Source organism: Lemur catta, chromosome 3 (genome assembly GCF_020740605.2).
Source record: "Lemur catta isolate mLemCat1 chromosome 3, mLemCat1.pri, whole genome shotgun sequence".
Taxonomy (NCBI): Eukaryota; Metazoa; Chordata; class Mammalia; order Primates; family Lemuridae; genus Lemur; species Lemur catta.
The window spans coordinates 30,820,653-30,892,741 of NC_059130.1; the positions used below are offsets into that span (position 1 = coordinate 30,820,653).

The 72,089-nt window shown below is 41.4% G+C and overlaps 3 protein-coding genes across 3 annotated transcripts in view; all 3 read right to left on the bottom strand.

The window, feature by feature from the left end:
* Positions 1–679, bottom strand: part of LOC123634133 (Fc receptor-like protein 2) — a 15,345-nt gene extending 14,666 nt beyond the window's left edge. The window contains exon 1 of the mRNA XM_045545460.1: positions 646–679. Within this exon, the coding sequence (XP_045401416.1) occupies positions 646–676 (31 nt within the window). The 5' untranslated portion in view covers positions 677–679. The remainder of the gene's footprint in view (positions 1–645) is intronic.
* A 21,433-nt stretch (positions 680–22,112) lies between these two features.
* Positions 22,113–30,178, bottom strand: FCRL1 (Fc receptor like 1). The gene is made up of 10 exons (XM_045546518.1): positions 30,007–30,178; positions 29,505–29,813; positions 28,026–28,313; positions 27,584–27,862; positions 27,129–27,245; positions 26,048–26,075; positions 24,928–25,010; positions 24,637–24,708; positions 24,007–24,038; positions 22,113–23,065 (listed from the first exon to the last, which is right to left on the bottom strand). The coding sequence occupies exons 1-10, from the start codon at positions 30,176–30,178 to the stop codon at positions 22,994–22,996; spliced, it is 1,452 nt and encodes a 483-aa protein (XP_045402474.1). The 3' UTR covers positions 22,113–22,993.
* Positions 30,179–55,944: 25,766 nt separating this feature from the next.
* On the bottom strand, positions 55,945–67,527 carry CD5L (CD5 molecule like). The gene is made up of 6 exons (XM_045547001.1): positions 67,275–67,527; positions 65,009–65,035; positions 61,938–62,261; positions 60,221–60,553; positions 59,344–59,664; positions 55,945–58,122 (listed from the first exon to the last, which is right to left on the bottom strand). The coding sequence occupies exons 1-6, from the start codon at positions 67,300–67,302 to the stop codon at positions 58,118–58,120; spliced, it is 1,038 nt and encodes a 345-aa protein (XP_045402957.1). The 5' UTR covers positions 67,303–67,527; the 3' UTR covers positions 55,945–58,117.
* Positions 67,528–72,089: the final 4,562 nt, after the last annotated feature.

Here is a 72,089-nt window from a genome sequence, read left to right on the forward strand (position 1 = left end):
AACTGGTAGACACACTGCTACATGACAATGCAGTCACCGTGGGTTCACTGAGAAACATGCATAGTGAACAAGAGCTATGAGAGTTGAACCCACTCTAAATCAATCCCTTTGCTCAGGCCATATTTCACATTAAAGCCCTTTTATTCCAATAAAAATATTTTCGTGCCTACAGAGTAGAGACAAGGAAACTTATTTTCCAGCAGCAGCCCTCATCTTCCTCAGAGCCCATGATTAAACAGAGGAACATTAGCAAAGGGTCTCAATACAGTTTCTGAGCCCAAATCTTACAGATGATGGTGTGAGTAATTGGTTTTCATGGAGGAGAGAGGCAATATTTAGCTCAGAAATTAGGCACATTTTATTTAAGAGAACATAATGTTACTGAATGAGATCTAAGACAGCAAAACAGAAATTCATGATCAACAAGTGGTAAAGTGGCCTGCCTCAAACATTAAGGATTAGAACAAGCTGCGGTTTGATTTTCCTCCGTTCCACTGCTTTTCATCTGCCCCAGAAGCCTATGCTAGAAGCCCAGTCCTGAGCGTCCCCACTGGTCCCTGGGCCCTAATAAAACCCCAGACTTTTCAGGAACTGGAGACCTCATCCTTTTGCCACCTCAGTTCCAATTCAAGTTATTGAACTCACCTAGGATGACGAGCAATGACCACAGCAGCATGAGGACCTGATCCAGCTATGTGAGGAGAAATGCTCTCTCAGCCACAAGCTGGTGCCTGTGAGTAGGAGATGAATTGTTTTGTATAATTAGCAAAAAAGGAAGTAGAAGAGCCCAGCAACCTTTGATCACTCTCTTTTATCCTGCAGTAGCCAAGAGAATTAAAGATAATCCTCTCTATGCCAGAGAAACTGCATCTTGACACTACAGTGATAACTAACACTTATATACAGGTCTTGATGAGTTGGACACAGTTCTAAGTACCATATGCTTACAAAGTTATTTAATATCTTCAGCAAGCTTCTGAAGTCAACAGTATCCCTTTTATACAATTGAGTAAAGGCAAATGTCTTAGTCCATTTGGGCTGCTATAACAAAAATACCTTAGACTGAGTAATTTATAAACAACATAAACTTATTGCTCACAGTTCTAGAGCCTGAGAAGTAAAAGATCAAGGCGCCAGCAGATTCCATGTCTGATGAGAGCCTGTTCCTCATAAATAGTGCCTTCTCTGTGTCCTCACATGGCAAAAGGGATGAACAAGCTCGCTCCAACCTCTTTTATAAGGGATACTAATCCCCTTCATGAGGGTTCCACTCTCACAACTTAACACCTAAAGGCCCACCTTTAATACTATTGCATAGGGGATGAAGTATCAACATATGAATTTTGAGGGAACACAAACCTAAACACCATAGCAGCAAGTAAGATGGCCAAGATCAATATGGCCCATTTCTAGTAGTAACAGAGCTGGGATTCAAACCCAGACAGTCCAATTCCACAGTCTAGCTCCTAAACAGTGTGATATAGTACCATGATATATTGCTTCTCAATGTTTTTTTTATTTTTACCAACTTCATTGTTTTTTAAATCAGATTTTTTATATTCTTTTTTTAAATTTCAAAATATTAAGGGGGTACAAATGTTTTAGGTTACATGGATCATTTTTGTAATGCTTGAGAACTGGCTATAGGTGTGCCCATCACCCAAATAGCTTTCATAGTACCCATTAGGTTGGTTTGTTCCCCTCTTCTCCTTTCCTCTCCCCCCTCCCCCCTGGTGGCTTTTCACCGAGTTTTACTTCCCTCTGTGCACTTGTGTGCTCATAGGTAGTTCCAATTTAATAGTCAGTACATATGGTGTTTGTTTTTCCATTCTGGAGATACTTAGGATAATAGTCTCCCGTTCCATACAGATTATTGCAAAAGGTATTATTAATTCATCTTTTTTATGCTTGAGTAGTACTCAACAGTGCACATAAGCCACATTTTATTAATCCACTCATGAATTGATGGGCACTTGGATTGATTCCACATCTCTGCAATTGTGAATGTTGCTGCAATAAACATTTGAGTTCCAGTGTTTTTTTCATAAAATGACTTCTTTTCCTATGGGTAAATATGCAATATGGGGATTGCTGGATTGAATGGTAGGTCTACCTTTAGCTCTTTGAGGAATCTCCATAGTGTTTTCCAGAGAGGTTGTATTAATGTGCAGTCCCACTAACAATGCATAGGTATATTCGTAAGTATTTTATTTTCTTTGTAGCTATTGTGAATGGTGTTGAGTCTCTTTGATTTGACTCTCAGCTTGACTGTTATTGATATATAGAAATGCTACTGATTTATGTACATTGATTTTGTATCCCGAGACTGCTGAATTTATTTATCAATTCCAGGAGACTCTTGGTGGAATCTTTGGGGTTTTCTGGATACAAGATCATAGTGTCAGTGAAGAGCAGTGGTTTCAACTCCTCTTTCCTGATTTGGATACGCTTTTAATATTCTTCTCTTGCCTGGTTGCCCTGGCTAGGACTTCCAGCACTGTGTGAATAGTACTGGTGAGAGTGAGCATCCTTGTCCTGTTCCAGCTCTTAGGGGGAATGTTTTCAACTTTTCCCCATTCTGTATGATGTCAGCTGTGAGTTTGTCATATATGGTTTTTATAACTCTGAGATATTTTCCTTCTATGTCTACTATGTTGAGGGTTTTGGTCATGAACGGGGCTGGATTTTATCAAATGCTTTTTCTACATCTAGTGAGATGATCACATGGTCTTTGTTTTTGCTTTTGTTTATGTGGTGAATCACGTTTATTGATTTACATATGTTCAACCATCCTTGCATCCCTGGCATGAATCCTGCTTGTTCCTGGTGGAGTATTTTTTTGATGTGCTATTCAATTCAGTTTGCTAGTATTTTATTGAGGATTTTTGCATCTACATTTATAGGGTATATTGGTCTATAATGCTCTTTTTCTATTGTATCATTTCCTGGCTTTAGTATTAAGGTGATACTGGCTTCATACAATGAGTTGGGGAGGATTCCCTTCTTCTCAATATTATGGAATATTTTCTGTATTATGGGTACTAGGTCTTCTTTGTAGGTCTGATAGAATTCAGGGTGAATCCATCTGGTCCAGGGCTTTTTTGTTATTGTTTTTGGGAGGTTTTTATTACCGATTCAATCTCAATCATCATTATTGGTCTGTTAAGGAGGTCTATTTCTTCTTGGTTAGTCTTGGGAGGTTGTGTGTTTACAGAAACTTGTCCATTTCCTCTACATTCTCTGTTTGGGCAAGTAGAGATTTATGTAGCATTCATAAACAATATTTTGTATTTCTGTGGTATCAGTTGTTATGTTACCTTTCTCCTTTTGCATTGAGTTTATTTGGGTCCTTTCTCTTCTATTCCTGGTTAATCTAGCATGAGGTCTGTTGATTTTGTTTATCTTTTCAAAGAACCAAGTTTTTGTTTCATTAATCCTTTATATGTATATATATGTATATATATGTGTGTGTATATATATATATATATATAGTTCTCCAATTTAGTCTGGTCTGACCTATGTTATTTCTTTTGTTCTCCTGGCTTTGGGTTTGGTTTGTTCTTCCTTTTCTACTTCCTTGAGGTATGACATTAGGTTATCAGTTTGTGATCTTTCTCTCTTTTTGATGTAGACAGTTAGGGCTATGAATTTTCCCCTGAGAAATACTTTGCTGTTTCCCATAGATTTTGATATCTTGTGTCCCCTTTGTCATTTAGCTTAAAGAATTTTTTGACTTCCACCTTAGTTTCATTCTTGACCAAATAATCTTTCAGCAGCAGATTGTTTAATTTCCATGACTTTGAGTAGGTTTGAGTGTTGTTATTGTGATTGACATCTAGTTTTATTCTGCTATGGTCTGAGAAGGTACATGGTATAATTTTTTTAATTAAAAAAAATTTTTTTAATTTGTTGAGACCTGTTTTGTGGCCTAAGATATGATCAGTCTTGGACAATGTCCAATGTGCTGCTGAGAAGAATGTGTATTCTGTTGTTTTTGCATAAAATGTTCTGTAAATGCCTATTAGGTACATTTGACTTAGAGTTTTGTTTAGATTCATTATTTCATTATTTATTTTCTGCTTAGATGATTTATCCAGCTCTGACAGTGGGATATTGAGCTCCCTGGCAATAATTATGATGCTATTTATTTCTTTGCTTAGCTCTAGTAATATTTGCTTTATGTATCTGGGAGCTCATGCATTGGGTGCACATATGTTTGGGATTGTTATGTCTTCTTGTTGGATAGTTCTCTGTACCATTATAAGATGACCCTCTTTGTCTGTATTTACCTTTGTTGGCTTAAAATCAATTTTATATGATATGAGAATGGCTATGCCTGCTCTTTTTTGATTTCCTTTTGCATGCAATATTTTTTACCATGCTTTCACATTGAGTCTGTGTATCCTTGTGGTTTAGATGTGTTTCCTGGAGACAGTAGATACTTGGGTTGTATTTTATCATCCATTCAGCCAGCATCTGTCTTTTGAGAGGAGCATTCAGTAGGTTAACATTAATTGATAGAATTGATACGTGGGATGTTTGTCTGTTCATCTTGTTGGGTAGTCCCTTATTGCTTTGTTTTACCTCTTGTTCTATTGTTTTATAAGAGTTGTGAGTTTTGAGGGGATTTGCAGGTAATTATACGCTAGTGGGTATCTGTTGTGCTGGTTTGTGTATAGTGCTGTTTTGAGTATTTCATACAGAGCAAGTCTGGTTACGGAAAATTCCCTCAGTATTTGCTTGTCTGGAAAGAACTTAATTTCTCCATCTATTGTGAAACTTAGTTTTGTAGGATATGAAATTCTAGGCTGGCAGTTATTTTGTTTAAGTTGATTGAAGATGGGGTCCCAAACTCTTCTGGCTTATAAGGTTTCCACTGAGAAATCTGCCATTTACCTGATCGGTTTTCCTTTTTACCTTATATGATGCTTTCACCTTATTTCTTCCAGAATTTTCTCCTCCATTTTGACTTTGGTCAGGTTGGTTACTCTGTGTCTTGGAGATGACCTATTTGCTATGAAGCTCCCAATATTCTATGTCCATCTTGCATCTGTATGTCTGAATATCTGGCAATGTCTGGGAAGTTTTCCTCAATAATTTCCTCAAATAGGTTTTCCATGGTTTTAGGTCTTTCTTCTCCACCCTCATGGATACCTGTAATTTCAATGTTAGTATGCATGACATAGTCTCATATCTCTCTCAGTGATTGCTTAGACTTTTTTATACTCTTCTCTGCCTCTTGGAATGACTGGATTATCTCAAAAGCCTTATCTTCAAGCTCTGAGATTCTTTCTTCTTCTTGGTTTAGGCTGTTGTTAAAGCTTTCAACTGCATTTTTTTAAATTTTTAATTAATTAATTTGTTTATTTTATTTTAGCATATTATGGGGGTACAAAAGTTTAGGTTACATATATTGCCCTTGCCACCCCCAAGTCAGAGCTTCAAGTGTGTCCATCCCCTAGATGGTATGCATCGCACTCGTTATGTATGTATACACCCATCACCTCCCCCACAACATCTGCCTGACACCTGATTAATGTTATTCCTAAATGTGCTCTTAGGTGATGATCAGTGAAACCAATTTGATGGTGAGTACATGTGGTGCTTATTTTTCCATTTTTGGGACACTTCACTTGGTAGGATGGGTTCCAGCTCTATCCAGGAAAATGTAAGAGGTGCTATATCCCCATTATTTCTTATAGCTGAGTAGTACTCCATGGCACACATATACCACATTTTATTAATCCACTCATGTATTGGTGGGCACTTGAGTTGTTTCCACATCTTTGCAATTGTGAATTGTACTGCTATAAATATTTGGGTGCAGATGTCTTTGTTATAGAATGTCTTTTGTTCTTTTGGGTAGATGCCCAATAGTGGGATTGCCGGATCAAATGGTAGGTCTACTTGTATCTGTTTAAGGTATCTCCATATTGCTTTCCACAGAGGTTGCACTAGTTTGCAGTCCCACCAGCAGTGTATGAGTTCAACCTTTTTTTGAAATTCCCTGAATGACTCTTTCATTTCTTTAAGTCTATTGTATATATATCTTTTTATGTTGTCTAGCTCTCTAGTAATTTTTTCTCCTTTTTTGATTTATTTACTGAATGTTTTTAGCTTCTTTTTGCTGGTTTTTATCTTTCTTTTCAATTTCAATCATCTTACTTACTATCCATATTCTGAATTCCATTTCTATCATTTCCTTGTGGGTAGAGTTCACTACTGTAGCTCCATTGTGTTCTCTTGGGGGTCTCAAACCATTTTGTTTTTCATGTTGCCAGGGTTCTTTTGCTGGTTTCTTCTCATCTGGCTGCTCTTTTCTCAGCTCTGGGTTAATAGGTATGCAGGGCACCTGCTCTCCTTTCTGGGGACTCTCTCAAATCAAGTCTAGGAGTAATGGCTGCTCAGGGCTGGGGGGTTCTAAGTGATACATTGGACCTCAGGGAGGTTCTGCCAGCCCAGCAGTGGTTATGGGGACCCAGTAGTGGCATCTTGTGGTCCAGAAACAACTCTGGAGTCTTAGGGGTGGAGATGTAATCCCAGCAGAGGCCCTGGAGCTACAGAGGCAGAGCTTCAGTCTCTGGCACAGTGAGAGCTTCGCGGTGGCTCTGAGGATTTTGTGGGTAGAGCTGTACATATGGGGGCTATTCCACCAGTTTGGGGGCTGCTGATGCCCTGTCACACAGGCAGGGGTTTGTCTCAGTGGCCCAAGTTCCACATAGGGGTGCCAGAGCTGCTGGTTGACCAAAGTTCTCCCTCCACACCTAGGACCCACTGAGGCAGTTGCCTGAGGCTTCCAAGTGGTACCTGTGGTGTCTGAGGCTCCCCCTCTGTTCAGCTTCCATGGCAGGGAGGAGGTATGCTCAGCCCCCAGTCACAGGACTCAACATGGGTGAGCATTACCCCAGCCTGTCAGGGGTGATGCTAAGGCTACTTTTGGAAGGCTGGGTCCAAGTAGACCTGAGTCCGTGCAACAGAGTGATCAGAATACCATTAGGTGCAATAACGTGGGATTTGCAGGCACCAGATCTCTGCTGCACCTGCTCTCTGGTGGAATGTCTCTGCACAGACTCTGAGCAGCTCCTTAATCAGCCCAGAGGTTGCAGTGGAAGAGGGGGACCCCTCACAGATAGAGCTGCTTGTAACTTTTGTTTCTCTTCTAATAAATTTCTGGCTCAAATTGCTTTCCCAGTTGCAGTGGATGGGGAAGGGACAAGGAAGGAAAAGCATCTGAATGGAAGGGAGCCAGCTCCCCAGCCTCTCGGGTCACTCTCTTTGGAGGGGAACTTCACACAGAATATCCAAGCTCTGGCATCACACATGTTCTCCCCACTATTTCATGTTTGCCACTGTGCCTGTGCTTGCAGGGGTGGAAAAGCTTCCAAGAAACTTATTAGCCTGCTGGTCATTGAAGGCACATGGGAGGGGGAGAGAGATGGATCCTCTCTTACCCATTTACTGAGCTCTGAGCCTCTCTGGGTTTGATCCTCACTGATATCTTTTTTTTTTTTTAATCTTTTTCCTTCTCTGCTTTGCAATTTTCCTCTGTGAGGTCCCTGGCAGGCTCTGGCACCGCTGTCTATGATCTACACCTGAGCTGCATCTCCACTTTATCTGAAATCCTACCTTCCCTCAGGGATGGCCCAGCCAGCAATGTCTCTAGTGGGCCATATTACCCCCCTCCGCCTGCTTCTCAATTTTTTTAAGATAACAAGGCCATTATTCCAATGGCTTGGGTTTGTGAAAATTTTCTTAGTCAATGGCTGACTTTCTAGAATGGGGTTTTACTAAACTTCAAAACACTTGTTCTGTATCAGTGAAAACATAGTCCCCTTTCCTGTTTATAATCTGTATTGCTTTTTGTACCACAGGCTGATCCTAATATAGCTGCACCTACAAAGCAAAGCATGCATTATGCCAGGGCCTAGTCTCACGCTCACTCTGATTAGATGTAGTCCCCATGAATGCTGCATATAACAGTCTGCTCAGGATCAAGCTGTCTGGGCAGATGCCAGTTGCCCTTTTGGACCTTACGCAGCATAAAACTTTAAACCATAAAAATCATAGGTGCACTGTGTGTGGTGGCTCATGCCTGTAATCCTAGCACTCTTGGAGGCCGAGGTGGAAGGATCACTTGAGGTCAGGAGTTCAAGACCAGCCTGAGCAAGAGTAAGACCCTGTCTCTACTAAAAATATAAAAAAATTAGCCAAGTGTGGTTGTGTGAGCCTGTAGTCCCAGTTACTCAGGAGGCTGAAGCAGGAGGATCGTTTGAGCCCTGGAGTTTGAGGTTACAGTGAGCTGTGATGATGCCACAGCACTCTATCTGGGTTGACAGAGCAAGATGCTGTCTCAAAAAAAAAAAAAAAGTCATAGGTGTTTGTAACCTGGTAATTGACTGATAGTGAAGTATTCATAGACTCAATGTCATCTGTTCATGTGAATATTTATTACTCACTATATACATAATTTTACTTTGGGAAATGCTAATATTTGTATGTGATGTTCATCAAAGCCTTGCTTACAATAATGTAAAACATACTAAAAAATGCACAAGGACAGATTAAAAAGTAAATTGTGTATAAAAATTATGTGGAATACCAAGCAGCCATTAAAATAATTCTGTAGAAAAATATTTAATAGCAAAATAAGATGCCTAGGATGTAATGTTAAGGGAAAAATGATGGCAGAATGCAATTTATCTGATGCACCCAACCTCCCACTTTCCAATAAAAAGTATCTGAGACAATAAACACCAAAGTATTAGTGCAATTATACTGAATAATGAAATTAAAAGTGATTTTTATTTTCCTCACTTTGCTTATCAATGTTTTCTAGTATTCCTATATAAACATATGCTATTTGTTTATTTTTTAAAAGATTCATAAGAAATAAGAACTGGGTTTTATGATTTCTATCATCTCCAAGTATATGAAGCAATACTCCTTTAACTTTCTATGTAGGCAAATGGTTTGTACGTGTTTTAAAGAGCAAGTTGTTCTCTCCCTGGGACCAAAGCTGGCCACTGATTTTCTCACTTCCTGCCTGCTGGATGTGTTCCTAGGTGTTCCATTATTCTTCGCATTCTGAACATCCAGAAAGGCATAATATTCTGACGGATAGAGTGGAATTCAGGAAGGGAGTAGAGAGAGGAGCATGCAAAAGATGGTGGAGGATTGGGTAACAGTTTTTCATAGAAATATGAGGAGATTTTTCAAAATATCCATCTTCTTTCATTGATTCCAACATGCCTTTGATAAAAATGTGGCCTCTACTGTTGATAATCAATATTTCTTCAGGTGTTACCAAATGGTATTAGGTAAAATCCATGGTTGGTGTGAAAGTTGCAGGTGGAAAGCAGAAATGAAGAGTTGTTAGAGACCAACACTGTTTCAGGGAGGTAGGTTGGCCACAAAGGTGGCCAATGGTGGCAACAAGTCCTTTAAGATGATTAATATGCTCTATGTGGGTGCTGCTCTGTATTTAATAGTGGGTAGACATTTACATGTGGATAGACATAGCCTGGAAGCATACCTAAACTTAGATGCAAATTTAGGTACCACAGCCGGAAATTAGGAAGCTTAACAGTTCCTTGGTGGAAAAAGCAACTTAATGGGTATAATGACAAAAATGAAATTTTGTGTATGTGGGTTTGGCCAAAGTGAGAGATAACAATACTCCTTGTGCAAGGATATTTAACCACCAATAGGCTGGAGTCACAGATCCCAAAGGGAAGCAGCAATAGACATACATATGAAAGCCTCTTGGATTAACCAGGTAGACCCTTAACTTAAAGATTCCACAGGTGGTAGCACACAGTAGCACAGTCTGCCAGATGCAGAGCAACAGTTGTCTCTCTGTGAACCATGTTCAGTGTCTTAAATGGGACAAGTACCAAGTTGGGGCATAATAGGATTGAGACAGAGACAAATAGAGTTTTCATGAAATACCAGTCAGAACAAAACAAATTACATGTCCTTCTTGACAAGATTGATTTCTAGAACAGTTAGAGTGGAAAAATGAAGCTAGTTAACTTCAAAGATCTCTAGATATCTTTGATTAAACTTGGAGCTCCAAGGTCACTATGACAGAATGAAATGTCATAATATATATAAGTTACTAATCATAGTAATTGCTGTATAAATGGCAGTGGGAGCAGTCACAGTTGTATTCACCATCATTGCTATGGTAGTAGTGGTGAAACTGGCTCCATAAGCAAGAAAATGTTTTCTCAATAATGTTTTTAGTTCCCTCATATTTCAAATGAGTTTTCAGTGTTCACATTATGGCAGGGGCTGGCAGCTCAAAGTGACCTTGGCAGTAAGTTTTATCTCAGCCCTGGTAGCTTAGCAGCTACAGTCTCAAAATAGAGAGCTCTCAGTAAGATTTGCTGACCAGAACTCTGTAACTTCCTGTTGCATTGATGAGTTCTCTTTTGAGTTTCTTTCCCAGAAATGGTGGAACCTCCTTGCAGCCGTGAGATAACTACAAAGCCTTACACCACCTGTTTGTCCAGAGAAGACAAGATAAGCGATGCTCCACCACAGATCATGCCCAAAGACCCACTGAGCCTGCACACAAGGCTGTAAGAATGACTAATATTAACCCCTAGCTCATTATAATACTAAAATCCCCACTCTGGGAAGGACTTATCCACCATTTTTGATCATGGGACATATGTACTAGCATGATTTCTCACTGCACTTGTGTTCACTGCACTCCACCCCAAACATGTAATGATGCTCATTCCCTCCATGCATTATTCATTTTGCCTCCAGAAAAACCCTTGACCCTGTTGGTCAGGGAGGCAGTTTATATCTGCCCCTCCCAGCAGATGCTTCTTCCTTTCTTCCTTGACAATCCTCGTTGTCTCAGTAATTGGCTTTCTGTGCGGCAAACAACATTGAACCCCAATTGTGGGTTCATTCACAGGGTAGTAGTAATTTTAATAATTACCAAGATTGTCTTGAACAACATATGTCTTTGTTGAATGGGGCCTTACCCAAGAATGTCATGTCCAAGGTTATAAATATATCCACATGAACTCACTATTAATTGGAACTAACTGATGAGCACACATGTGCATAGAGGGAAGTAAAACTCAGGAGAAATCAACCAGGGGGGAGGGGGGAGGAGGGGAGGGACAAAAACCTACCTGATGAGTACTAGGAACACTATTTGGATGATGGGCACACCTTTGGCTGGAACTCAACATTACAAAAGTGATCCATGTAACCTAAAACATTTGTACCCCGTTAATATTTTGAAATTAAAAAAATACAATTACCCAAGAAAAATGTAATGTTGTATGTGAAAGAATATGGAAACATAATTACATCAATGAGAATAATACTTACATGTAATAAAATAAAAATATTGATTTAACTTAAAAATAACTAAAAATATGTATACACACACACACACACACACACACAAACACACACATACACACTTTTGGAGTTGCTGTAGAGGTGATGCTGTTTGTTGGAGAACTTCTGGAGCAAAATTGGCTGGTGGAACTCCAGATGTTGTTTATTTAAACAGACCCAGGCCCTTCTGCCCAGAAAATCCTCTACAATTCATTAATTTGTAGAAGTCCACTGGGGCCCTGCATAGGCCAAATACTATGACAGAGGATTCAGACGGGGAAGAATGCCTGGAAGCTATAGCCCATTACCTCTCTGGCATATATGAAGATGGAGATCCCCCAGAGATTCTTTTTCTAAAAGACTTTCAGTCACATATTTGCTCCAAGCAATTAGAGAATGGCAAGAGTAAGTTGTAGTTTTAGATAGGAACTTCTCTAGGGGACTGAGTCTTACAAAGCTCAAAAGTTTCTTCTTCATGAAGAGCACCAGTTCCTTCAGTAGCAATACACGCTATGATAAATCCCTGCTAACAAAAGGCATTACTGTTCCTATGAGAGGAACCCATTCTGGGAGTCTGAGGAGAGGTAGAAGCACAGGAAAAGTTAGTGAAGCTTTTGGAAGATATTAGAGCAGCATCTGACGAAGGGAGCAGTCCTCCTTCCATGTGTGAAAATGCCTCCTGCTAAATGGCCTAGGCTCCCTTGGAACAGCAGGTGGGGAGGGGCCCCTAAGGGTCAGAGACAATTCAATCCGAAGCTTCTACTTTCTGTTTTAATTGTGCATGTGTGGGTTTTCCTGAAGGTGACTGGGTTACGACTTTCCAGGCAGGGAGGCCAATGACCAAGGGGGACCATGAGCCAAAGGTCATTGACTATACAACCCTTAATAAAGTCACCCACAGCAGCTTCCTGTGGGTGTCGTCCTGGCCAGCAGTTGAGCACTAGTTGTGTTGTGGCAGACTAAAAACCAAGAACCAAGATTCAGATTATATTCCTGGCTTTCAATCTTGGTTTCCCCCATGGTTTTCTGCTCACTCTTCTAACATACTCTGCTAACAACTTCTTCCCAGCTCAGGGCATGATTCCCAAGCAGAGAAAGCATTCATTCAGTCATTCATTCATGCATGTATGCATTCATGTATTCAGTTATTCAATAAAATTTTACCTAAATTCTGGGTAATATTCTTGGCACTAGATATACACAGAAAAAAAGATATACTCCCTATCCTTATGGGAATTATAGTCTGGCATCAGAAGACTAACAGAATAAAAGCAAACACACTTGTGTAGCAAGTGTGCTGTGGTGGAAATCTATGCATCATGTGAAGAGACACAGTGGAGATTAAGGAGAAGTAAAAGCTTCCAGAAGAAATGAATATTTGAATTGGATGGGATTAAACTAGCGAAAAATAGAAGAGATGGGTGGCCACTGGTAGGATCCAAGATGGAAAGGAAGAAGGACTGAACTAAGGCAGTGCTGATGGAGAGGAGGAGATAAATACAAGAGGTACCAACCAAAGAGTCAAAATCTGCAGGGCTCTGTGACTGATTAGATGTGGATTGTGAGAGGGAAGTCAGAAGCCAGGCAGACTCCCAGGTTCCTGAAGCTTGTTTTGACGAACTTACAAATTTACTTTGGTTTTGTTTAAAGCAGTTTGCTCTGATTCTCTTGATTGAGGTCTTTTTTTTTTTTTTTTTTTTCAATAATTCTTCACCCTGAGATTTCCCTTAGAAGCCATTCCAGACTTCCTGTGATCAAGCTAACCACAATCCCAGTATACAAATTCTGCAGGGCTCTCCCAGATTAGCTGCTTTCTTGATATTTTGTCTCAGCTTTAGCCTCCTTTCTTCTTTCTTTTCTTTTTGACCAAACTTAGCGTTGTCATTTTCTGAATATCCTGGTGACAGCTTTGTCTGTGTCTCACAGGAAACTTCCACTCCTGGTGGCAAGAAACCATACACTATTATTGACCTGTCTAGCAAGACCAGGTATGATAAGGTATAAATGCCCCACTAAGCAATGAGTCCAGAGCCGAAACAAAGATAAGGCAAAGGGTGGAGAATCAGTTCTATAGCTGCCTTCTAACAATTTTAGCTTCTGTGCATAACTAAAATTAGAGTTTCCTTCCAGCATTTTCCAATTAATTAAAAATGTTTCCCTTTTTTGTAGCATCAGATACATAGGAAACTAAGAAGAAAAAGAAATTTTAAAATCTAATTGTGGGATTGGTGGATACAATACTGGGAGAGTAAAAAAGATGTTGGCTGCAAGGGAAAGACAGTCATAGAATAACAGAACCCCACAAATGCAGAGAAAGTTAAGGGTCATCAATATTGTTAGAAAGCCTCTGACTCCAGCCAGAAATATTTTTAGGATTTATTATTACATTAAATAAAACATGTATGTTTTCCATTATAAGTAATTGATGATCCTAGACGGCAAACTAAGCACTGATATTTAAATCTGCTCACTTTCAAAGTCCCATTAGATGATGAAAAAATTTATAAATCAAAATAAAACTATATACCCACTGGGAATACAAGTGGAGAATATTGGTTCTGGAAAGTTGTGGTAGGTTAAAAAACCTGAAAATTCTCCCACTTTAAATACTTATAAGTGGTGGATAAATATGACATAATTTTTAAATACATAACTAAGCATATAAGAAAAAAGGGAAATTCCCTTATTACAGATAAAAAAAGGAAGTGAAAAAAGAGTGTCAAACACATAAATTGGCATTACTGTTCCCCCTGGAGGAGTGAGAGAGGAAATTCTATACTAGGTAATCTTTATGATTGTAGCTTCTAAAGTCCATGTGGAATTAGGAGACAAAACTTTGGGTGAGAGAAAAAAGAAAAATGGACAATAACTACACAGAAAGGATTGCTGGGGAGATCAGCATGCCTGGCACACCTGGAGATGGATAGGAACAAAGAAGAAAGGCAGGGACCACCAGTATCAGCCATGTGGCAGGGTCTACCATAGTCCACAGTGGCCTGATCTGCAGAAAACACCAGCATCTTTCACCACTGAGCTGACCAACAGGCATCCCTGCTGCAGACCCCTAGAGAGGGTGATGCTGCTGCACCTCACCCCTCAAGAAACAGGTTCTATTATGCTGTCCCAGGACCAGGGCTGTCAACCCTCATAATACTTGTGTGTGCCTGCACTTCAGACCCCAAAGCCACAGCCATTCCTCATGTGCCCACATTTCAGACCCTGGCTCTGTGGCCACACTATAAGCACCTACACCTTAAAAACTAGAGCCATTATTGCTGCAGTTATGGCCCCATCCCAGGCATTGTAGCATCAGTTGCTCTTCACATGCTCATGATACAAACCCTGGCTCTGCTGCTGCTCTGTGTTTGCACCTCTGACATCTGAACCACCACCACTGAAACCTACCCCACTGCCTGAACCCTAGAGCCATTTTACCTCCTCATATGCCCACTCTCCAGACCCTGGCTCTGTGGCTGCACCTCATGTACCCAGGCCTTAGACACTGGACCTACCACTGCTATTGGCTAGTCTACTTTGGGCCCCAGAGCTGCAGTCTGTCTACATGTCCCTATGCCCTGGACACTAGATCTGGCACCACAGTGAGCTAGCCTGCACCCAGACCCTAGAGTCATTATGCCTCTGTGCATACCCATACTCTGGACCCTGGCTTTTGCAATTGCTCCACAAGCACCAGTGCCTTGCACACCATTATCAGTGCAGCAGTGGGGGTGCCTGTGTCCTGGGCACCGTTGCTACCACCATCCCAGACCTGAGCCATCGATCCTCCACACGTAACCATTCTTCAGGCCCCAGCTTTGTACCTGCTCCAGAAGCACCACATATCAGACAATGGTGCCACAACCACTGCAAGTACACCCTCCAGTTGGACCTGGAACAAAGAGGAATCCCCTCAGCCAGGTCTTCCCTGATAGGCAGAAAAGAGATAGAAAGGACCACAATAACCTTCACCACCAAGACTCCAATAGCTCTCACCATTGCTGAAGACACCTACAGCCTTGGCCTCTGAGAACACTTGCAATCTTTGCCAAAATCAAAGTTGCATGTAGACTATACTGCTGTGCCCTCATTAGAGCCAGAACTGCTGCACTTCACTCAGCCAGCACCCTCACACCCACATGACGGAGAAGGTATTTCTCCCACTGAAACCAGTCCATACCAGTCTATAATGTCTAGAAGAGGTGACTGCTCCATCAATGTGCAGACATCAAAGAAAGGCAACAAGAAACATGAAAAACCAAGGAAACATAACACCACCAAAAAAACACAATGATTTTTGAGTAACTGACTCCAAAATAATAGAGATCTATGAATTGCTTGACAAATAAATAATTCAAAATAATTGTTGTAAGGAAGCTCAGTGAACTATAAGAGAATGCCAAAACAATTTAACAAAATTTGGAAAATAACACATGAACAGAATGAGAAGTTTAACACAGATATTAAAATTATTTAAAAACAAGAATACAATAATGAAATTAAAAAGTGCAATAGAGGCATCAACATCAGAATTGATCAAACTAAAGAAAGAATTTGTGAACTTGAAGATAGATTATTTGAAAATATTCTGTCAGAGGAGAAAAAAGAATAAAAAGGAATGAAGAAAGTCTACAGGATTTATGGAATAGCATTCAGAGAGGTAACATTAACGTTGTAGGAGTTCATAGAGAAGAGAAAAAGAAAAAGACTGAAAACTTATTTAATAAAATAATGGCTGAAAAATTTACAAATCTAGGAAAAGATAAAAGCATCCAAGTATAACACCTGGACTCAAATGTTTATCACAGCACAATTTACAATTGCAAAGATATGGAATCAACCTAAGCACCCATCAATTCATGAGCAGAGAAAGAAAATGTGGTATATAAACAGAGACACACACACACACACACACACACACAAATACACACACACACCATGGAGTACTACTCAACCATAAAAAGGAATGAAATAGCACTTGTAGCAACTTGAATAGAATTGGAGACCATTATCCTAAGTGAAGTATCTCAGGAATGGAAAAAAAAAACCCACCACATGCACTCTTTAATAATTGGGAGTTAAACAGTGGACTTACATGGGCACAGAGAGATGTAACAGACATTAGAAACCAAGAAGTGGGGAGAGAGAGAGGTAAAAACTTACCTGTTGGGTACAATGAACACCATTCTGGCAATGGACACATGAAAAGCCCCAACTTAAGCACTATATAAGATATTCATGTAACAAAAATATTTGCACTCCTCTAATATTTTGAAATCAATAATTTTTAAAAATAAGAGTTAATCTTAAATAAAATAAATAGCCATTTAGGCAAATCATAGTGACAATGCATGATACCGAAGATATAAATGCTTAAAAGCAACAAGAGAGAAAAGATAGATTAACTACAAAGGAACAACAATTAAGCTAAGAGATTTTTCAAAGACAATAATAGAAACTAGAAGACCTTGAAAAAAATATTTAAACCATTGAGCATAAAACCAAGCTATAAATCTCAAATTTTACTTTTGGACTCTTTGGACAAATGAGCTCACAGGTCCTATCAAAAAGGACTAGAAAGTTTGAGTTCATGAATAAAGAAATTAAGAAGTAAGTAGTGGAATGTAAGAAGCCATGGATAAGGTTTATTGTAAGTATTAAGTTAAAGGAACACTCATACAAAGAAGTTCAAGCTTCTCGTAATATGGTGCTCCAATTTCATCCTCTGAGGCCCTCCCTGAGTTGCAAACACACAGCAATGGCAGAGACAATATAAAAACCCATGTTTGTCCTAAAAAAATAATAATAAAAATAAAAATTTACATGGGCCAGAAACAGAAACTCAAATCAGAAAATGTCAAGGAAAGCAGGAAATAAAAAAGCAAGGATGTTAAGAGGAAGCACATTCAAAATGTAGAAATAGGGAGGTGGGGCAAGATGGCTGACTAGAGACATTGCTTGCTGAACTGTCAGGGAGGGAAGGTAGGGTTTCACGTAAAGGAGAGGGGAGATGAGATGCAGCTCAGGTGTAGATCATAGAGAGAGGTGCCAGAGACTGCCAGGAACTTCATGGAGGAAAACTGCAAAGCAGAGAAGGAAGAACATAAAGAAAAAAAGATATTAGCAAGGATCAAACCCAGAGAGGCTCCGAGCCCAGTGAAGGGGTAAGGAGGGGGAGATCACTTTCTCCCTCCCACACTCCTTCAGTGACCAGCAGGCTACCAAGTTTTGTGGAATCTTTTCCACCCCCATGAACCCAAGCATTGTGGCAAGCATGGAATAGTGGGGAGAACTTGCATGATCCCACAGCTTGGACACTCTATGTGGGGTTCCCCTCCAAGGAAAGTGACCCAAAAGGCTGGAAAGTGGCTTTTTTCCATTCAGACTCTTATTCCTCCCTCCCCTTTCCCACTCATTGCAACTGGGAGAGCAGTTTGAGCCAAGAATTTGGTGAGCTACCTCATCTCCCCAGCTGGTGCACCCTGCAGTCTGAAGTTTCTATAGAGACTAGGGCCCATGCCTTTTCCCTTGAGGACCTCCAGGGGACCCAGACCACCTGATCTGGAAGCTCCCTGCCCACGGCATTTCACAGAGATGCATGCCAGTGGGTCAGATATGCAGGCCAGGTCTCATGTCTGACTCGAGCAGGTCACTTGGGGACAGGGAGCAAGGGGGCTGGACTCAGGGGGCAAGGGAAACCACATGGACAGAACTGACTGAAGAATATCATGGAGGTCTGAGACACAGCGATCTGGGAAAGTGCCTATCCCCCACACAGAAAAGCCTCGCTGTTGGAGTAGGGTGGGTGCTCCACAGGACCCACCTTTGGAGCCATAGCAACCAAGCCTGGTGCATGCAGGCACTCAGGCTGTTGGGGAACTGTGACCCCTCCCTCAACCACTGCAACTGTGAGAGTAGTTTGAGCCAAGACTTTGGTGAGCGGCTGCCTCTCCCCAGCTGGTGCATACTCCAGGCTGAGTTTTCCACAGATGGGGGGCCCACAATTTCCCTTTGAGGACCTGGGGTAGCCATTCTGGGAGCTCTCTGCCCACCAGCATTTCACAGAGATGCATGCCAGAGGGTCAGACACGCAGGCCAGATCCCTTGCTCACTGTACTTGAGCCAATTGCTGGGGGACATGGGGGAACGTTTGGGAGCTAAACTCAGGTGGTGAGGGAGCCCACGTGGACAGAACTGATAGGTGAATACTGTGGGGATCCAAGACACAAAGATCTGGGACAGCATGCATCCCCCCTCAGGAAAGCCATGCTATTGGATTAGGGTGGTCCTCCAGCAGGAAAGATCCCAGACCAGGGTACCATAGCAACCAAGTGTTCAGGCCCCTCCCCCAGGATCAGCCCTCTTGAACTAAAGAGATTGCCTTAATTTTCCTCCCAGTGGCTCCACCTAGGGGCCAGGAAAACAACCTCTGAGCCTGACCAAGGTTTTGCAAAGCCTTCCAGCCTTGCACAACCCAACCATGCTCTACCTCACTGCCTTGCTGTCTCTGCTGTGGTGGGGATCAAGCAACACACTGGGAGCTACAGGGTCCCTCCCAAAGCCTGGGGCATTCAAGAGCTCCACCTGAGGGAATAGAGCTTACCACAGGCACAAAAGAACATCTCTGAAGTTGGTTCTCTCCTGCAAGCATCAACCACTGAGTGAGAGAACAATGCCATAGCTCATCACAGTTTATACCAACTCAGTCAGTGTGTTGCTGATTCTTACTCACAAATACCACCCACCATCTCAGAGATTAATCTTGGGGACCCAGTACAATTCACACTGTTGGGAAGAGATGAAGACAGCAGGATAGATGCAACCCAAGGGGACACTGTCTATTAGGGAAGAAAAAAGTTATGGGCGGCTCGATCTGGGAGGGGTCTCCCTCTTCCACTACAGACCTCTGGGCTGATAGGGGAACTGCTCAGAGTCTGTGCAGAGACATTCTACCAGACAGCAGGTGCAGCAGAGATCTGGTGCCTGCCAATCCCAACCTACTGTAACTGATGACATTCTGATCACTCTGGTGCATGAACCCAGGTCTATTCAGGATACAGCCTTCCAGAAGTAACCTTAGCATCATCACTGCCAGGCTGAGAAGGGAGCAGATGCTCCCCTGTATTGAGCCCTGTGACTGGGGGCTGAGCATGCATCCTCCCTGGTGTGGAAGCTGAACAGGGTGGGGGGGCCACAGACACCACAGATACTACTTGGGAAGCCTCTGGTGACTGCCTCAGTAGTAGGTCCTAGGTGTGGGGAGAAGAGCCTTGGCCAAGTAGCAGCTCTGGCCCACCTACATGGAATCTGGGCCACTGAGAGAAACCTTTGCCTCTGAGACTGTGCATCAGCAGCACCCATGTTGGCAGAATAGCCCCCCACATGGGCAGATCTGCCCCGGAATCCCCAGAGCTAGCTCTGAAGCTCTCACTGTGCCTGAGCCCAAATCTCCATAGTTTTCCATAGAGGTTGTACTAATTTTCAGTTGTGCTCACTGTTTGCTAGCCACTGTTTCTAGGTGCTATATATGTGTATATTAACTCAATTCATACTCATAATAGTCCTAAGAGTTGCATTACTAGTGTAAGTAATTATAATTATTTTCATTTTACAAATGAGAAAACTAAGAAGTACGGATATTACAACATTTATCTAAGGTCACAACGAATAAGTGGCAGAGTTACATTTAAAGACACTGCTGTGAATCCCATTATTGGGCATCTACCCAAAAGAACAAAAGACATTCTATAACAAAGATATCTGCACTCGAATGTTTATAGCAGCACAACTCACAATTGCAAAGATGTGGAAACAACCCAAGTACCCATCAATACATGAGTGGATCAATAAAATATGGTATATGTATACCATGGAGTACTACTCAGCTATAAGAAACAATGGTGATATAGCACCTCTTGTATTTTCTTGGAAAGAGCTGGAACCCATTCTACTAAGTGAAGTATCCCAAGAATGGAAAAATAAGCACCACGTGTACTCACCATCAAATTGGTTTCACTGATCATCACCTAAGAGCACATTTAGGAATAACATTGATTGGGTGTCAGGCAGATGTGGGTGGGGGAGGGGATGGATGTATACATACATAATGAGTGCTATGCGCACTGTCTAGGGGATGGACACGTTTGAAACTCTGACTCAGGGGGTTTGGGGGGCAAGGGCAATATACGTAATCTAAAGTTTTGTACCCCCACAATATGCTGAAATAAGAATAAATAAATAAATAAAAAGAAAAAAATAAATAAAGAAAATAAATAAAGACACTGCTGTGGTATTAGGGTCCATGCTCTTAAGGAACTTTACAATAAAAGGTACTTCCTTCTTGATTTTTTGCTGCCTTATCAAGGTGAAAAGTAGGTTATGTTATTATCGAATATATCATTTTGTAATAATAACTAAAATAATATTTTAGCTATTGTAATAGAAAATTAACATGTATATTTGATTCTGACCCATAATTCCTAAAGGGATACCTGGGAACCCATTCTCTGACATAGTAACGTTCGTTTATCTACATTCCTCAGGAAATTATTGGATCTATATTACTGTGGCAGTAAGGCTAAGCATGTGAGATACATGTTATACTACTAGGGTACCTTATTTTGTTAAAAAAGAAAACATAATAACACCATGATAATTTTTAAGAGTTATTTTGTACATTCACAAAATTTGTATTTTGCATTGTTTTCCTCTTTTTGTACTTCAGAAATGCTCAGTTTCTGAAGCGTCTAGTTTATTGTATGTAGTTGTGAATAAACTTGAAGTTACCCTTGACATTTCCCTTGTTTCATTCTTTTTGGTCTTTTATATATAAAGGTATGGAAATTGTGCAGAACTTATATAGCTAGAACCTAAAATTACATATCTTTTAGATTGTATTTTTCTTGAGTATTTTCATTTCCAAGATGGTGCGAATTTACTTCCTATCATAGAAACATAAACATTGAAATGAAAATATAATGTACAAAATGTCAAGAATGTGAAAATAAGTGGTCTGTGATCTCCCAAAAAAAAGAAGTTATAAGAAAAAGACAAATAAATACATTGCAAATAGGAAAAGGCTAAACACAAGAAACTTTTATAAAAACTACAAATTAACAGTGAATTTATGAAAAGATGCTCAATTGTGTTAATAATTTTTAAAAATTTAAATAGAATTAACACTGATACTCTCCCCCCACAAACTGATTCTTTCATACTTTGTTGGTGGATGTATAAATTGATATACAGCCTTACTGGGGTGACATTTAAGAGTATTTAACAAAAATATCTAATGTGCATAATTTAAAATGTAGTAATCCCAGATTTATAAATTTATCCTTCAGATAATCCAGAAGGAGTGTATAAATATGCTTGTACAAAGACATTTGTTTGAACCTTGTTTTTATAATGTAAAATTTTTGGAAACATCTTGATGTCCATCAGTGGTGAAAAGGATTAAAATATATTATGATAGTCCTTAATGCCACTAAATTGTACATTTAAAATGGTTATAATCATCAATTTTATGTTATGTATGTTTACCATAATTTAAAAAGAAAACATATGATTTATCTATACAACAGAACACTATGCAGCATTTTAAAATAGTATAATGGATCTATACACAGATTTGAAAATATTTCATGACTGTTTGTTAAATAGATATACTTCTAAATATCTATACTGATATATACATATAAATGTTTATACAGAAATAAAAAAAAATAGCTAGAGAGCTACATGCTTAAGTTTTTAACAATGGTTACCACCTGTTACGTTAGCTTATAAGAAAGACTTTAATTTTTTACTTTATATACCTCTAAATTGTTTTAATTTATGAGTGAATATGTGATTGTTTTAAAATTAAAATACAGACTTCAAACCATATTACTAAGATTTCAAAAGTGTGTGAATAAAAGAAGAAACACTGCATTCATAAAACCTCTAGAGGCTACAACAAATATAGAACTTTGGATGTGGTGAAACTTACAAAGACTAATAAATATGGAGGCTGTTAGATTGGCCTGTGTGTACAAAATATGTCACTAAAATTGAGTGTAATCACAATAACTTTTTATGTCACTTTGTTTTAATTCTAATTTGATAGTAGTGACTCAAAATAAACCAAATCACGTATTTTAGGTGGAAATAAGATGATCAATTAAAGTAATAGGACTGGGGTTTTGTACTGTCAGGGCAGAGAAAGCACTTGTACAAAATGATAGACACAGCTCTTTCTGTGGAGCAGTCTTGCAAAATCACTCACCTTGGGTTCTTGCACTCTGAGCTTCACTGACCCGCCACCCCAGCACCCCAATTTTTTTATCTCATCCTGTTTCCTCTTGTAAAAAGAAGTCAGAACACAATTTGACCTGTTCCTAAAAGAACCAGCAAGAATGAGGTTCTGATTACAAAATCCTTCCCACTCCTGTGCCCATGTTGGTTCTCCTAGGTGGTTTCTTCAGGGCTGTGTCAACTTCATCTCACAGTAGATACAGGAACAGGCTCACGGAGAACAGCACCTGGGTGAGGTGACTGGAAAGCCGACTTGCCAGAATCTCTGAAGAACGTATCACATCTGGGTCTTGGGGTCATGGATGGTTTTCAAAGAGCAGAATCTTCCATAACTTTACATAGCATCTTCATAGTCCACGTCTGTAACGTTCGCCTTCCTCAGCCTAGAGTAGATGTCTAAGGGGTCCTAGAAGCAACAGGTACATGGATAGGATTAGAGCAGGGAAGACAAGTAGAACGTGCCTTCTGTTGGTCCTCTTCCCCAGTTAGCCTGGATGCACCACACCACACAGCATTAGAATTATAGCCTCTTGCAAGACTGTGGCCCAGCACTTCCAGAGGGCCTGCATCTCACTGGAGGGCTTCAAAAGGGCTCCTCCTGAGCTGCAAATTGATTTAAATATACAAGGCCTTCTCTTATTCTTACAAGCCATTCTTAGGCAGTCCCATGGGTTGTCAGGTTTTTCAAGGTTGTCAGAATTTTGCACTCAGAAACTAAATTTAGCATGTCACTGGGGTTTACCAAAGACTTGAATTCTGTCCTGAAACATCTGGCTGACACACTACACTAGACAAAATTGCAAAGCACCTACTGTCCTTGCACACATGCACAGAGTTGGAATTCCTGCAATTTTCAGAAAGTATTTTTGTAACATCAATTTGAGTATCTTAAAATATTCCAGTTTTAAAGATTGATGATTTTTAATGAAAAAAATCTCTATTAGCTTAGCTTCCTTCATTCAATACTAATTTAGTTTGCTGTTTTTTGTTTAGTTAACCTTATAGCACAAAGTGATGGATGTTTGGTTCAACAGTATTTTAGGATAAAGATTTTTAAATGAATAGAATTTTTAGACTAAGTATACACTGCAGTTTGACTACAAATCATCCCTATGCCCATTGCTAAAGTGAGTATGCATGTAAGCCTCTGAAGTTTCCTTGTACAATGACATCTTATTGTTATAACCAAACATTTTTAATACTTCCATTGTTTTGGGCAATAGGGAGGAGGAGGCAGACCATGGAATTTCTGTTCTCCCTACATGGCTACATTTTAAGAAGTTTGAGAACCAGTCACCAAAGAAAAGAGAGAAAGAACATGGAGGAGAGAACAAGAGGGACTCTTACCTTACTCTCTATAAGTGTCCCCAGGGGTTCTACTGTGGAGAAAATGTAAGTGCTGTGAGATCTCACTTTTATTGAAAGTCCTTCACTAAACTTGTGTCAGTAAAGTCTTCTTCCTCTCCCATCTGTTTCGTATGGATTGATTTCCATTAATATTTCTGTCTCACTTTTCTGTTTATAGTAAAGATGATTCCTTTAGCATCCAGAGGAAGATTGGCAGACTGGGGGTAGAAGGGTAAGGCCAGGAGGGCCCTGTGCTAGAGTGGGCCTTTCTACCTCTCAGCTTTTCTGGCCCACCATGTGTAGGACGAGACAACAGCACCAACCAGGCCACTGTGCTGGGGTGCTGCCAGGAGTGTGTGGGACTGCTTACAGAGGGCAGGTGGAAGCCACCATCTCTGACACTGTTGTATGACTGGGGAGGGAAGCACAAAGTAGACCAAGTTGGCGTCAGCACTAGGCTCTACTTGAGGCAGCTTCTAAACCAAAGATTGGGCTCCAAATAGGCACAGTGATGCTCACAGCCAGCTCCAAAGGCAAGAGCAGCTTCCATCTGCCATGCAGAGCCACTGAGTGTCCTCAGGCTTCCAGGAGAGACAAAATGAGAGACGAGTTTACTCCTTCGTGTCTCACCTGCTGCTGCTGATTGTTCCTGCTGGATACTGTACACTAATGAATATATCTCATCCCCACTTACAACATTCACTGAAAGAAAAGAAAGGAGATATCATGGCACAGTCCCTCATTCCTGCCTTTCAACTTACTCCATGCCTACCACCTATCACAGCCATGAAGACAACTGAGTCATTCATTTGCAGAGGAGGCTGTGCCCAGCAGGGTCAGGCTTGGCTAGCAGGTGTCACCCCCTTGGCCCTTCCCTGGCGTGCTCTACCCACTCTGGCCCAGGTCTTTAGGAAGCCTCACCATTTTCATATGTAGACTGTGGCTGCATGGGGGCAGGTGAGTTGAGGTAGGTGAATTCTCGGGGTACAGGGCGGGGAGGGATCCTGCAAACACAGAAACACATGCTGTCTCTCTGGGACCACATGGCAGACATCCCAGACATTGCTATTTGAGAGTGTGAATAAGACACTGAAGGGGAGATGCCTGTTAGAAAGGGTCCCGAGCAGAATGCAAATTTATGGGGAAATTAGCAACCAGAAGTCACAGCAGTGTGGTATGAGCCAGGGCCTGTCCATGGGCTGAATAGGACATTGCTGAGTGTGCACTAGAGTGTGTCCTCCACGAGTGAAAGGTCCTTATCTGGCTGGCTCACTGTAGTACCGCACATACCCAGAATGGTGCCCTTCCCATCATAGGTGCTTCGTAAATATTAAATGAAGAAATATTAATTCACCCCAGGTGGAAAACAGGTGTCTGGGCAGAACAAGCAACTTGAACAAGGGGCAGAAGAAAATGGTCATGCATATGTACATGTAGCACTCAAAGAGTGCTACTGTGATTGGGAAACAATCTCTGCTTATTGTTGGCATAAATAATAATACACTATAAAATAGGTCAACTAAACATTGATGTTTCTAGATGGAAGTATTCTTTAAATCTTTTCCTCCTCCCTTCTAAACTTCTAAAGAATTTCATCAATAATCTGTTCAGTATGTTTATTACTGTCTGTCTTGCACTCCAGAAATGTGTATATATCTTATTTGCCCTAAGATTCTTTAAAACTCTCAAATATCTTTCCATATTTTCACACCTCCCAGCACTCAACAAAAAGACTTACAGACTCTCAGATACTGGTTGACTGACTGAATGAATGCATGGTTTGGGTCAAATCAATGCAACATTCTTATTCTGCAGATAAATATTTAAGATCAGTAGGAAAAATAAGGAAAGGATTTAAAGTAATTGGTTAATATCTTAAAGACAGGAAATGTCAATGAATGTTCAATGCTGCAGGTGGGAGAATGTGAGAGTGAGTTTTGGGTATGATAAGACAGGAAAAAAGCTCATGAGAGAACAATTTTAATTTTTAAAAATGGATTTTCTGCATTATCAGTATATATCAAGAAAGGAGAGGCCTCACCTGGGTGGATCACTGACTGAACGTCTTCCTGCAAGCCAAACAAATGAAGACACGTCAGTGGAGGAACCTCCTCGGTGCTTTCATACAGCCCCTGTGCGGGGACGTGCCTCATGCCTGGATGCCTGTTGCAGAGGCCACTGTGTGCCCTGCAGACATCCCGGCAATCATGTAAGAGCGTCCACTTCAGAGACGAGGAGACTCAGGTCCAGAAGAATGAAGTGAACTTCTCAAAGCCAATTAGTACCAGATCTAGGACTTGAACCTAAGTCTTTGAGCCCTCACATATATTAAATGTTTTGTTTTTGGTTTTGCAATCATACCACCGATTTTATCATGACAAAAGTCCTCGAAGGCGAGTGCTGACACAACCATGTTACAGGTGGAGTGAGATGCCCAGAAATGCCAGAAACACTTAGAGTTTAAAGGAGAATCTCACACTGTCCTCTTTTGCCTTGTCTCCAACTTGCTGAATGAAGAATAGGAGACCGAAGTTAAACATACAAATAAATATGTAATTACCAATTGCGGTAAAATGTGAAGCTAAATAACTTGCATCTCAGAAGAGAACCATTGTGGTCTGTGTGGCCAGGTGAAGTATCTTGGAGAAAATGACACTTCAGCAGAAAAGTGAGAAAGATCCAACAGTGTGTGTGGATGTGTGAATGAGCACTTCAGATAAAAAGAAAGGCATGTGGCAATAGTCTAAGGTGGATAAGAATTGACACACTGACTTCAGAACTGGCAGACTGTTAGGATGGTTGGAGCTGCTGCTGTATTCCTCTTCTAGTGACTAATTAGCTATTTTAAATAGAGCTGTCTTTTCATACAAAAATTAAATAACAAAAGTACAAAATGTCAGCTGAGCCTCAACTAATAACACATGGAGGGTGGAGAACTTTACCAAAAATTTTGCACTGCTTTAATAGGCCCTGTTCCCATGTGCTGGGAGTGTGAGCAGCTTCCTAGGTAAGGTGGCTAACAACATAAATTCATCTTTTGCAGTATACACGTCACAAATCCAGCCCATTTCAGTGAAAACAAAGGTCACAGTAACAAAATATCAGTCTCCATAAATACTAACCTATTTTTCTCTTGAGCCAATAGCAAAATAATAGGGCCGCTGTGGAGGGACCCAGGGTGCCAAGCAGCCCCTCGATGATTCCTGATGTAAGATGATCCCTTCTGTTCTGGACAGGCACTGGGGGGAAAGACCTGTGCGTGAGCTGCTCAGAGGAGGGGCTAGGGGTTCAGAGAGCAGGCGTCTTGGATGTGCGTTGTGCCCAAGGTCTGCTCTTCCAAGAGGGGACTTACTTATTTGTCTAGGGACATGCAACTTATCACATTGATGAAAAGAGAAGGGAGGCGCCCAACCTTCTTGTCCTCCAAGCCATTACAATACATGACCCCCTGACAGCACCACCCATAGAAGCCCTGTTTTGGGTAGCACACCACCAGACACATGTGGAGTCAGTGAAACTCTCCCAGGATGCTGGGAAGGAGACGTTGACCAAGACAATTCCATAGCTTGAGTTATACCTGTGAAGTTGAGTGTCACCACCTCACTGCGCTGGGCCCCCAGGCCATTGTCAGCCTCACAGGAGTAACTTCCAGAATGTTCTGCAGTCAGGGAGAAGTTGAAGGACCCTCCTCTTCCAGAGGGGGTCGAGCTGCTCCCCAGGGTGACATCCTCATGATAATATCGGTACAGGATCGGGGGAGAGCCTCTAGGGGCCTCACAGTGAAGCTCCACCACGTCCCCCACCACAGCCTGGGCCCCGGGTGCCGTGATGGTGAGAACAGGGCGAGACACTGGAACTGACAGAGATAGTGGATCATCAGAGAGGGTCTTTGACCATGTGACAGACTCATAATCCCTGCCCACCGAGGCTCAGCCCCCGTTAGCTTCCCCAGCATGCCCCAGGGAAATGCGGAGCCCACTTTGAGATATGCTGTCTGAGCCGGGGGTTGTGGCACTTACTTCTGACAGTGATGCTCACCAGTCCGCTGGGCTTGGGACCGAAGCCATTGTCAGCCGCACAGTAATATTGCTCAGCATCACTCTTCCTCACCGTTGGCAGCTCAAACTCCGCCGTCAGCGAGTGCTGGGTCTTTGTTCCCAGGTTTAAACCCAGTGCCCCTTTGTACCAGAGGAAGGTGATGTTTCCTGTGCCCTTAGCAACCGAGCAGACGAAGACCAGCTTGTCTCCCTCTGTCACCTGTCCCCCTGGAGGCTGGGTCTCCAAGCTCACATCAGAGATGGGGACTCCTATGTGAACACAAGATGACAAGGGGGGCCCTGAGTAGGGAGTTGCAGGGACATGGAGTAAGTGTGACAATCCTGGAAGCAAAGCCTATGAGTAAAGTAAATGACTATATAGTTTAATGGGGGGGGAGGGGGTGTGGTTCTGCTGATTTAGAATCAGCATTGGTTGGGTTGATGGTTGTAGGGTAAGAAAGACACCACAATATTACTATGGAGGGCGTGGCATTGCCTCTCTCCCCAGGACAACGTGACTCCCATTACCCTGATCTCTCAAACTCTCCTCTTTCAAGGCACAATAGTACAGTGATCACAATTCCAAATTGTAAATCAACCTGCCTTATTTGAATACTGGTTCCAACTCTCTTACTTGCTGTGTGTGCTTGATCAAATTACCTAACTTCTCTGAGACTCAATTTCCCATCTGTGAAATGGAGAAGGTAATAATAGTTATCTCCTGAGATTGTGAAGGTTCAATTATATAATACAACATGTGTGAAGCCTTAAAACGGGGCCTGCTGCATATGAACTGCTCAATGATTTTTGTTGTGGTGGTGGTCCGGTTTCACCAGTGTTGAATTTTTACCAAGTCTGGGAAGCCCAGCCTTCTGGAGGTATTAGACATTTGCCTCATGGCACACAGGTGGGTCTTTGTCTGAGAATGGGAGAGGATGTCAGAAGTATCAACCCTGATGTGGAGTAACATGGTTCAAAATCACAAAACACTCTCCTCTTTTATCTTTTGGAATCAAGCTCCAACTTCCCTTCCACAAGCTCTGCTCTGTCTACTCTTTGTACCTCTTCTGCAGGGCCTTCTGTCACCACCTCAGTCAGACATCCTCCTCCTCTGAGTCTCTATTGACACAACGCAGCACCGCACAGTTCACCCTGTTTGCTCAGAGTGCTGGTCGGGCACCAACTTCTTGTAGTCAGGGACCAAGTGTTGCGCAGCTATGTTCCCCACACCCTCCAGCACAGTGCAGACACACAGTAGGAGTTTCCTAAATATTCTATTTGCCAAATGGAAACAGCAAGAATAAGAGACGGTCCCTTTAAGGACCCTAACAAAGAGAAACTCAGGTAGCCTCTCAAAGGGCTCCTACTCTCAGATGCAGAACCCAACACAAAGGGAGGACTAGCCTCTTGCCACTGCCTTCCTCGGCCCGCCCCGGGAGACTGGCCCCCACTGGCACTCACTCCACACGTTCATCTGGAGTATCCGGCTTCTGAAGACTTTGGGTGCCACTGTTTTTGCTTCACACCAGTAGGACCCTGAATCTTCCCTCCACACAGCAGCAATTTGGAGCTCCCGGGAGCTGCTCCAGCCCAGCCTCAGGACCCGTTCATCTCTGAAGAAGCGGAACTGGGGCTGATCATCTGACCAGTGTGGAAGGGACCGAGTCATACAGGTCAGGGTCACTGGGCTCCCCTCTGTGGGCTGGGGGGGGCTGGCTATCAGAAACAGCTCTAGAGAGAGAAATCCAACACAATTGCAGGGCAATGGGGCTCAGAGTTCCTGGTGAGAGACACTTTGTGTCTCAGCACTTGCAAACAAGACTCAAAGAAACAGCCAGTAGGACACACGTACCACACTTCATGTCACGACCGCCGCCCCCCAGTGGACCATGAACTCACCCTGCTCACCCTGGTTCATCCCGCCCCTGTGTGGCAGCATCTCCAGCCAGAAGGCAACACTTACCTTTGACTGAGATCTTATTCTTTTTTGAAGTTTCTAGCCATGAGCTAAAAACACCTTTCTGGATGCCAGTACAGGAATACTGAAGACTGTCCCTGGAGCTGGCATTGGAGATGCTGAAGCTTGAAGTTTCAGTAAAAGTGAACACATTTCTTTCATCCTTGTCATAAGCCATATTGGTAATTTTCTTCCATTCCCTTTCCTCTGACATCTCAGAATCACACTACCTCTTTCAAAGACAGAATATGGGACCTGGAGGATCAGTCAGTCAGGGAGAGACATGGAGCAACTCAATCCTTTCTTCACTGACTCTCTCCTGCCCCTATTACTGCTATTTTTATTGGAAGAAAAGGGGTGCACTTGCTTGGAAATATCCTGTACCCACCATCCATACAGCCCAGCTCCCTTGATCTGGGATTCTAGACAAACCTCTGTAGAAACCATGATATGAGGGGCACATTTAATCCATATCTGAATCCTCAGGGATGTATCCCTTTGGGGTCTTGGGGACTTTTTTCTGGATGGGTAAAGACGGCCAAAATTGTGCTCTGCTCTCACCTCTCTCTTTATCTCCCCAACTTGCAACAGCCCACGAAAAATGTCACAATCCCTAATAGGATTGACTTTTGAGACATTTGTTTATCCAATCCTCAGAGCCCTTGCCCTGTGGGAATTTTTAATAATTTCCCTAAAAGAAGCCTCTTTCTCTCCTCACCAGATGAAAATAACAAGTGCTCCGCATCACAGGGGACTGATTCCTCGCCCCGATATCTCTGATCACCAAGCCCTTCTACTGGAATACTTTTCCCTGGGAACTTTTAAACATTAGTTCCAGCCATGGTACCAGAATGTTTCCTTTGTCCTGGGACATGGAATACCCCGGATATTAGAGTCACTTTCTTTCCTTGGAAAACTGTGGTCACCAGAAGACTGACCAGCAGCACAGCTTTTGGAGCTGAGCAGAGAAAGAAATTTTAAGCAAAGCATTTAGGCACCTGTAACCCACTCCTCTCAGTGGCACTGTGGTAGGGATGGAGTAAGAAACTGGACGGGGCCGATTGTAAGGTTCTGGGGCCCAGTCTTGCAACACAGAGTTTGTTTCAGTTAATTCTCAGATAGCAAAGACTACCTGGAAAATATCTGGTGACAGAAACTTTGTTTCCTTACCCTTGCTATGACTTTGGATTTCTGCTTAGGCCGGGATTGGGCCCCTGGGTTTAGGGGTAAAGGTGAGACCAGACACAAGGCATGCGTGGCATCAACACGAGGCATGAGTTAGACTTGGCCAAACGTCAGGTGAGGAGTCCAGAAGACTAGGTTGAATCTCTCTGGTCACAGCCTCCAGAGATCCTGTGTTCCCTAGTTGTACTTGCAGCCTGTGTTTGTAAGGTAGCAGGACAACCTCTTTTAACCACATGGTTGGTATTTTATGCACAGGAGGACAGTTCTCACATATATTAGATTTGAACATGCTTTAGTGAAAGATTTCTTCTGAAGGGAGGAAATATTTCCTCCTCTCCTCCTCTGGTAAAGGTAAGACTTTGAATCAGGATCACAGCAATGAAATAATTTGCATAACCTGGGGTCTGAGAGAGAAAACAAGCTGGGGTAACCGGTGTGGCTGCAGAGTGGAGCTAAAAATAGGAAGGAGGTAGCAGTGCTACTTCATTCTGCACGTGGCCCCAGGATTGACTGTAATGTTCTTCTCCACTGATGTGTGGTTTCGGCATTTCCTCCATCACCCCTGGTGGAGCACCCAGCTGAGGAGCACAGGGGACTTGGAGCCCCTGAGTCTGGAAGGACAGAGATTCTTCTAACATGGGTCTTCAGTGCTCTCTGCCTTCCTTGTGCAAACGGCATCTCTCTCCCTATGCTGGGACTTCTCAGAGAGAAGACTGTGTTCTCAAGAAGGTCACAGCAAGACCTGCTCACTTCACTGAACAGGCACGTGTCAGGTACACACCTGGTGTGAACCCAGAGCAGCCCAGACCAAAGGAGCTGCCATCTGATATGTCAGACAGCCATCCACAGGCCTTCTGTGCTGCCCTGAGTGACAAGGTACCCACAGACCATGAAGAAAGGGAAGTGCAACTCACCGATGGGTTCACAGAGTGGAGCTGGGAGAAAATTCAGCAGAGATCAGTACAGAGCAGCAAATCCACACATCCACAAAGTTTAACTCCTCCAAGAGCTTTCCTAGCAATACACTCTCCTTCCCTTGTGATCTCCCTGTTCTCCACCTTCCACCCGCCTTTCCTCTTTCTCTTCTCGTCCCTCCCTTCTTTCATTTTCCCTTCCTCCCTGCTTATCTTCCTCCCCTTCCTTCCTGCCTGCCTTCCTTCTTTCTCTCTGTTCCATTTCCCACATTCCATATGACCCGCAGGACACCTGCTCTCAAAACAACACATTTTGTTTTTAATGATCATAAAATAGCTTCCAGTAACTTTTGTCATCTGTGATTAGGAGATGGAGTTTTTGTTCTTAACCACTCAGCATCTCCCTTTTCAAGCCCCTCATTCCCACTCCTGCCTCCTCTCAAAGGTCTTGACAATCCAGCTCCAGACTCACTGCCTCATGGTAACAGCAGTCAGGCAAGGGGAGTGCAAGGTCTCATGCTCAAGGCACGGGGCCCCTTTGTAAGATCAGAGGAGGCCTAGGTCCAGAGAAGAAATTCAGATTTCTCTGAAGATTCTCTTCTATCCCAAGGATTTGACCATAATATTATGGCATAATGGTCAAGAAGGAAAACTTCTAGGGAGAATGCAGGCTTTGTAGCTAGATGACATAGATTTGAGTCCTGGCTCTTCCTTTTACAAGATGTGTGACCCTGAGAAGCATGTTTCAGGTGCCTGTGCTTTAGTTTCCTTTTCTGTAAAATTTAAATAAGGTGGTATCCACCTCACAGAATTGTTGTGAGGATTAAATAAGTTGATATCCATGAAGAGCTTAGAATAGTGCCTGGAATTTACTTAGCAGTCAATAAATATTGTCTCATTGTTATCTCTTTTAGGCCATGTTTAGTTTGAGATACCTGCTTTTTAGGTTAAATGATTACTTGAATAATTAGCTCCCCAGGTAGGAGGAGGGAAGCAATAGGAGCCAGCATAAAAATCATATTTTATATATTCGTCCATACAACAAACAATTGTGAGTGCTTGCTGTATGCCAGGCATTGTGCATGGTGCTCGGGTTACAGGAGTGAACATGAATGACAGTCCTTAATGTCAAGGAATTTGCATGACAGTGGAATAGGGCCAATTTAAAAAGAAATATACAACATTATTTCAGAGGATGATTGGTGCCATAAGCAAAATAAAGCAGAGAAACAAGTTACAGAGTATCTTAGGATGGTCTTGACTAGATAGATTCTAACTCAGTAGAAACTTGCATGAAATCAGGTCACAAGTCTTCTGACTATTTAGGAGAGAGCATCCCCGGCAGAGAAGACAGCAAACGCAAATGCCTTGAGAAGGGAATGAGCTTGTCCAAGTAGCAATGAGAAGGCAAGTGCATCTGGAGCTGACTGGGAGTGGGAACACTGGTAGTTATTAATGTGTAAGAAGTGGCCAGAACCTGGCTGGGCGCGGTGGCTCACGCCTGTAATCCTAGCCCTCTGGGATGCTGAGGCGGGTGGATCGCTCAAGGTCAGGAGTTCGAGACCAGCCTGAGTGAGACCCTTCTCTACTAAGAATAGAGATAAAAATTATCTGGACAACTAAAAATATATATAGAAAAAGTTAGCCGGGCATGGTGGCACATGCCTGTAGTCCCAGCTACTCGGAAGGCTGAGGCAGTAGGAAGTAGGCAGAAACCACTCAAGGGGGGCTCTATGGATGTGGCCAACAGTTTTGGATTTCATTCTAGATGTGATGGGCAGCTATGGGCAGTTCTGACTTAATTTATATCAGTAATATCACTCTGATGGTATGAGGAAAACATATCATGGAAGTACTAGAGAAGCAGGAAGAACAATAGTGTGAATTTAGTCTAGGAGAGTAAAGATAATGAGTCAGATTAGATAGTACTGGTGCTATAAAGTGGTCGCATTTCAGTATAAATTTTGAAAGTAGAATCAATAGGAATTGCTTATGGATTAAATAGAAAGTTCAAAAAAAGGAGAGGAATTACGTATGACTCCTAGAGTTTTGGCCACAGTGAGTGGTACAGACATTTAATGAATTGAAGAAATTCTGGGGAAAAAGAGGTTCAGTTTTGTTTTGGTGGTGGTACAGGTGGAACATTTGAGTTTAAGATGCCTGTTAGACACCTGAGTGGCAGTTAAATACATGAGAGGGATTCAAAAGAGAGGTCAAAGCTAGAGAAATAATCTTGAGTTTAAGCTTAAAGTAACACATAAAGTGACAAAATTATATAACTTGGTGAAATGAGTATGGATTTCAAAGAGAAGTCTGGGTATCAACATTGGGAAGTTCCAACATTTTGAGGTCAGTAGTGAATCCAACAAAGAGACTGAGAAGCAGCAGACACTGAGTTAGAAGGAAAACTAGCAGAATATGATATTCCAGAAACCAAGTGAAAATATGTTTCCAGAAGAGGGAGTGATCAAATACCCCTGGGAGATTGAGCAAAATAAGAAATTAAAATTGATTCCTGGATGAGGCAACATGAAAGTCGTTGATGACGTTAGCAAGAGAAATTTTAGTGGAAAGGAAGGGATAAATGATTTATTATAGTGGGCTCAAGAGAGGAAGAGGAAGAACTACAGGGACCTAGAGCAGTTTCATAGTCACCAGGGATTAGGGATGGGGAAATATCTGACGATAAACAGATTCATGGGATAAGGGAATTTTTGAAGTAATGGAAATGTTCTGTATTTTGATTCTGCTGGCTGTCATGTGGCTCCAAACCTTTGTCAAAAATCATAGACAATGTTTCAAAAAAGTGAATCTTAATGTAATATAAATGAAAAATGAATTTTAAAGAAAGAAGGGCTGGGAAGAAGTAAAGCAAAGGCAGCAACTCACTGAAATTTTTATAAAAGGAGACAGAAATAAATGGTGCAGTAAATGGAGGAAACTATCAGATCATATTTCTATTATTTTAAGATAAAAGACATTGTAAGAGATGTCAGCAAGATGGCTAACTAGAGGTGCCTAGCCCTCATTCCCCCCATCCCCAGAAAATGACCCAAACAATGCATAAACAGCTACATTTTGGCTAGATTGTCTAAAGGAGAGTGCTGAAGCACAGTAAGAGAATGGCAGAAACTCTGTGGAACACAGAAACTCAGGATGGCTGCATGAAGGAGGGAATGAAACACCCTTTCTTGACACCTTGTTTCCCTAGTTGAGATCAGCTTCAAACCCGAAGGGACTTTTCCCTGCAAAGGAAAGATAAGCAGAAGGCCCCCAGAAGCTCCCATTACTTTTTTGCTCCTGAGAATCCTGCAATCTTCACAAGCCCTAAGCCCTTTTTAGGAAGCTGCCTGGAGCTCACATAGCTGCACTATTCCAGAGAAGGAGCCCACACTGTGCCCACCCCCATTACCCAATCTACTACTGTATGGCACTGTCTTGAAACTGGAGCCACCTCTAGAGTGCAACCTGCTCTGGGGGCCAGTAGCCACTGCATCTGTCTATCCCTGGGGCTTTGCCTCCATTGCACCATGCTTGTACATGGTAGTGTACCATTCCCTAGCTGAGCTTCTGTAGCTCCCTAACCCCTGGGAGCAAGCTGCCTAGGAGGCACTCCATCTTCTCCATCCCAGTGGCTGCAGTGCCCCAATCCTGGCCACTCAAAGCCTAGGCTCAGTAGAAGAGTTGTGACTTTATCACCCTAGCCCACATGGTGCCCTGTCCACCAAAGAACAGGTTGTCTTGCCCGGCAGGTAAGTTAAGCCTGAGCCAGCAGATCAGCCATGTGCCCTCTCAGCAAGTGAACCAGCCCAGCACCCTGCCCCCAGGGAAGCTGCAGCTGAGCTGTTAGACCAAACACATGCCTCCTTGGTATGCAAACCAGCCTAACACTCCCCGCTTGGGGGAACAGAGTTTTGGCCCAGGAGAATAGGCACAACCATGGTGTCTGAGATTGTGTGATGCCTCCCCCCACCCCAAGAAACATAACTTTGGCTGATCTATAATACCCTGCCCTCTGGGGCAAACAGCCTCAGCATCCTGACTCCCTGGATCTGGAACAACCCTCGGGAGTTGGAACTGCTGAGGCACAGCACCTTTCTGGGGAGTAAAGCCAACATTGTACCACTGCCCACCCCCAGAGCCCAAGCCGCAGCTGCCCCATCACCATTCCTGGGTCCTTGCTGCCACTATACATGACCTCACAGAGCTTAGGCCACTGCTGAGTCTCACTGCTCCAGAGTCCAGAGTTATCAACTATGTAGTACACTCTTTCCTGGTGCCTGAGTTGCCTTTATACCCTATTAGCTCAAGAACTCAAATTGCAGCTGTGTTCTGCTCCCCAGGGTCTGAGCCTCTGGAACATCCTTAATCCCTGGAGCCATGCCAGTACTGTGCCCTGAGCACCATGATCAAAGTCACACCTACATCCCTGCCCCTTGGGCTCAAGCTACTGAGGGTGTCTCCAAGTCATAGTCCTTGGCTTGATAGGAGAGCTTTGTCCACCCATGCCTAAGAGATTGAACTTGCATCCAGGCATAGGTGCCACAGTAGTTCAACAAGACACTGACTCCAGGGCCCCAGATCCACAGTCACTCTGAGCGTCTGTGTCATGGAACACAGCACCATTGTAGATGCCTGTAGCCCCTGTCAGAACCAACACCAAGAGGGATCCACTCAGGTAAGTCTCCCCACTACAAGGAAAGAAAGAACAGGAGGATCCCTAAAGCCCTTGCTACTGAGAACCCTAACAATCTACCTTGCCACCACCACTTCCACAAACTTCTGCAGCCTATGCCACTGAGGGACACACAGGCATTGCTGACATTGATTGCAGCTGAAGAAATTACACAGACCCCACACTACTGGAACCAGAGCCAATGTACCCTTTCCAACCAACACCCTAGAATGTATCTGCAGGTGAAAGTCTTTCCCTGTTAAAGCCACTCTATAAAATTGCAAGAGGCAACTGTTTCATCAGATGCAAAGATACTGAGCAGGAACACAAAAAACATGAAAAAACAAAGAAACATGACACCACCAAAGGAACACAATAATTTTCCAGTAACTGACCACAAAGAATGGAAATTTATGAATTGCTCAAAAAGGAATCCAAAGTAATGATTTTAAGGAAACTCATCAGGATACAAGAGAACATAGATAAACAATTTAATGAAATCAGAAAAATAACTTATGATCTGAATAAGAAATTCAACAAATAGTTAGATATCATGAAAAAAATCCAAATAGAAATTTTGGAGCTGAATACAATGAATGAAATAAAAAAAATACAATTGAGAGTTTCAACAGAAGACTAGATCAAGAGGAAGAAAGAACTCCTAAAATTTAACAGAGATCTTTTGAAATAACTCAGGTAGAAAAAAATAAAAAAAGATGTTAAAAAGTGAAGAAAGCTGACAAGAATTACAGGACATCATTAAGCAAACAAATATTTGCATTATGGGAGTACTTGAGGAAAAAGAAATGGAGAAAGCCACAGAAAGCTTATTTAATGAAATAATAGCTGAAAACTTCCCAAGTCTTGGGAGAGATAGGGACATCAGGTCTATGAAGTTCAGAAGTCCCTAAATCTATTTAATCCAAAAAGGTCCTCTCCAAGGCACATTATAATCAAACTGTAAAAAGTCAAATACAAAGAGAGAATTATAAAAGCAGCAAGAGTTTTCTCATCAAGTCACATATAAGGGATTTGCAATTAGACTATCAGCAGATTTCTCAGTAGAAACCTTACTGGCCCAGAGAGAATAAAATGATTGTATTTGAATATAATTCAAAATGCTGAAAGAAAAAAAACTTTCAGTAAAGAATACTATAACCAGCAAAGTCATCTTTCAGAAATGAAGGCAAAATAAAACCATCAGTAAGACAGAAAAAAAAAAGAAAAAAAAAAAATCTGTCAGTAAAGAATACTATACCCAGCAAAGGTATCCTTCAGAAATAAAGGTAAAATAAAGTCTCACTCAGACAAGTAAAAGCTGATGTAATTGATTAGACTAGCCTTAAAAGAACTGCTTAAGGGAGTACTCCAATGAGAAGTGAAAGGACAATAATTACTATCATGAAAACATATGAAAGTACAAAACTCACTTATAGAGGTAAATTTACAATTAATTTCAGAAAACTACAATTCTGTAAAGATGGTATGTAATACTTTCAATTCTCTACTGTAAAGGTTAAAAGTCAAAATGGTCAATAATAACTATAGCTACAATAAGTTGTTAAGAAGCACACAATATAAAAATATATAAATTCAGGCAATAAAAATAATATAAATTGTGAGAGAGATGGTAAGTCTAGACCAAAGCTAAATTGTTATCAGTTTGAAATAGACCAAAGTTAATTTGTTAGCAGTTTAAAATAGTCTAAGATTTTTTTAATGCAAGTCCCATGGTAACCACAAAGAAAAACATTAGAGCGGATACACAAGTGAGGGGGAGAAAAAAATGAAAATTTAGCACTACAAAAAAACACCAAACCACAAAAGAGAGAGAGAGAAAGAAAGAAACAAAAGATCTGTAAAACAACCAGAAAAAAATTAACAAAATGGACAGAGTAAGTCCACACCTATCAACAGTAACCTTGAATATAAATGGACTAAATTCTTCAATTAAAAGATATACAATGGCTCAATGAATTTTTTAAAAAGCAAGATCCAACTTTATTCTGTATACAAAAAATTCACTTTACCGGTAAGGACACACCTAGACAGAAAGTGAAGGGATACAAAAAGATATTCCATGCAAATGGAAACCAAAGAAAATAGAAGTAGCTATACTTATATCAGATATAATAAACTTTAAGTCAAAAACTATAAAAAGAGACAAAGAAGGTCATTATATAATGATAAAGGGGTTAATTCATCAAGAAGATATTAATATAACAATTATAAATATATATACACCCAACACTGGAGCTCCCAAATATATAAAGCAAATATTATTGGACCTTAAAGGGAAGGTAGACTGCAATATCATAATATTAGGGGATTTTAACACAACATTTCCATCAATGGACAATCATCCAGACCAGAAAATCAACAAAGAAACATCAGATTGAAACTGCATTCTAGACCAAATGGACCTAAGAGACATTTACAGAAATTCCATCCAACAGCTACAGAATATACATTCTTCTTAACTGTACATGGAACATTCTCAAGGATAGATCATATGCCAGGCAACAAAAAAAGTCTTAAAAAATTGAAGAAGACTGGAAGCATACCAAGTATCTTCTGACCACAATCATATAAAACTAAAAATCAGTAACAGAAGGAACTTCAGAAACTTTACAAATACATGGAAATTAAACAACATGTTCCTGAATAGCCAATGATTTAATGAATAGATTAAAAGGGAAATTTTCAAATTTCTTAAGAAAAATGAAAATGGAACCTCACATACCCAATTCAATGGAATACAGAAAAAGCTGTTCTAAGAGAGGAAGTTTATAGCAATAAATGTCTACGGTGAAAAAGAAAGATCTAAAATAAGCAACCTAATGTTTCAATGAAAGGAGCTAGAAAAACAAGAGCAAACTCAGCCCAGAAATAGTAGAAGGAAGGAAATAATAAAGATCAGTGCAGAAATAAATGAAATAGAACTGTAAAAGCAATACAAAAGATCAGTGAAGCAAAGAGTTGAATTTTTAAAAAGATAAAGTTAACAAACTAGCTAGATGAAATAAGAAAAAAACAGCAGATTCAAATAAATAAAATCAGAGACAAAATAGGAGACATTATAATGGATACCACAGAAATACAAAAAATCTTAAGAGACAATTATGAACAATTATATGCCAACAAATTTGATGACCTAGAAGAAATAGATAAATTCCTGGCCAAATATAACTTACCAACATTGAATTATGAAGAAATAGAAAATCTGAACAGACCAATAACAAGCAAGGAAATTGAATCAGTAATAAAAAAATATCCCACCAGAAAAGGCCAGGATCTGATGGCTTCACTGCTGAATTCTACCAAACTTTTAAAGAAGAAGTACTACCAATTTCTCTCAAACTATTTCAAAAAATTTAATATACAAAAACACTTCCAAACTCATTCTAAGAAGCCAGCACTACCCTAATACCAAAACCAGACAAAAACACAACATAAAAAGAAAACTACAGACCAATATCCCTGATGAACATAGATGCAGAAATCCTCAAAAAAGTACTAGCAAACCAAATTCAACATCATGTTAAAAAGATCATTTACCATGATCAAGTGGGTGATGCAAGGGTGGTTCTATATACAGAAATCAATAAACATGATACATCACATTAACAAAATAAAGGATATGATCATTTCAATAGATGCATAAAAAGCATCTGACAAAATTCAACATCCCTTCATGTTAAAAACTCTTAACAAATGAGGTATAGAAGGAATGTACCTGAATATTATAAAGGCCATTATGACAAACCAATAGCTAGCTAACATCATATTGAATGCAGTAAAGTTGAAAACTTTTCTTCAAGATTTAGAATGAGACAAGGATGCCCATTTTTGCCGCTTCTATTCAGCATAGTACTGGAATTCCTGAGAGTAAATAGGCAAGTGAAAGAAGTAAAAGGCATCCAAATTGGAAAGGAAGAAGTTAAATTGTACTTGTTTGTGAATACATGGTCTTATAGATAGAAAACCCTAAAGATTCCACCAAAAAAACCCTTATATCTAATTAATAAATCCAGTCAATTTGCAGAATACAAAATGAATGTATGAAAATCAGTAGTGCTTCTGTACACCAATAGCAAACAATTTGAAAAAGAAATCAAGAAGACAATCCCATTCACAATAGCTACAAAAAATAAAATAAAATACTTAGGAATAAATTTCACTAAGGAGGTGAAAGATCACTACACTGAAAACTATAAAACATTAGTAAAAGAAATTGAAGAAGACACAAATAAATGAAAAAATGTCCCATGTTCATGGATTGAGAGAATAAATATTGTTAAAATGTTCATTCTAACCAAAAAGATCTGCAGATTCAATGCAACCACTATCAACATACCAATGACGTTCTTCACAGAAATAGAAAACAATCCTAAAATTTGTATGGAACCACAAAGACCCTGAACAGCTAAAGCAACCTTGAGCAAAAAGAAAAAAAAATAAAAAGCTAGATGGAGGCATTACACTACTGAACTATAACTTCAAAATATGCTACAGAGCCAAAGCTAAAGTAATCAAAACAGCATGGTACGGGCATGAAAACAGACACATAGATCAATGGAAGAAAATAGAGAGCCCAGAAATAAATCCACACATTTACGGCCAACCAATTTTTGAAAACTGTCAAGAACATAGCTCTTCATTAAATGGTGTTGGGAAAATTCAATATCCACATGCAGAAGAATGAAATTAGACCCTCATAAACAAAAATAAACTCAAAATGGATTAAGGATTTAAATGTAACACCCTAAACTGTGAAACTACAAAAAGAAAATATGGAGGAAAATTTCCATGACATTGGTCTGGGCAATGATTTTTTGAATATGACCTCAAAAGCAAAAGGAACAAAAACAAAAATAGACAAATGGGATTTTTCAAACCAAAAGACTTATGCACAGCAAAAGAAACAATCAATAAAGTGAAAAAGACAACCTACAGAATGGGAGAAAATATTTGCAAGCTATACATCTGATAAGGAATCAATATCCAAAATATACAAGGAACTCAAACAGTTCAATAATAAGAAAACAAACAACCCTACTAATAATGGTCCAAAGATCTGAACAGACTTTTCTCAAAAGAAGACATACAAATGGCCAACGGGTATATTTAAAAATGTTCAACATCACTAATCATCTGGGAAATGCAAATCAAAACCATAATGATATATCACCTCACACTTGTTAGAATGGCTACTATCGAAAAGACAGAAGATACCAAGTGCTGGAAAGGATGTAGAGAAAAGGAAACACTTACACACTGTTGGTGGGAATGTAAATTAGAACTGCCATTATGGAAAACAAACTATAACAAATAGAACTACCATATGATCCAGCAATCCCACTACTGGGTATGTATACCCAAAGGAAATTAAATCATTTATTTTAAAAAGATATCTGCACTCCCACATTTATCGCAGCGCTATTTACAATAGCCAAGACATGGAATCAAAGTAGGTATTCATCGCTGAACAAATGGACGAAGAAAATGTGCTGTATTATACCATGGAATACTACTCAGCCATAAAAGAGAATGAAATCATGTCTTTTGCAGCAACATGAATGGAACTAGAGGCCATTATCTTAAGTGAAATGACTCAGAAACAGAAAGTCAAATATCACGTTCTCACTCATAAGTGAGAGCTAAGTAATATGTACATATGGACATAAAGAGTGGAATAATAGACATTGAGGACTTGGAAGGGTGAGAGGGTGGGAAGGGAGTAAGGGATGAGAAATTACTTAATGGCGGCCGGGCGCGGTGGCTCACGCCTGTAATCCTAGCCCTCTGGGAGGCCGAGGCGGGTGGATCGCTGGAGGTCAGGAGTTCGAGGCCAGCCTGAGTGAGACCCCGTCTCTACTAAAAATAGAAATAAAAATTACCTGGATAACTAAGAATATATATAGAAAAAATTAGCTGGGCATGGTGGCGCATGCCTGTGGTCCCAGCTACTCGGGAGGCTGAGACAGTAGGATCGCTTAAGCCCAGGAGTTTGAGGTTGCTGTGAGCTAGGCTGACGCCACGGCACTCACTCTAGCCTGGGCAACAAAGTGAGACTCTGTCTCCAAAAAAAAAAGAAATTACTTAATGGGTATAAGGCTACACTAAAAGCCTACACTTCACCACTATGCACTATACCTATGTAACCAAACTGCACTTGTATCCTCTAAATTTATAAAAGAAAAAAAAAAGAAAATGAGGTATATATATGCAATGAAATACTATTCAGCCATAAAAAAGAATTAAACCTGTCATTTGCAACAGCATGGATGAACCTGAAGGACATTATGTGAAGTGAAATAAATCAGGCACAGAAAGGCAAATACCACATGATTTCACTCACATGTGGAATCTAAAAAAGCTGATGTCATAGAAGGACAGAGTAGAATAGTTGTTTCCAGAGGCTTGGGTATTTAGGGGAGAGAGGCGAATGGGGAAGTGTTGGTCAAAGTATCATAACTACAGTTAGATAGAAGGGAAAGTCTGGAATCAGTATAAATATATAGAGACAGAAAGTAGATAAATGATTGCATGGGGCTGCAGGGTACGTGAGGATAGGTGGGCAGTTGCGAGAGAAATTGGGAATGACTGCTAATGATTATGGAGTTTCTTTCTTTGGTGATGAAAATGTTCTAAAATTGATTTGTGCTGATGGTTGCATAACTCCGTGATCATAGTAAAAACCATTGGATTGTACTCTTTAAATGGGCAAATTGTATGATATGTGAATTATATCTCAATAAAGCTGTTTTATTAAAAAATAAGAGAATTTCTGGTGACAGATACATTGAAAGCCCTGACTTTAGCATGATACAATTAATCCATGTAATAAAAAAAACTCTTGTATCCTCTAAATTTCTCTAGATAAAATAATTTTTAAAAGATATTATAGCATGTTTGTATATTTATGGAAATAATCTAAAATGGAGAAACATTTTGATGATGGAGCAAAGTTTTTGAGAAAGTAAGAGGGTCTTGAAGCCAAAACACAAGTGGAGAGTCTTGTCTTCAATAGAATGAGGGGCAATGTATTCCTGGAGGGGAGAGAAGGCAGAGTATGTGAATGTGGAGGCCAGTGGGTTGACAGACATGGCCATAGAAAGATGAGGAAATTTTCTTCTTGTTGCTTTTATCTTCTCAATGAGAAGCAAGATTATAAATTGAGAATTAAAAGGGAGAAGTTTGAGGTGAAAGGATAAGGTATGAAATAGTGGTCCTCAAGAGGGGGACAACATGGACTACAAACATGTAGGAGGATTGCCTGCCACCACTGTTGGCCACCTGAGATTTGGGGTTCTACTTTTAAAAGGAGATAAGTCAGAGCTAGAGAAAGGGAGCTAGAAATACAATGTTGTGGGAGGGTGGATGTTGAAAACAAAGGGATGATGCTAAGTTCTAAGGTTTGACAGAAGGAATGGGGACTCAAGGAGGGACAAAAAGGATTAATGTTGATAGCAAGATGGACAAGGAACTCAGAGGCCAATCTCTTGTACAGATTTTCTTTCTGGCTGTTGAAAATACCAAGAACAAAGACAGAATTAATGGTGGAAAGGAAGACAGACAGCGAACACTTCCTAAGAGATACAAACTAAAAGGATGGTTTTCTTTAAAAATCTGGCTATCCAGTATCTATCACTTTCTGCCTGACACTGAACCCTCAGTTGGAAGTAGAGATCTGAGCATCTATGAGCATCCCTGAGCAGCACCAGGCAGAACCTAGTCCTGAGACTCGCCCACAGCTCTTCAGGAAGCAGGGCCCCGTGTGATGGCCCCCCATACCCTGCTGAGTTGTCCGACTCACCACAGATCAGCAGCAAGAGCCTCAGCAGCATGAGGACCAGGTCAGGGATGGTAACTGGAAATTCTTCTCATCAAAAACAGAATTCACCTCGGTCAAGTGGCAGTAGCTTGTCAGAGGTTTGAGGAAGTTACCTTTCAGCACAAGTTTACAGAAATAGAAGAAGGAAGAGGAGCCCTCCAATGGCCAATCTCCATTTCCTTTTCTATGATGGCTGAGAAAATTAAAGATGCTGTTTTATATAGTTTGGCTCAATTCCACAACCTGGAGATAAGACACATCAGTATTTGAGGGCTTTCTTCAAGAACTTAGGTATCTCAGAGAAAGTTTCCCAAAGGCAGTTTCTGACTTTGGTGGTTCTCATCATGCTGTGTCCTGCAGACATTCAAGTGGCATACTTTCCATCTTTGATGGGGATGTCTCTGTGACTGTGTCTAATCAGCACACCCTTCTTTCTCAGCAATGTAGTCACACTATGCAAAGGTGTCATTAACTCAGGGACTAAGGGGGCTGTCCCCAGGTTGTGTGTTGTGTCTGACAGTTGTTACATATGATGATTTGTACAAGGTCAAGCTGTTCATATAGATGCAAGCTTCCATAAAGTTTTAGTGTACCAATAAATGAGTGTGAAATAGCTGAGAAACAATATCATGGGAAATTACAATCTGAGGGAAAATGGACTACAGAAAATAAACGTATACAAATCAGCTTTGCGGCACTTGAGAAGAGTTCACCATTAGCACTAACTAGACATTTGTAATATTGCCTCTCCCTTCAATCCAAATTGGAGTGTCTATAATCTCTCCCATTGCTTCCTTTAGCACATTAGGGCTATCAGTTCTTGACACCTGAAGCCTGTATGTAATTCAGATTATGGATTAGTGGAGAATAAACCATCTTAATTTTTAACATTTCTTAAATCTTTCAGTATCTAGGATTAAGAACAACCAGACAATATGTGGAAGCTAAGCTATTAGGGGACATGGAAAGGTGTTGTCTAGTAATGACATCTAAGTCCAGGTATCAAATCCAAAGAGGAAAATGAGGAAAGAAACTAGGGGTCAGTGATGTGCAAAACTAGAGGGAAAAGGGAGCAATGCTGGCAACCGGGTGGAAGGCACCAGGAAAAGTGCCTGAAAACAAGACAGATATGTCCACAGCTTTGTTTACTGGTTTGGAAAAGCTTGTACGGGGAAAAGTTTGCCTAGTTTAAAGTTTCAGGACCAATACAGGAAATTCTCAGTGAGAATGTAGAGCCCTGTAAACCCAGGCTGTAAAGCTGTTTTTGCATATGCCACGCTATTTCACATCTCTCTTATTTTTATCTGTTGTTTTTTAAATTTTTTAACTGGCACATTGCAATTGTAGATATTTATGTGGTGTAATTTGATAGTTCAATAATATGTATGCTGTATAATAATGACGAAGTCAGGGTAGTTAGCATACCCATCACCTTGTACATTTATCATTTCTCTGTGGTGAGAACATTCAAACACCTCTCTTTAAGTTATTTTGTAGTGTACAATACCTTACTGTTGACCCTATTGTGCAATAAAACAGCAGAACTTATTCCTCCTGTCTAATTGTCACTTTGTACCCCTTGACTAACCTCTCCCCAATCCTCCTCCCCCCATCTCTCTCCAGTCTTGGGTAACCACTGTTCTACTCTCTGCTTCTGTATCAGCTTTCTTCCACACGTGAGTGAGATCAGTGGCGTTTATCTTCCTGTGTCTGGCTTATTTCACTTAGCATGATGTCCTCCAGGTTCATCCATGTTGTCACAAATGACATGATTCGCTGTGTAGTATTTTATTGTACATGTATACCCATTTTCTTTATCCATTTATACGTTGTTGGACACTTAGGTTAATTCCATATCGAATCTTTAGCTCTAGTGCCTTCATAATTTCTTCAAATTAATATCTTCCCTCATCTACAGATTTAAAGGCCATACATTAATTGTTAAGCTCTCTCACACTTCTTTTCTTTTTCTTTATTTTTGTTTTTGAGACAGCATCTCTCTCTGTCACTCAGGCTAGAGTACAGTGTTGTCATTGTAGCTCACTGCAACCTCAAACTCCTGGGCTAAAGTGATCCTCCTGCCTCAGCGTCCTGAGCAGCTGAAATTACAGGTGCACACCACCACTCCCGGCTAATTTTTCTGGTTTTTGTAGAGTCAGGGTCTCGCTCTTGCTCAGGCTGGTCTTGAACTCCAAACCTCAAGCAATCCTTCCACCTTGGCCTCCCAGAGTGCTGGGATTACAAGCATGAGCCACCAAACCTGGCCATACCTTTATTTTTATAACATAATAGTTGATACATGCATACTAAAAAATGTAATATGAATACAGATTATGAAATGCTGTGATGAAATGAAAAATCATGAACCCATCCACCACTCGATTTAAGAACTAAAACGTAAGAAATATTATTGTATTTACTGAAGTGTGCCTTTCCTAACCCACCCTCATGTACTGTTCAGAGGTAATAACCACTCTGAATATTTTGTTTATGTTTCCCTTGCTTTAAAAAAATCAGCTTACTGAGATATAATTAATATACACTGAAGACTTTTGACAAACTTACACACTGATACAACTATAATCACAGTCATAATCTAGAACATTTCTATCACCTCTACAGGTTTCCTTGTGTGCCTTCTCAGTCACCCCAAACCTCTCTAGGTAATTGTTGTGTTTTCTGTTACTATAGACTAGATTTGCCTTTTCCAGAGTTTCCTATAAATGGAAATATATAATATTTACTCTTTTGTTTCTAAGATCTTTCCTTTAGCATAATACTTTTGAGATTCATCCACATATTTTGACTAAAGCTGCTAAAACATTCATGTACAAGTTTGGGGTTAAATATTTAAGAATGGAATTTTGAGTAAGAATATGTTTAACTTTTCAAGAATCTGCTAAATTATTTCCACCAAGTAATTTTACCATTGTACATTCCCACAAGCAATCTGAATCCTAGTTTCTCCACATCCACTCCAACTCTTTTTTTTAGTTACTCTGATGCATTCTGATGTGTCTAATAGAGATATCTCATGAGTTTAATTTGCATTTTTCTGATAACCATTGAGATTATTTTTGATGTGTTTATTAGCCTTTTATATATTTTCTTTCTTGAAGTGCCTCTTTAAATCACTTTCTTATTTATTAATAGGGCTGTTTGTCCAGTTATTGAGTTGTTATATCTCCTGAGAAACTCTTTTGTCAGATATATACACCATTAACATTTTGGACCAGTCTCTGAATTGACTTCGTATTTTCCTAACAGTGCCTTTCAGAGGGTAGACTTTTCTAATTTTGATAAAGCCCAGTTCATAAATTTTTTCTTTTATGGTTCATGCTATTTTTGCTTTGTCTAAGAAATATTTGCCTCTCTAAGGCAAGAAAAATTTATCGAGAATTAATATCTTAACAATATTGGGTGTTCTGTCCCACAAATAAGCATAATTCTTCATTTATTTAGGTATTCTTTAATTTCACTCAGCAATGTTTTATAATTTTCAATATACAAATGTTTTAGATCTTTTGTCAAATTTATCCCTATATTGTCCATATTTTTTCTTCCACTTAAATAATAATGTTTTGTAAATTTAAATTCCTAATTGTTTGTTGCTGGAATGTATAAATACAATTAATTTTCATATATTGATTTTGTATTCTGCAATCTTGCTAAATTTGAGTAGCCTTTTGGTAGATTTCACCAGATTTTTTTTATATTATCTGTGAATAAAGACAGCTTTAATTATTCCTTTTTTTTAAATTTTATTTCAGCTTATTATGGGGGTACAAAAGCTCAGGTTATATATATTACCCATGTCCCGTCCATCCCCCTGAGTCAGAGCCTCAAGCGTGTTCATTCCCCAGATAGTGCACCTGGCACTCACCATGTAGTCATACCTCTATTCTTTTCAAATCTGTGTATTTTTTTTGCTTGATTGCGTTAGCTAAAACTTCCAGTGCAATGTTGAATTGAAGGGGTAAGGGCACACATCTTTGTGTTGTTCCAGTCATAGGCAGAATGAATTCATCTTTCACCACGGGGTGGTCCATTACATTGACAGCATTATGCTGACTGGATCTAGTGAGTGAGAAGTAGCAGCTGCTTCTAGACTTAATGATAAAATATCATAGCTATGATATTGGCTGTAGGTTTTTCATAGATGCCTCAAATATCAAATTAAGGAAATTTCCTTTTATTCCTACTCTACTAAGTTCTCTTATCATGAATGAATTTTGAATGTTGTCAAATATTTTGATGTTTCTGTGGAATTATTGTCACATTTCTTTTATTGTAAAGGAAGTGCTGTGTGGAAGACCATGATGATGGGTAGGTATTCTATAAACCCAGGGATGGTAGATGTGGCAGAAATACTGTGTGTATTGAAGGCAAATCCATACCCAGAGTAAGTGTCTATTCCAGTAAGAACAAAATACTGACCCTTCTATGACAGAAGTGGTCCAGTGCAATCAACCTGCCACCTAGTAGCTGGATGATTATCCCAGGGAATGGTGCCATACTGGGGACTCAGTGTTAGTCTCTGCTGCTAATAGATTGGGCACTCAGCATTTGCTGTAGCCAGATTGTCCTTGGTGAGTGGAAGTTCATGCTGCTAAGCCCATGCATAATCTCCATGCCTGCCACCATGACCACTTTGTTCATGAGTCCATTGGGTCATGACAGAGTGGTGGTTTGTGGAAAAGTCTAACTAATAGCCACAGAATGGGTCTTTGTATCCACTTGATTAATAAAGTCCTCCCCAGCATTTTGCCAGCTGAAAGCAAAATGCTTCTGGTCAGCCTTACTGACAGGGATGGAGAAAAGGGCATTTTCCAGAGCAGTAGCTGCATACCAGATACCAGGGGATGCGTTAATTTGCTCAAACAATGAAACCACATCTGGTAAAGCAGCTGCCATTAGTGTCACCTCCTGGTTAAGCTTATGATAATCCACTGTCATTATCCAAGATCCATCCATCTGCTGCACAGGCCAAATAGGTGAGTTAAATGGACTTGTGATAGATTTCTGCATCCTTCAAGTGTCCTTAATGGTGGCACTAATCTCTGCAATCCTCCCAAGAATGCAGTGTTGCTTTTGACTTACTATTTTTATGGGTAGAAGTACTTCTACTGGCTTCAACTTGGACTTTCCCACTATAAAAGCCATTACCCCATAGGTCAAAGAACTAATGTGGGGCTTCTGACAGCTGCTAAGTATGTCTATTCCAACTATGCATTCTGGAACTGGGGGAATAACCACAGGCTGGGTTTAGGGACCCACTGGGGCCAATGTGAGACAGACATGAGCTAAAATTCCATTGATCACCTAACTCCATAAACCCCTACTCTGGCTGGTGGAACACTGTGATGTTTTGGGTCTCCTGGACTCAGAATCAGTTCAGAGCCAGTATCCAGTAGACCCAAGAGATTTCACTATTTCCTTTTCTCCAATGCATAGTTGCCCTAGTAAAGGCCCATAGGTCCATTTGGAGAAGGCTGGGAGAAAGAGTAACCGTATAAATTTTTTGTAGTGTGCTACAGTCCCTACTCAAGGGGACTTGGCCTCTCCTTCATTCAAGAGGTTCTAGCTTTGTAAGTTGGCTTAAGTCTGGAGATTGATTGAGGAGTGTGATTCTCTGTTTTTATGATTCAGGTTAAACTGTTGTTCACTTGACCTAAAATGTTCTTGCTTATACAGATCAAGTAAGAATTTAGTAGGCTTCTTATCTAGTTCACTTCTAGAAACACATGATCATCTAGTCAATACTATAGGTCTCCATGAGTCAGAATATTCTGATTGCTACTTTGACTTTGCTGTCCACTATACCACCAGTTGCCCCTGTCATACTGGAATCCAATTATGCTATTGCATTTAGGTTTCCCAAGTTGGTCACTGCAATTTCCACTGCAAGGTCCGGCCTACAGAGAAGAGTGATCACAGAGATCCTTAAAGATGCCAGGGCTCCCTCACAAATTTATTTCTCTAGGTCATGGTGAAAATTATGTCTTCTGAACCTGCCCAGTGTGGGTGAGTAGATCTTGGATGGGATGATAAAACCACTCTAACATTCCAATCTCCCTAAAGCTTTGAATCCTCTCCTCTACATTAAACCAAGGCGGTGTGTGCCACTTCACTCTGTGTGCCACCTTTTGGTCCATGTTTCAGCTTACCGACCAAACAAATTGTAAGCCCTTTTTAACTTCCTGGGCTGCAACATTAAATAAAGGATGTATTCTTAGCAATCCCATATCAATAAATTCAGCCTCATCTACCTTTTTTATGTTCCTTCCACGATTATCCTACACCTTTACTATCCATTCCCACACATTTTGCCCAGATTACTGTCTGTAGAAGTTAGAAAACTCAAGTAGTTCTTTTGGCATGCAGTGCACCTCCCCATGGGTCACCTTTATACCTTACCTTTGGGGGCCTGTTGGGATATGGATCTAGTTATAGGTGTAAAATCAAAGAGGGGTGGTGGGGGGTGGGTCCTGAGGAGAATCAGCATTGTCTTGAATGGGAACTGCCTCAAGGGAGGCCATAGAGTTTCTTCAGGCAATGTAGGGTTAATCTCCTCAGATGGGGATCCAGAGGCCAATGCCACTAGGGTGGGAACGCCACTCTGTTGAGTGTGGGAAAACTGCTCTCACTGGGGGTGGGGAGGCCTCTTTCACTGGCAAAGAACACTTATCAGAAGATAGACGTTCAATGTCCCCAGCTTCATCAGAATCTTCTCACACATCCCACTCCCAATTTACAGGATCCCATTATTTCCCAATCAATACCTGCACTTTAACAGTAGACATTCTGTGAGGCTGAGGGGTTGTTTGTTGTCATCCAGCCAGTCACACAATAAGGTCTTGCATTTGATTGTCAGCAATCTCAGCCCTGCCACTACAAGAGATAAGGGTCTCCTTCAGGGCACATATAGAAGTTTTCAGATGATTTATGTGGTGACTGAACTGGGAATTCAAATTCCTGAGCTCCTCCTTTTCTTTCATCACTTTGTCCAGTAACACTAAAAGTAACCAGCCAACCTCATTATATTTGTTGGTTTTCCAAACATATTTAAAAGTATCCTGGCTGGGTGTGGTGGCTCACGCCTGTAATCCTAGCATTCTGGGAGGCCGAGGCGGGCAGATTGTTTGAGCTCAGGAGTTCGAGACCAGCCTGAGCAACAGCAAGATCTCATCTCTACTAAAAATAGAAAGACATTATATGGACAGCTAAAAAAATATATATAGAAAAAGTTAGCCGGGCGTGGTGGTGCATGCCTATAGTCCCAGCTATTCGGGAGGCTGAGGCAGGAGGATCACTTGAGCCCAGGAGTTTGAGGTTGCTGTGAGTGAGGCTGATGCCACGGCACTCTAGCCTGGGCAACACAGTGAGAGTCTGTCTCAAAAAAAAAAAAGAAATAAAAGTATCCTATACACAGTCACCCAGCCTCTGGTTTGTTATAAATGGTTGATTAGGAATATGTAATGCAGATTTTTTTGCATCTTTATTACCAATTACCAATTCATGCCATCTTTACTATTGTAAATAAAGTCATTAGCATCTTTTATCTAGTCAGATTAGAAGGCCAGTTCCAGAAATCTAAGAACCAATTCAGAAAATTCATTGTTAAAATTCTGTTCTTCTAGAATGTCTTTCAATACCAAAATCTGTATTTTGTCAGGATTCCTCAGAGAAATAGAACAAATAGTATGTGTGTGTGCCCATGTGTGTATATATAATTTATTTAAGAAGTTATGTCACACTATTATGGAGCCTGGGAAGTCCCATGATTTGCTATCTACAAGCTAGAGACCCAGGAAAGCCAGTGACGTAGTTCCAGTATCAGTCTGATGGCCTGAGAACTAGAACTGATGGTGTAAGTTCTAGTCAAAGCCTGAAGCCCCAAGAACTGGAGAGCTGATGGTGTAAATTCCAGCGTGAGTCTGAAGCCCTGAGAACCAGGGGCATCGAGTGTAAGTCCCAGGCCAAGGTCAGAAGAAAATCAATGTTTAGCTCAAGCAGTTAAATAGAGACCAAATTCGCCCTTCTTCTGCCTCTTTCTTCTACTCATGCCCTCAACAGACTGGGTGATGCCTACCCACATTGGGGAGGGCAATCTGCTTTACCCAGCCTACTGATTCAAATGCTAATCTCATCTGGAAACATCCTCACAGACACACCCAGAAATAATATTTAACCAAATATCTGGACACCCTATGATCCAGCCAAGTGGACACATAAGATTAACTATCACTATTTCTTATAGCTGAGTAATACTCCATGGTATACATATACCACATTTTATTAAGCCACTCATATATTGATGGCCAGTTGGGTTGTTTCCACATCTTTGTGATTGTGAATTGTGCTGCTATAAACATTCGGGTGCAGATGTCTTTTTTATAGAATGACTTTTGTTCTTTTGGGTAGATGCCCAATAATGGGATTGCTAGAACAAATGGTAGGTCTACCTGAATCTGTTTAAGGTATCTCCATATTGCTTTCCACAGAGGTTGCACTAGTTTGCAGTCCCACCAGCAGTGCATAAGTGTTTCTGTCTCTCCGCATCCACTCCAACATTTATTGTTATGGGACTTTATTTTTTTTTGAGACAGAGTCTCGCTCTGTTGGCCAGGCTAGAGTGACATGGCATCAAGCTCACAATAACCTCAAACTCCTGGGCTTAAGCAATCCTTCTGCCTCAGCCTCCCGAGTAGCTGGGACTACAGGCATGTGCCACCATGCCCAGCTAATTTTTTTCTATATGTATAATTTTAGCTGTCCATATCATTTCTTTCTATTTTTAGTAGAGATGGAGTCTCACTCTTGCTCAGGCTGGTCTTGAACTCCTGACCTTGAGCAATCCTTCCACCTCAGCCTCCCTGAGTGCTAGGATTACAGGTGTGAGCCACCGCACTCGGCCTGTTATGGAACTTTTTGATAAAGGCCATTCTAACTTGAGTTAAGTGATATTTCATTGTGGTTTTTATTTGCATTTCCCTGATGATTAGAGATGCTGAAAATTTTTTCATATGTTTGTTGGCCATTCTTCTATCTTCTTTTGAAAAGTTTTTATTCATATTCAGCTATAAGAAATAATGGTGATATAGAATCTCTTATGTTCTCCTGGATAGAGCTGGAACCCATTCTACTAAGTGAAGTATTCCAAGAATGGAAAAATAAGCACCACATGTACTCACCATCGAATTGGTTTCCCTGATCATCATCTAAGTGGACATTTGGGAATAACAGTAATATGGTGTCAGGCAGATGTGGGGGCAGGGAGGGGATGGGTGTATACCTACATAATGAGTGCAATGTGCACTGTCTGGGGAATGGACACACTTGAAGCTCTGACTCGGGGGGGACGGTGGGGGGGCAAGGGCAATATACATAACCTAAACTTTTGTATCCCCATAATATGCTGAAATAAAAAAAAAAAGATTAGCCATCACAGGTACTTTCAGGAAAAACATTAAGGAGGAGAAAAATAACCATGACAGATCCCAAACCGAGGTATTTGGGTAGGAAGCATGAGGCAGGGCCAGAGGGTAAAAGTCACTGAGTTGCAAATTCCCATAGTAGAGTAATTAAAAATGCCATCATGTCATCCAGTTCATTGTTGCAACTATATTACCTCTTCATCATGTTCCATTGCCTTCTTGGACTATCCACATTTGGCTATTGTCTCAACCACTCCACCTTGCATGGAGGAAGGGAGGAAGTGGAGAGTAAGTGGAAGAGAGAAGGTGATAAATTCCTCAAGACCAGGGAATTGAGTAATTCTGGGTTATATGCGAGGCAACAACTTGAGTTCCATGTCCTTGTAATGTTCTAGGAAAATAGCAGGACCTCAGAGGGAAGTATGTCTATGGTGAACCTAGGGAGAGTGTACCCCATGGTATCAAGTCCAATAGTCAATTCTCAGGCATCTTATTTGACCTATCAGCACAGTTCATACATATCTTCTTCTTGAAACACTTTCTTCATACCACAGTCTCATGTTTACTTCTATTAATACTTCATTGTCTTCTACACCTGTGGTGGACAGGTCTTATGAAGCTGACAGCTTCCCACCCCAAGTGTCCACATGTCTTAGCTTTTCTACCTGTAGTTTACACAGGTGTTCAGGAGTTTGCTCAGCCCATACACAAGGTTTAACACCAACAGAAGCAACTCTCAATCAATGAGATATGGGATTGGTAGATAAATACCTCAGTTTTCCCATTCCTCGGTGAAAAAAATTTGAAATGATTTTCACCCAGTGCCTCAGAAGACCCCTGTGGAATAGAGACCCCGTTGCCCATAGAAGTAACCAATCCATTAATGCTCACTTTATTGGATGTTCTCCCATTCCTACTAATTTTTCTCAGTCCCCCACAAATGTTTCCTAAAATTGCAACCCAATAGAAAACCTGCAACTAAGTCCTTGTTTCAGAAGGGTCCAAGCTAAATATTGCTGTACCATGAGGCTCAGTTCTTGGATCTCTTCTCCTTTTTAGTCTTACTTGTTTTCTTGTGATTGAAGTCTCCAGCCTCATGGCTTTGAATTTCATGTATGTGCAATGATTTCCCAGATTATTTATTCAACCTCAGACCTCTCTTCTAAACTTTTACTCAATATCCCCACGTGGAGGTCTAATAAGTTTCAGACTCAACATGTCCTGGCAAAGTTCCTGATAGTTCCTCTCCCAAAAAGCTGTTCCTCTGAAAGACTTACCACAGTTCAGTAAATCTAATGTGTATGAGGAAGGGATAGAAAGCCATGTAGCCGGAATGGACTCTAGGAGGAGAAGAGTAGTATGAGATACGATTGGAGGAGTAGGTGGGGGCCAGACCATACACAGCCTTTTAAACCAAAGTAAAAAGTTTGCATTTGACTTATGTGCAATTAGAAGCTCTCAAAGGGCTTTAAGCTGGATTGAAATCTGATTTAAATCATATTTTAAAGAGAAATAAGACATTGAGAACAATTAAAAGTTCACCAGGTAGCAAAGTTGAAGAGAGCCTTTCCAACAGAGGAAGCAGAAAGCATGAATAGCTGTCATTCTGAGTTGCCTATCTTTTATAACCCACCTTCATTGAATCTTTACTTGATTTGCGTTTTAATGTGGAGGCCATGAATTTTAAATGTCACTCTGTAAAGTTGGTTGATTGGGCATCCACTCAACCAAGGCCACTAAAGAGCAATATCTTGCAGTACCTCTGTTATAGGCCCTTGTTCTCATCCTTTTGGATTCATAAACTTGATTTTATAAATGCAGTCAGTCTATTCATTACTAATCTAATCAACCTTGCAAAAGATGAATGGTCACCTTATTAATTTAAAAATAAGTAAATTGGTTTGAATTCTTTTTATTGGAAGTACAAAACCCAACATGAGAAAACTCAATCAAAAATGTTTTAAAGTACATAAAGTACATAGAGCAGTTTGTCGCAGAAGCCAAGGCCAGGAATGCTACTGGACCCCAGGAAGAGATAAGAACCAGAAACCAAATGTCTCATGTATGTTCCTCTCTGTCCATCTGTTTCATTCTTATCCATGTAGCTCTGTGGAGGGGCTTCCTCTGGTTCTCAGATCCGTATGGTAAGGCATTTTTCTCTCCTCCATGAACCTGAGTTTCTCTACCTATTTTCCCATGGTAGGTCTTAAATATTCATTCAACAAATTAAACTACAATAAAACAGCTGGTTTGGGAAACATAAACACACCCTAGTGTCATTAACAACCAGGGGATCCCATAGCCAGTATGCAAGATTCCAGCTCCCTCTTGCAGTGATCTCCGTCACATTTCTTATCTGAATAATACAGAGTAAACATTACAGTCACACCCTGCACCTAACGAATGGACAAGTCTTTGTCACCAAATAGTATCAGCTCTATGCACTTCCTTGGGGACTCACTTTTCAGAGGACCCTATTATTCCATTATTTCAACATTACAATGTCAGAAATTCTATCCTTTCTTCAGTGTTTTTACATTCCTTGTTAAAACCTAATGCTATAAAAATGAGTACTCTGGGACAGATGGTGACTTAGGGAATCACAGCTTTGCTCCCTGACTCCCCGCCAAGCGTTGGGCTATATCCCTCCCACCCTCCTCCAGTTCCACTGCACCCCTCCACGCACTCACTGTCTTGCCTTAACTGTTGAACTGTTCTGAGAGAATTATTCAGAGTCAGAAACCAGACACCAGTGTGGTTCTGTGTTAGAAATATAAACACACTGGTTAGAAGAAAAGCAAAAAGGATGTCAGATTAGAAAGGCATAGCAGAGTTGGATTATTACACATATGTCAGCCTGAAGTGCAAGAGTGGCAGAATTGACTTCAGGTTCACAGACTGGAGCAGGAAATAGACAGGGAGACAGTCCCACATCCAGAGGAGAGCCTTCTTACACATATGGTTGTATTTGCGGGAAGGCTCTCTTCTACCTAATCTTGGCTAAAAGGCCATTGTAGAGTAACTGACACACCTGTTTCCCCACAGGAAGAAAGAGTATATCACAGGGAGGCAACTGTTGAGACTGTGAGATTTAATGTATTAGACAGTGTAAATGTAGCCATTTGATAAGTACTCAGCTTAGCCTCAGAGTCTATAGTTGCCGGTTTTTACAACTAAATCTTGATTCTCTTCTTAGTATCATTCTGTCTTGTCTCAGGCTTGCAGACCCCAAAGTCTCCGTTGATAAACTGAAAATAGTATTTTCTAATTGTCATGAGATGCAACTTTAGACCTCTCCAACCTCTTTCTGCCTCTTTCTTGACCTTTTCCCAGTAACCAATACATTTTTCCTTGGATAAAGTAAAATGTATTTGTGAGATTCCTCTAGTTAAATGCCAACCATGTTGCCAGGTTGTATAGGGATGAACAAGAAAGGTGATTTATTCGGGCAATCAGAGGAGGAAACATCTTTCCTTAAGTGTCATGAAAAGTTCTAGGATTACAGAACAATGCTCTGTTCCAAAAAAAAAGTCTACTTTCACTAAGAAACAGCAGAGTAGTGAGGTGTTATTATTGTGATCACCTGAAGCTTGAGAATAAAAAGAGTTCAAAAAAAAACTCTAAGTTTTCCTCCAAGTTCCAAAATATTGTCTACCCACATTTCCTTTCAAATGTTCCTTTCATTTGTTTCAGTCCTTTCATGTTGTTTACAGACGCAGATCATCCCTTAGTAATGGCCTGCACATCTGGTCAAAGTGACAAGCCTGATGACTCCAGGCAGCTTGGGGAGAAGCAGGAAAGGCCGAAACCAATGCCAAGGGGTCAGCGGTGAGTACAGGGAAACTGGAAGCTCATCCTCCTAAGCAAGAAGGAACTCAACAGCTCTTATCTAGAGGCAGTGATGGGGGTGCTTGATCCTCAGGGCAAAGTGTAAGCACTGGGTTCTGACTCCCGAGGGGACAAGGGAGTGCTGGCCAAAGCCTGAGGCCCAGCATGAGCATTAGGGACCAGGAGAACAGGCAGGGGCAGGTGGAGCCAGTGGGGCTCCAACATCAGGAAGGCCTGGATACTATTCTGTAAAGAGAAGAGAAAAATGCAATAAGAATGGAGATGGGCCAAAAAGGGATTTTTCCATTCAAGCTCAAATAAGCTCAGGAAGAAGACTGGGGCCCAGAATGAGAAAGAGAGCTGAGCTACACACATATCCCATGCTGACGTAAGCCAGGTCAGAATCTGCTGAAGTATCCCAGGGATGTATTTGACCAGCTCCCATGTGAGCCACAAACAGCATTCACATTTATTGACATGGCTTATCCTCATGCAATCACAAAAGTCTGTGAGGTCAATGGGACAAGTGTCTCTCTATTTTACAGATGAAAACACTTAGGTTCAGAGGAGTTAAGTGACTAAGATTACATAGCTTCAAAGTAGCAGCAGCAGGGCTCAAACCCTAGGCTTCTGTTGTTAAATCCATTCTTCTCTGGGCACTAACTGCTTTCCACATTCCTTGGTCAACTCTTAGCTCTTACCTACTTCCAGAGTCAGTTGTTTAATCAAATAGCCCCACATTCATTACAAAACTGGGCTTCAGACCTGTGGCTCTCTTGAGTCAGCCACCAGGGACTGCACTTGCATTTCCCGGTGCAAGTTGGGACAGGGCTGCTTTCTTCCCTCCCCTGAAGAGGTCTACGGTTCAGGGATGGTATCCTGGCTTCTCTGATAAGACTCTTTCATGGACATTCTCAAAGAGCCCCCTACCATAGCCCCCACTCCCACAGACCCACTTAAAGTCTGGGCAGTGACAACAAATAGAATGAGGTGAGCCCATCTTCCACAATTTAAACTTGGGGTTTAAGGGTGGGGGTCATCTAAGAGAACTAACTCTGGGTTGAGAGTAAAGACTGGTCATTATAATTCTGCTATATGATTTGAAAGCAATTTTTATGATTTGGGAAAGTTGCGTATTTTCTCTGACTCTCACTTTCTTCACGTTTAATATAAGGATATTGATCAAATAATTTTCAAAACTCTTCTTGTTCTCACATTCAATACTTGTAGGATTTTTTATTGTATTCCTGGTGTCAGCCCTACCCCTAGCCCCAACTCCACCCCCAGGATGAAAAACCTAATAGAATGCCCAGTTATATCCCTGAAAGTACTCACAAACAGGCAATGACCGTGAGCACCTTCATGGCCCTGGGAGAGCCACCCTTATCCCAGAGTCCACTCCCACTGCCCTCTCTTCCTTCATCACCCTCCACGCCAGCCCTCATGAACTCCATCTATAGGACTTACCTGAGCAGATCACAGCCACATCTTCCTTATGGGTGCAGTCATGATACCCCCAAAATCTGTGCTTGCACTGCTCCAGGGACTGCTCCTTCCCAGAGCAACGAACATCATCCAGCCAGATGCGGCCGACCCCAGGGCCATAGCTTTTCCTGACTTTGAAGGATGGAGAGAGGGACTTCCCACAGCCCAGTTGCTTGCATACCACCTGGTCCTCCTTTGCTCCCCAGCCATCATCGCAGACCGAGCCCCATACACCCTTGTGAAACACCTCCAGTCGCCCAGAGCAGGGCTTGTCTCCTCCTACCAGTCTCAAGTCAAAGACATCTGCAGGATGGAGAAGGAAGTTGGGGGTTGGAGAGAGGAAGGGAAGGGAGAAAAAATAAGATTGTTTACAACCTCACCAAACACCATCAGCACATTTGGAACCCTTCACATGTGTTTCTGTGATTATAGCCCCTTCTCAAGGTCTCCATCAGGTTCCAACCCCTGCAGCCCAGGTCTGCTCCTCTAACTAGGGCCTTTTTACTTCCCCATCTATTTTACAAATTTATCATATTTATAACTGACTTTCTAATAGTTTTTAAAAACTGAAGAAATCAACAGAAACAGGGACTGGTGTGCCCTGTCCTTATTATATATAATTCAAGACAATTACAGTTCATGTTAATGTAGTGCTTAATATTATTTAAAACATTTTCATATACAAAGGCAAGTATTATCATCCCTGTTTTAAAAACAACAGAATTGATGATCAGCACAATTAAATAAGTTTGCAATGGTCCTTTGGTGCATGAGCAGTTTCTTTGTAAATATTGTTTGAATGGGATTCCATTTAATTAAATTCATGAATAAACCTAGTCTCTGGATGCACAGGCATTACCTTCACATTCAACCCACACGTGGTCATCATAGGTGCAGTTGTTCTTCCCCCAAGGCTCGGAAGGGCAATCTTGAAGGGTTATTTCTTTTCCTGAGCATGATATCTGGTTCACCCAGATGGGTCCTTGGCCCTGTGTAGCCTTGTTGCAGTATTTTTGGGCCAGTATGGCCCTCCCACATCCCAGCTGATGGCATACCACCTTTGTGGCCTTGAGGTTCCAGCCTGTTTTGCACACAGGGCTCCATTGGTCCTGGTACTTCACCTCCACTCTCCCCTTGCAGCGCCCAGGGCCGTCAGCCAGCCTCACCTCCTCAAAAACTGGGCTATCTGGGTCTGGGGAGAAAGAAAAAGGAAGTGTCTATTCTCTGCTAGAACATAGCCTTCTCAGAAAAGGGGGCCCAGTGGACACATCTCTCAGTTCTTGGTGTTCAGTATAATCTGTATTAAAGTGCTTAATACTGCCTAGTAGATGCTTATTTTAAAAAAATAAAAAATTGAAAGAATGAATGAGTGAATCAATGCAGGAAACATAGTTTCTCAGTTCCAGGTTGAATCATTATCATTTCTGTAGCATTTTAAGTTTTCAAATTATTTTCACTTTCAACTTCTCATTTGCTGCTCACAAGAGGCAGTTAGAAACATGGTATAGATTTTTTTTTAAAAAATACAATAACATAAAAGATGTGCCCACAACCAAAAACTCTTTGGAAAAAGGGATTTTTCCATTCAAGCTCAAATAAGCTCAGGAAGAAGACTGGGGCCCAGAATGAGAAAGAGAGCTGAGCTACACACATATCCCATGCTGACGTAAGCCAGGTCAGAATCTGCTGAAGTATCCCAGGGATGTATTTGACCAGCTCCCATGTGAGCCACAAACAGCATTCACATTTATTGACATGCCTTATCCTCATGCAATCACAAAAGTCTGTGAGGTCAATGGGACAAGTGTCTCTCTATTTTACAGATGAAAACACTTAGGTTCAGAGGAGTTAAGTGACTAAGATTACATAGCTTCAAAGTAGCAGGTATTATCAGCCAAGTATCCCAGATTAGTGCTGCCAACCCTCACTCTTTCTAAGAAATAGGAATGAGACTTCAGCATCAGAGCAAAAAGTGATGTTTCTTCGGTAACAAATTCTATGGGTAGACAAAAAGAAAAGGAGACATAGACTAGCCCCTCAGTCAATCACACCCTAGGGGAGGCAAAAGTACTAATAATTTCTCCTTTTATGTGAGGGATAGCAAATGTATGTAGGGAAGTAAACGAACACAGATCTCTCTGTCTATGTATCTGTCTCTCAAACTATTTATCATCTATCTATGAGATTGTGTTGGTTTGCCATGAGTATCTCCTGTCCACCTGACTGGATGGTAGACCCCTTCAAAACTGAAACTATCCCAAAAACAAACATTATACTTTGCAAGCTCATTTCTTCCGCCATAACTCCACCCCGAGCTCCATAAACAAGAAACATTATTCAACAAATGTTTAGTGGTTTCTTGATCTGTGCATGTTTGTTTGCATGTGTGTAAATAAGAGAAACAGGTTAAATTGAAACTAAGAAGAAAGCATTCGCTCGACCAAGTAGCAGTAACAACGCTAAGTGAGAATATTAGCCATTGTGTGAAAGTCCGTGGTGGGGAATAAACACCGACAGAAGTGGCCTTGAGGGGTACGGGCAGCTGGAAGATGGTCTATGAGTCCTGCAATACTCACTCACACACAATGCCCCAGCAGCCTCGTCGATAGAGCAATCAATAACATCTTCATCTTTTTCACAGTGAGCCAGTGTATCTTCCATCCCTTTGCAATCAACATTTTGAAAAAGAAATTTTTGCCATTTTTCTGGTGGTGGTTTAAATAAAATACCACCAATGGCTTCCTTGGCTGCTCCACAGTCCAGTTCCCGGCACACCACAGCAACGTCTTTCTTGTCCCAGTCGTCGTCACACACCAAGCCCCACTGGCCCTCCTGTTCCACCTCCACCCGTCCTTCACACCGGTGGGAGCCTCCTACCAGCCGCACCGTGGATGGAGACTCTGCAAAGAGATGGAGTGTTAGCTGGAGACCTGGGAGGATCCCAGAGGGTGCTCAGGCGCATAGTCATTCAATTTGGGCCTCTTCTGCCCTTGATAGAGGGTGTGGAGACTTTGGGGACTAAAAAGGAGGGATCAGAAGGGAAAGCCAGGGAGAGGAGCTTGGGACCCCATCTCTGAGTTCTGATTCTGCTATACCCTTAATTGTACCCTACCAAGAAACTCCAAGATACCGAGTCATGACTTCTGGCTTTTTCAGTTTGAAGATTGAGGGAAAGATGTTGGTTGAAGATGCAATAGAATTTTGAGATTCTCTGGTGGTCAGAACCAGAAGGACCTATAGAGATCATAAAGTCCACCCACTCCACTATTTCACAGATGTGGAAAATGATCCTCATGAAGTGGTGGTCCTAAGGTCACACTGTCCAACAGTGGAAGTCCCAGGCCAGAGCAGAAGTGTCAAGATGGTATCTATTGTGTTTTTTCTTCTTCACAACCCTGTCTCTCTCCATGGCAGCCAGATTGAGGCAGAGTGTTTGGATATAATTTGGGCTGAACAACCTAACTCTCTCTTACTATCAGTGGCCCACTCCTACCTGTCCTGTGACATTGTCCCTTGTGCAAGCACCCAGTTCAGAAGAAATACAGAGAGCATCAAGCAAGAGAAGTCAGAGCTTCGGAGTCTCAGAGCCACAATAGTTTGTCTAGAGAATTCTAGAGGTTAGCAGTAGGAGAGAGGGTCCCTAGAGCCTCCAGATAAGTTCTGAGGAATTGAGGACGTGGCTCTGCTCCCTGAATAGAACTCTGGGGGTGGAAAAGACTAACAAAAATCTTCTCCCTTCCACCAAGACATACAAGTAGAGTGGAGATGGCTATGTAGGGAGACCAGGGAAGAGCCCATCAGACAACAAACATTTGCTGAGCACATACTACTTTTCAGTATTTTTTTAATAAACTCAGAGAACAGTGATGAACAAGATAGATAGCATTGTTCCCCTCAAGTAGCTTATATTAAGTAGGCTTGGCCATTCCACAAAGTCTCCTCAACCTCAGAGCAATATAGCAGAGGCTGAATTTGCCATGCCTTTGTGGAGCAGGGCAGTTAGCAGAGAGAGGTCTGGTGCACCAGGAGAGGCCACATTTGGACTGGAGGTCTGTGGCCTATTGGGATATAAACAGCTTAATAGAAGCCAACATGGGCCACATGGTCTGACCCAGATGCCTGCATTGATGGAAAAGGACTTCTGAGGACCAGATTTCCCACTTCCTACCTTGTCTCAACTTTGCCCAAACTTCAGGGAACTTGGAATCAACCCAGAAGAAGTGGTTGAGTGAGAAAACTTTGATCTGAAGTTTGTTTATTTGTTTTTGTTTCTCTCCCTTTCTTCCTTAATTTTTTGGGAGAGCAATAGGAACTTGAAAGCTAGAGGTAGAAACTAAAATTTAACCATAAAAAACTAAGAAAAGTTTCCATTTTTGCACACTTGAGTTCAAGATTTATACATCTGGTTATAAATATAATTCAAGAGCAATCACCCAGAAATCACTTTGAGGTGATTGTATCTAAGATCGGTTTGGATCAGCATTATTGTATACTCCAGGAAATACTAACTGTCAGGATCAAGCACAAGATGTTTTATTTCATTTTGGATTATAAAATTCTCACTTTTAATAAATTTTCATTTTCTATGAAGTAGAAGACTAGAACAGCTCTCAGGAAAGAAGAAATAAACAAAAAAGGAACACAACGTGAGTATATAAGAAATTCAGTTTGAGGGAATATAAAGGCTGAGAAAAAGATTTAGAAGGCAGAGAGAAGAGCAGGGTGTCTCATAGAGCAGTGGTGTCTTAGGCAGAGTGTGTTTAGCCTATGCCTTTAGCCTACAATATCAGCAGAGGGCTTGAGGGACGGGCCCAGGGGCAGAGAATTAATGTCTTGGAGTATGGGAGACTGTAAAGAGAGCAGTTGCCTCTGTGAACTCTACCTGCAGTAACAGACAGCGCTGGAGGCCAAGAAAAAAGACTAAGTGGCAGGATGAGAGCCCAGAAGCAACACTCCTTAAGGAATCAAGCTGCATCCATCAGGGTGTAGGATGCTCCACACCAAAAAGCAGAGTTTATAGCTGTCCCTCTCTGGTAAAGCCTCTACCATCAAGTGAAAGTGTAGACTGAAGGACAGTGTCAAAGAAACTGATAATCTACAACCAAACCTCTTGAGTTCAGACCATCATAGACTTCCTCTCCCATAGACTCGTTCTCTCTGTGCAGCCCCACATTCTCCTTGGGTGTACAATTTGTACGTTTCCCAAAGACTCCTCAGGAAGGTAGCCAGTGCAGGCTGAAATCCAGCCTATGCTTTGCTGGTGAAGCCGTGTCTGCATAGAAGCAGATGAATTTCTAATTCAAACAAAGATGCCATTAAGCCTGGAAGGGGGACCTGGATGTGCTGAAACTCAGCAGACTAAAAGAAAGTTCATTTCTCAGGTGAAGTGCCCTCTGGACCTGAAATGTCGCTATCTCCTACTCTTATGCTGGCCATGCGGCCACAGAAACCAAGTGGGGAGAGGTCACCTGCAGGGATAAACCACATTACACCCTTCGCAAGACTGAATGGGTGCGTGGGAAGCTGGAAATGAAGTTTACTGGGCCTGTTTTGAACCACAGCTACTCACCATGACCCAGGCACCTTCAAAATCTCCCTTCCCCTGAGCTTGGAGTCCTCCCTCTCAGAAACCCCCCAAAAATCTTACCTAAGAGTCCAGGTCTGGTGCAAATGGCTGGGAAAGAAAGAAGGCAGCCGGTGAGGTCATGAAGTCAATTTCCAAGGCTTTGTTCAAAGAACACAACTCCCTTGCCAGGCTTTGTGAGACAGAGTGGTAGATAGAGACTCCAAGGTCAGTGCTGTTGGCACTTTCTTCTCCTGGGATGACCAGCTTTGAAGGACACAGACACTGGCAGCAAACCACACACACCAATTGTACCATAGATGCCTGATCCAGCCTGTTCCCTTCACATGTGATGGTGGTCCGACCTCAGGCAATGATCAATTTGGTTTTCTACTCTAGTCAATTAGATTGATTGGTTATTACTGCCTGAAGTAAAAGTGTGGCTATGCAGCCACTTGGCTCAGCAGAAAAGAGCTCTGGATGCACTGGTTGGGGAAGGGGGCGTGCAGAGAGTAGAGGGAAGGGGCAGGACTTGCCTGGCACTACATTTAGACCAGGTCAGCAAATTCTTTCTGTAAAGGGACAGATAGTAAATATTTTAGGCTTTGTGGGCTATATAGCCTTTGTTCCACATACTCACCTGTCACCATATAGCATGAGAGCAGTCATATATATGTATACAAATGAGCATGACTGTGTTCCAATAAACATCTATTTATGGACATCGAAATTTAAATTTCACGTAATTTTCCTGTGTCATAAAATATTATTTTTCTTTTGTTTTTTCCCCATCATTTAAAAATGTAAAAATCATTCTCACCTTTGCAGGCTGTAGTTTTCCAACCCCTGATATAGATCAGCAGCTCAGAAAGAAGCCCGCCCTACATTTAATTCCAAACCTCCAGATTCAAGCCCCAGCACATCTCTGAAACACGGGAGTCTGTTCCTACAGGATCTCTGTATGGATGGACTCCTCTGTCCATGAGGCTCCCTCCTAGTGCTGCAGCATCCCAAACCCTGTGATTTTCATTAGTCCCTGAGGCATTTACAACTATAGAACTTGCGTACCATCCATCTTATAGTATTTTTCTGAAAGAGCGTATATGTTTCCAGCCTAGAGCCTCTTAGGCAGGTCCAAATATTTCAGTGGCTTATCCTGAAATATTTTCTTCTCTTGCTTTCCAAACAACTTCTCATTAACCCCATGCCCTTAGTCTTCAGAATGTGGCTACTCTCAGACTCAGTGATGCCTTATCTAACTGTCTAAAATTCAAGGTTAGGTCATACATATGTGAATCAATGCATAACCCCCCACACAAAACATGTATATATGTGAAGGAAAATGAGCACGCCAAGGTTGATATGCAGGTACAAAAGTGATATAACCAGTAAGTGACTTGGAAGTTCTGCAGCACGGTGGATAATTACAGGTGACACAGGACAGAAAAGCTTCACCAAGCAGGGGAAAGTGTAGGTGAGCCTGGAAGATCCAATAGTATATCCTTGAGGGGCAAGATTAGCTTTGGGTACTACAGGGGATGCAGATGTTTAAGAGATGGCCAGCACCCTACAATGGACACATAAGTGCCCAACTGAGAGATCCACATGGGCTTTGGTGATGCACTAGATCATCAAGACAATAAACATGGATGTGATTGATTAGGGTATGGATTCTGCAGGCATTGTTAGATGCCCTATATTAGTTATCTCATGAAAAGTCTCCTAACAAGCCTTTGAGGAACATAATATTATCTTCACTTCATAGATGAGAGAGCAAGGTTCCAGAGAAGTATGGTATCCCATAAACTCAGACAGCTAAGAAATCAAAGAGCCAGGATGAGAACCCCAGGTCTCTTTGGCTCCAAAATCTCTAGATTAACCTAGGCAATAAGAAACTGGGGGAAATTCAGGAAACATTAAATGAAAGGAACACTTTCAGAGGAAACCAGATAATATGATCAATGAAAGGTGACTGTCTTGCAACTCTACTTCCTTTCATGGCTCTACCTGCTGCTACCCAGGGTCCATTCATTTGTCTTCTTGTAAATAGTACTTATGGAAAATTATGTAAAGAGGGAAATGGAATAAATTGCAGTAAATCTGTCAGTGAAGATATAGGAAAATAGGAAAAAAATCTAATAATCACAGTAGATTATAAATTTGGTATGGATTAAGTGGCTTTTTAGGGTTTAGAACAGTTGCCAGATTATAGAAGGGAGGGAGAAAACCACTCTTGAAAGCACCATCCTTGAAGACCATCCTGAATCTGTGCCAGGGCAGCAGGGAGAGGATCGTAATCAAAGTTCTAGAAAACTCTAAAGCCTAAACCAACAGAAACAGAGATACTCACCAAGGATCAAGGAGAATAGCAGAGCCATAACTCAGGCAGCTGAAGATGATGAGCTGGAATTTAATAATGCAAGGAGGTCTCCAAACAGCAATATTTAGTTTGGGCTTTAGTACCCCAAGAGGGAGGAGAGAGGCAGGTCATGAGTGCGTCAAAGCATTATCAGATGACCAGAAACCAATGGATTCAGGGGACAGAACTGCCAGAGCTGAACTTGCTGAACTTGCTGAACTCAGCATGCTCCAGAGGAAGGGAGGTGGCCAAAACTGTCAGAAAGATGCTAACAGCAAAACTAAACTAACAGAGGCTGTCATAACTTGGTTCTGCTGTAAGTCCAGCTCCACCCATCTCTGCTTCGGCCCCTTCATTCTGTAAACAGGGGAAACAGCTCCCACATGGAAAGGCATGTGCCAAAAATATGGGCATCCTCATTAGAATACCAGGCACTGCTCAGCCTCCACATATGATTTGTGGAGTAAATAGGCCAATTTTGATGCATTTTCTCCAGAAGGAAATGCCTAAAGGACATAAAACCCAGAGGCCATAGAATAAATGCAGAATTGCCCTTAGAGGCACATCCCATAGGCCATAATCTAGGGTCAAGGTGTTGATCTCTGCATATAGGCCTAGTTTTACTGTCTTCAAACCAGCTTCCCTAGTGCTAAGCAGAGAGTCCAGTACACGGATCTACTCTTCTATGCTTGCGCTGATGTGTGCCCATCTGTGGGAGCTGAGAGGAGGCGGGTCCCTGTGGTGATGGGCATCAGGATCACTGGACTCAGGTTGTCCTTAGATCTAAGGTATGATTGACAGGGATTGAGCAGTAAGACCCTAGGTATTCCCAGGCTCCTCTGCCATGTTGTATTATTAGGTATAGCTATGCTTCACGAACTATTCAACTCTATATTAATCCACCATTCAACTTCATATGCTAACATAACCCCTGCTGTTTCAAACAGGATAATTTTTTCTCTACAATGAGACAACTTAGCTTCTTTGTAATAGTCAGGTCAGTCAGCACAAAGCTTGGTTCATTGTAGGCATTCATTTTTTTTTATTATTTTAGAGTATTACAAGGGTGTAAATGGTTTGGTTACATAAATTGCCTTTGTACCATACAACAAGCATGCTCATGCCCCAGACAGTGCATACCATATCTGTTAGGTGTGGATTTACCCATCCCTTCCTCCCCCCGCCACCTGCCTCACACCCTATGAATGTTACTTCCATATGTGCACGTCAGTGTTGATCAATTAGTATCAATTTAATGGTGAGTTATGTGGTGTTTGTTTTTCCATTCTTGTGATACTTCACTTAAAAGAATGGGCTCCAGCTCCAACCAGGATAATACAAGAGGTAGTTAATCATTTTTTAAGGCTGAGTAGTACTCCATGGTATACATGTACCACATTTTGTTAATCCACTCACATATTGATGGGCACTTGGGCTGTTTCCACATCTTTGCAATTGTGAATTGTGCTTCTCTAAACATTCTAGTGCAGGTGTCTTTTTTATAAAATGTCTTTTCTTCCTTTGGATAGATATGCAGTAATGGGATTGCAGGATCAAATAGTAGTTCTACTTTTAGTTCTTTGAGGTATCTGCATACTCCTTTCCACAGAGGTTGCACTAGTTTTCAGTCCCACTAGCAGTGTATGAGTGTTCCTATTTCTCAGCATCCATGCCAACATTTATTGTTTTGGGACTTTTTGATACAAGCCATTCTCACTGGAGTTAAGTGATATCTCATTGTGGTTTTGATTTGTATTTCCCTGATAATTAGAGATGTTGAGCATTTTTTCATATGTTTCTTGGCCATTAGTCTATCTTCTTTCGAAAAGTTTCTGTTCATGTCTTTTGCCCACTTTTTAATGGGGTTGTTTGATTTTGTTCTTGCTGATTTTCCTGAGTTCTATATAGATTCTAGTTATTAGCCCTCTATCGCATGTAAAGCATGCAAATATGTAGATATTCATTTTTAATCCTATGTTTCTTCATTTAATTATTCAATAAAAAAGCCTTTAGCACCCATGATTACCAGGCAGTGTGATGGGTGGAGGCAGAACATGGATGAATAAGAGACAGTTTGGCACTTCAACAGGATATAGTCTATTAATTGCAATAGCATGTGAAAACTGCTGTAAGAGAGGAAAGTATAAGAAACTTTGGGAACATAATGGAGGAAATGGTCACTCTCCTTGGGGCTAATCACAGAAGACTTTTCAGTAATGATGATATTTGAGCAGGGGTTTAGGGTGAGTGGAGTGGAGAATCAGAATGGAAAAGGCTTTGCTATGCATATGCACACAAATGAAACAGCATTATCCATTTAAGGAACTACAGGTATTTTGGAATGGCTGGATCACAGCCTGTTTGGTGGTCAGGGGTCAGGGATTATTGGTGTTGAAAGGTAAAGAGACACTAGATGATATGCAAATTGCAACAAGATCCAGATAGTGGAGGGTCTATTATGAATGCTTTTATAAATGCTAATTACATCTTTCCCTCTCTAGATTCTGAAGTGATTCAGTAACAGACACAGAATTCAGAAAAGGCTCAAAATATCAGCTTTAAGGTTGAGGAAGCTACATTACATTGCAACTAGGATCTAAGATCCTGTGTATTCACCTCCATTCTTCAGGAGCCAGGTATGCACTAGTGAGTTTACCTCTGGAGGAGAAAAGACACCGTGTGGCCCAAGGGCAGGCAAACCCACTGGAGAGCACAGGCCACATGATCCAGAAATATATTTCTCCCCCTCCCACATGGAAAATCGAGTGAAAAGAAGAGGAGAGAAAAAAAGACAAAAGCTTTTCCCCCAATATAGAATTTTAATAACAGAAGCAAGAATATGAAGAAAGGAAAAGGAAGATTTTTCTGTCAGAAAGGACATTGTCCTGCAGGACACAAGAAGCTGCCAAAGGATGTTACACATTTTCCACACGTGCTCTGGCTGCAGCGTGGAGGAGGAACTGGAATGCATGATGACCATTAATTGGACAAGAAGACCCATTAAGACTGCGGTCCCCAAGCCCTAGACCACAGACCGGTACCTGGGGGTCTGATGGGTGCCAGTGCAATGGGAGGCACAGCACTGGTCCGTGGCCTGTTAGGAACCAGGCCTCACAGCAGGAGGTGAGCCGCGCAAGTGAAGCTTCATCTGTATTTACAGCCGCTCCCCGTGGCTCACATCACCGCCTCAGCTCCACCTCCTGTCAGATCGGTGGCGACATTAGATTCTCATAGGAGCATGAACTCTACTGTAAACTGTGCACTTGGGCAATGTAGGTTGCATGCTTTTTATGAGAATCTAATGCCTGATGATCTGAGGTGGAACTGAGGTGGTCATGCTAGTGCTGGGGAGTGGCTGCAAATACAGATTATCATTAGCAGAGAGGTTTGACTGCACAATAAATATAATGTGCTTGAATCATCCCTAAACCATCATCCATCTTGCCATCTGTGGAAAAATTGTCTTTCATGAAATCGGTCCCTGGTGCCAAAACAATTGGGGACCATTGCAATACGAGGCCACGGCACTAGCCCAGAGAGAGCAGAGGACTGGAACATAAGTAGAAGTCAGTACCTGACAGTCACCGTGTTGGGGGGTGAAATGGGAGATGAGCTGCTTAACCTGAGCAGGGGGGCTGTATCAGGCTGAGAGCTTCTGAAAAGTGGTCAAGGTCTGAAACAATCACTGAGAGGAAAAGGGACCCTGGAGAGAAACAAGTAAAATATCTATTTTTCAGCATTGGGTTGAAAAACTTGCATTTATGAGTGGCATCAGCGTGCCCAGTTGCAAGAGCCTCTCAGGCTGCAGTCAGAGGGCTGGAGTGACAGGCTCATAAAGCCAGGGGTTCAAGCTCAGGGACCAGCTCTGGATGTGGGCAAGAGGGAGAAATGGGTTGATACAGAGTGAAAACAGAAGTAAGTGCTGGAAAAGAGAACCTCAATGAGGAAAGACTGGGGAAAAGGAAAGTGTTAGAAAGTTCAAGGTAAGGGAAGTTGTCCAGAGGTTTGAAGAGGAGGGTTTAAGGTTTCAGATGAGTACCAGTTCTGAGTAATGACTGGGCACAAGCCAGGGGACTGGAAGAGAGAGAAGGTAAAAGTTTCAGCAACTAAGGAGTTTAGGGAATTGGGAAGAGGTTATCGGTAAGAGGATTACCCAGAAGAGTGAGGGAGACGGGAGGCACAGGCTGGGGAAGCCCAAAGCAGTGTGGAACTAGGTAATTGGCTGGAGGACATCAATATATGACACATGTCAGAAGCATGTGGGGGGTACTGTCACGAAGGGCATGCTCTGTGTCCTGCTAATGTGGCATCAGGGAAGAATCCCTCTGACCAACAATGGGGTGTGTCAAGTATTCGTGGACTCCATGAGAGTAAAACACCATCCTAATTGTTCCCTCTTATACTTCCAGTGCCTGGCACGCAATAAATGATTGTTGCCTCAGTGAATGAATGCATGAGTGACTGTACTGTCGGACAAAGAACATCATCAAGCCTTTAGACCCATCAGCAATGCATCTCTTGGCTCTATTCCTTGTCCATGTCGTCTTGCATGGTGGGCTAAGACTCACATTCCATGACGGTTGTTGGAAGGGTGAGGCCTCTCCTGGGCTGCCTTTCTAAGAGCTACGATCCAGAACACAGGAGTCTGTGGGTTCGGTTGCTCTTTTCTGTATACATTGGCAAACACCTGTAGATAATAGCCCTCATTCCCTTCTGTTGCTCTCATTTGTGCACCTGCGTCCTTCCCTCACAGCCACCAGGGTGGAGAAGGAGCTCAAAATCACGTCACATTAGAAATAGATCTAA

What these genes read in the sequence shown, in the direction of transcription:
- FCRL1 (XM_045546518.1), bottom strand. Translation starts at nt 30,178, where the DNA reads ATGGCTTATGACAAGGATGAAAGAAATGTGTTCACTTTTACTGAAACT. An exon ending in GGTGAGCATCACTGTCAGAA is followed by an intron (nt 27,863 to 28,025) that starts GTAAGTGCCACA and finishes TATCTCTGTCAG; the next exon opens with TTCCAGTGTCTCGCCCTGTT. An exon ending in GGTGACACTCAACTTCACAG is followed by an intron (nt 27,246 to 27,583) that starts GTATAACTCAAG and finishes CTTTCCCCCCAG; the next exon opens with TGCCTGTCCAGAACAGAAGG.
- CD5L (XM_045547001.1), bottom strand. Translation starts at nt 67,302, where the DNA reads ATGGCTCTGCTATTCTCCTTGATCCTTG. An exon ending in GCTATTCTCCTTGATCCTTG is followed by an intron (nt 65,036 to 67,274) that starts GTGAGTATCTCT and finishes TTTCTTTCCCAG; the next exon opens with CCATTTGCACCAGACCTGGA. An exon ending in TGCTGGGGCATTGTGTGTGA is followed by an intron (nt 60,554 to 61,937) that starts GTGAGTATTGCA and finishes CTTTCTCCCCAG; the next exon opens with ACCCAGATAGCCCAGTTTTT.